The sequence below is a fragment of the Myotis yumanensis genome, unplaced genomic scaffold (genome assembly GCF_028538775.1).
Source record: "Myotis yumanensis isolate MYYU_CA2020_CCGP unplaced genomic scaffold, mMyoYum1.0.hap1 SCAF_5, whole genome shotgun sequence".
Taxonomy (NCBI): domain Eukaryota; kingdom Metazoa; phylum Chordata; class Mammalia; order Chiroptera; family Vespertilionidae; genus Myotis; species Myotis yumanensis.
This window is the reverse complement of record NW_027223756.1, coordinates 98,227,442-98,299,530: the sequence shown is the minus strand read 5'-3', so window position 1 is coordinate 98,299,530 and position 72,089 is coordinate 98,227,442. Positions and strand designations below refer to the sequence as shown.

General features: G+C 44.9%; 4 pseudogenes; 2 read left to right on the top strand and 2 right to left on the bottom strand.

The window, feature by feature from the left end:
- Window positions 1–910: 910 nt before the first annotated feature.
- LOC139009977 (casein kinase I pseudogene) lies at window positions 911–2,111 on the top strand (annotated as a pseudogene).
- Window positions 2,112–14,751: 12,640 nt separating this feature from the next.
- LOC139011521 (mitotic spindle assembly checkpoint protein MAD2A pseudogene) lies at window positions 14,752–15,397 on the bottom strand (annotated as a pseudogene).
- Window positions 15,398–37,943: 22,546 nt separating this feature from the next.
- On the bottom strand, window positions 37,944–63,608 carry LOC139011519 (ATP-dependent RNA helicase DDX54-like; annotated as a pseudogene).
- A 2,058-nt stretch (window positions 63,609–65,666) lies between these two features.
- On the top strand, window positions 65,667–67,405 carry LOC139009976 (cyclin-K pseudogene; annotated as a pseudogene).
- The last annotated feature ends 4,684 nt before the right edge of the window (window positions 67,406–72,089 follow it).

Here is a 72,089-nt window from a genome sequence, read left to right as displayed (position 1 = left end):
TAATAGTTGTTATTATTCTGTACTTTTCTGTGACCACTGGGAGATTTTTTTTGTGTGGATAATAACAGGATAAAAATCATTTTATATACATTCGATCAATAACAATTAGGTGATATAAGAACAAGGTTTGAGCAGCATCAATTTGTGAGAATACAGGCCTTGCTGACGTCTTGGGATGGCTGTCAACCTCCTCTGTAGTCGGCGGCTTCTCATCCTTGAAATGAAGGCGAGTGTCAGAGACAAGGGTAGATGTCCATTCATGGTACCTGAGAAGGTGAGGTCCCTTTAACACTGCTGGAGAGTCTTTCATTAATGTCTTTCCCAATGGACAAAAATATCTCTGGGGTGTTGTTGTCTTTGAATCTTTGTCTCCTGGGAGTACCATGAAATGAAGGTTACTGATTTGTTAGTTACTATGATGCAGAATGTCTGCCTTTTAGTTTTCCTTATATTTCAGAAACAAAAGATTTAAAAATCAACGATATTTTAGGTCCATGCACTCCCAGCAGTGGCAGCAGCTGCCGGCGACACTGGTGTGTAAGTGAGGTCCATGGCAACACTGTGAGCCACAAGCCATGCAGCAGGGACAGTCTGTGCCCAACATGTGGCAGCAGTGAGGGAGCGGTGGCTCTGGGCCCGCATCGCGCTGCTGAGGAAGCACTGGCCACCCAGCTCGGCCGATCGGCCACTGGGCCACGGCAGAGGCCGGGATCTGGGAGCCATGAGATCTGAGGTGGTGGGACCTGTCAGCAGAATGTGTCCTCCCCTGCGTGCGACTTTGAGGCCACTGAGATGAGTCCTGTGGCCTGGCCCTTGCAAGTACCCACATCTCACCAGCCAGGAGCCGGCCAGGTGCCATGGTGTCTGTCCAGCAGCAGTCACGGTGGAGAGGCCAGGGTACAACAAACTGATGGACTCTGACAAGACAAGAGGGGAAGGGACGTCAGAGGAGGGCGGGAGAATGTCCAAAGCTGGTGGCCGGACCAGCCACAGCGGCGGCACACGGGGACCAGTTGGGGGTCGTGATGGTGGGCCCCAACTTCCGGGTCGGGAAGAAGATAGGCTGTGGCAACTTCGGGGAGCTCGGCTCAGAAAGAATCTCTATACAAATGAATACTTAGCTCTCCGATTGGAGCCCATCGGTGTGGGCGCCGCAGCCGTGCCTGGAACACCGCTTCCACCCGCAGCTCGGCTCACAGAGGGTGCCCCTCGGGTCCCTCTGGCCCGCGCGGGAAGTACAGCGCCATGGTGCTGGAGCTGCTCGGCGGGCCTGGAGGACCTATTCGATCTGCGTGACCACACATCACGCTCAAGACTGTGCTCATGATCGCCATCCAGCTGATCACATGCATGGAGTGTGTGCACACCAAGAGCCTCATCTGCCGCGATGTGAAGCCGGAGGACTTCCTGGTGGGGCAGCGGGCAGCAAGCGCAGCATGCCATCCGCATCATCGACTCTGGCCTGGCCCAGGAGTACGTGGACCCCAGGGCCAAGAAGCGCAATCCCTGCCGCGAGCACAAAAGCCTGAAGGGCACAGCGCGCTCCATGAGCATCAGTACACACCCGGGCAAGGAGCAGAGCGCCTGACGACCTGGAGGCGCTAGGCCACGGTCCATGGGCTGCCTGCGTGGCAGCCTGCCCTGGCAGGGCTCAGGGACGTGCTCAAAGAGCACTCCCCGAAGATCGGGGACACCAAGCGGGCCGTGCCCATTGAGGTGCTCTGCGAGAGCCACCCCGAGGAGGTGGCCGCGTACCTGCGCTATGTACCTGCGGCGCCCGGCTTCTTGGAGAAGCCTGACCAGGCTACCTGCAAGCTCGTCACTGACCTCGTCACCCGCAGCGGCTTCGTGTTCCACTGAGAGTACACCTGGGCGGGGAAGCCCCTGCCTAGCCCATTGGCACAGCTCATACCCACCTGCCTGGGCAAACTCAGCCTAGGGACAAAGCCCAGCAAAAACAGGGCACTGGACTCCAGCAACCGGAGCTGAGTGTGGGCGACCCCACTGCCGGTCACTCCAACGCCCCATCACAGCGCCTGCAGAGGCAGAGTGGCGGATGGCACCAGTGCTGCTGTTTCTTCAAGAGGAAGTCACTGCAGAGGCACAAGTGACCCTGGCAGTGGCTCCCACACCCTCCGCTGCGGTTCCTGGAGGAGCTCGTCCGGTGGCCCACAGCCAAGACATAGACTGTGGCCCGGAGCTGCTCACCCCACGTGGGTGACTTCCTTCACATAAGAAATTTCTCCTGTGTCCAGCCCTCCCATCCAAGAACATTAACTATTTAAAACGAGGTAAAGAAAACACCGCCTGCCCTGGCCCCTCCGCCAAGTCTGCTGAAGAGACGAGTGTGAGCTGGCTGCCCGGCGCTGTCCAGCTTGCCCGCTCCATTAGTGACATAAAGTCTACCTCGTCTCCACCTATCCAAAGGCCGTTTTCTCCAGGGGGCGCTGTGGGGCATTGCTGCCAGGGGTGAGCCCACCCCGGGCCTCCCTAAATCAAAGGGGAAGGCGCGGTGGGAGTGGCACCCCAAGCAAAATGCTGCACCAAAGCTTGGGCGGCATGGCCCAGGTGTTCCTGCTGCACCTGCTCCTGGAGCCGGGGGCAGCCACCTGTGGGCCACTGGGCCAGGGCTGTGCCCGGTGTGAGGGCGTCTTGGGTCTGAGCCACTGGAAATAGCGCCTTAAAGTCCCGTCTCAGCCCGCAGGAGTGGCAGAGGCCAGGCAGCCACAGTCAGGTGGGTGGAGCCGCTGGGGCGTTGGCGGTGGTGTGTGCATCTAGGTGTTGCTTTACAAAGTGTACAGAAATGGCACCTCTGTTTCTCTGATGCTTCGTAGAAGACATACAACTTAGGGGCTTTTTAAAAAAAAAATAAAGGAAAATGAAACAAACCAAAAAGATCAACAATATTTTAAACAGAGTCAGTCCCATAACTATTTTTGTTTATCCTGATTATTTGCCAGTATTTTTTGAATTCAGTTATTCCTTGAAGTTTCATAAATCTTCATTCAGTTCAAAGATATGACCTGTTTAGAGGCTGCAGTTTAGAGTAGGTCAGAGTCCTTTTCATGGATTTTTCTAAAGCTATAATATACCTTGGCTCATGCATGAGGTCACCTGATTGCTGAGAGTCTTGCTTGGGCCCTTCCTGCATTGCTGGCTGACTCTCGATCCCGAGCTCATAGTCAGCCCAGGGGTAATGAATGTCCCTCCTCACCAAGGCCGCCGTAACTTGGCAGCAAGGTGCACCTCCTCAGGAGAGGGGGTCCATTTTCTCTGTGGTGACAGATGGTATCCTGGACAAGCCCACAAATTGTTAGAAATAAGGTGGGCCCCCCAAGTGAGGGGTTCTGGTAGAATACAAAACATACTCGGGAGCCAGACAGCAGGCAGACATCTTTACTTCTACATGGAAGGGTGCACACACATCCCACTGGGAGATTTTATGTGTTTATTAAAACAGTGAAGCATTGCAAACCATGAATTACAATAATTTTCTTTTTTTTTCCCTTTCAATTACTACATTTTTATTTTTAACCAGTATTATTACTGCTACCATTTTACCATTTTTTAATTAAATCTTTATTGTTCAGATTATTACATTTGTTCCTCTTTTTTTCCCCCCATAACTCCCCTCCTTCCAGCTCCCACCCCACCCTCCGCCCTCACTCCCCACCCACTGTCCTCATCCATAGGTGCACGATTTTTGTCCAGTCTCTTCCCGCATCTCCCACACCCCTTTTCCCCCCAAGAATAGTCAGTCCATTCCCTTTCTATGTCCCTGATTCTATTATAATCACCAGTTCATTCTGTACATCAGGTTATTTATTCACTTGGTTCTTAGATTCACTTGTTGATAGATGCATATTTGTTGTTCATAATTTGTATCTTTACCTTTTTCTTCTTCTTCTTCCTCTTCTTAAAGGATACCTTTCAGCATTTCATATAATACTGGTTTGGTGGTGATGAACTCCTTTAGCTTTTCCTTATCTGTGAAGCTCTTTATCTGACCTTCAATTCTGAATGATAGCTTTGCTGGATAAAGTAGTCTTGGTTGTAGGTTCTTGGCATTCATCACTTTGAATATTTCTTGCCACTCCCTTCTGACCTGCAAAGTTTCTGTTGAGAAATCAGCTGACAGTCGTATGGGTATTCCCTTGTAGGTAACTGAGTTTCTTTCTCTTGCTGCTTTTAAGATTCTCTCTTTGTCTTTTGCTCTTGGCATTTTAATGATGATGTGTCTTGGTGTGGTCCTCTTTGGATTCCTTTTGTTTGGGGTTCTCTGCGCTTCCTGGACCTGTAAGACTATTTCTTTCACCAGGTGGGGGAAGTTTTCTGTCATTATTTCTTCAAATAGGTTTTCAATATCTTGCTCTCTCTCATCTTCTGGTACCCCTATAATTCTGATGTTGGTACGTTTGAAGCTGTCCCAGAGGCTCCTTACACTATCTTCGTATTTTTGGGTTCTTTTTTCATTTTGCTTTTCTGGTTGGGTGTTTCTCGCTTCTTCGCATTTCAAATCTTTGACTTGATTCTTGCACTCCTCTGGTCTGCTGTTGGGAGTCTGTATAATATTCTTTATTTCAGTCAGTGTATGCTTACTTTCTAGATGGTCCTTTATCACACCATCGAGGGTCTCATTAGATTTCCTGTACATCTCATCAAGTTTATCGACAAACTCTAGAAGCCTCTTGAGACACCTCAAAAGTGTGGTTCTGAACTCAATATCCTCCCTTGATAGTTTTGTCCTGTTTCTTTGTCTCCGCATTTTTTACGCTTTCTTGGTACACCCCCTAGTGGTCTTTGTGCGCAGTCTTGTTGTAGTTAAGCCTTGATTGTTGTAGTTAATACTAGAGGGATTTGACCTCCAGGCCGACTGGCTGTGTCGAATTACAATAATTTTCATTGGCAAGTTCCTCCATGAACTCTAGTACTGAATTTGAATAATATCATTAAAGTGGAGACTTATCTTTTTATTTATTTTAGTTTTTTCAGCTTTATTGAGAACCATAATTGACAAATAAAATTGTAAGATATTTAAAGTGCATGAAATTTATTCTTTTAAAATTGTTTCTTATTTTAACACTAAAAAGTGAGTCAAGAAATAAGATGTTCCATCAGTGGTACGATTTAGTGGCTTCCCAAATTGTACTGTTTGCAAGTATTTCAGTTTCATTAAAATTCATATAGTTACTGGACAACTATTTACATAAAATGTTATATCAGACATTAATAAAATTTTTACCATCTGTATTTTAATGCCATTATTATTATTTGTTTTATCTCATGATTACTGCTGGAGATAAATTTGTTTTATAGGAAGGAGAAATTTAAATACTTTAATGCACCGGGAGTACGGCTGAGAAACAATGAGGGAGGGTGAAATTACACGCATCTTCCACCAGAGGCCGCTGTTCCCAAGCCGAGGGCCGCAGATAAATCTACTTCAAATCTCCCGGGGCTGGGAGCCCCCTCACAGGATGCGTGTGGGGACTCAGGCTCCTCCCCTCCTCCAAGCTCCCATTCAGTCCCCGCAGTCTGTTCACTCCCTGGGCCATGTGAGGGATCTTTCCTACCAGCAGTTCTAACCACTTCCCTTCACCTCCTCCCAGGGTCCCCCAACATGTCCACTCTGATTCTTAATTCTGGGCCTTTCCACGTGAAAGGCATTGGAACAGTGGTTCTCAACCTTCCTAATGCCGCGACCCTTTAATACAGTTCCTCATGTTGTGGTGACCCCCATATTTCATTGTTACAAATTGAACATAATTAAAGCATAGTGATTAATCACAAAAACAATATGTAATTATATATGTGTTTTCCGATGGTCTTAGGCGACCCCTGTGAAAGGGTCGTTAGACCCCCAAAAGGGTGGAGACCCACAGGTTGAGAACCGCTGCATTAGAAAAATTGAAAGGCAATGGGGAGCCACAGAAGGTGTTTGAGCAGTAGGGTGTCCTCATTTGTAAGAAGACAAAGGGTCCTTTTCCTTTTGTCCCCCCACTTTCTAGAAGGGCCTTAGGGTATTCCTATAAGAGGCTGAAGCTTTGGCCAACCCAGACCCCCTGCTTGGGCCCCAAGTGACTAGACCATCAGGTCCCTCTGTGAGGGCCCTGTGTACCCTCCTGGTGGGGCTGTTGGCGCCCCAGTGACTCTTCTGAGCCTGGGCAGACAGCAGCTGGGGAGACAGCCCTGCAGGGGAAGCCACAGGCTGGGGACTGGGTGTCACTTTTATGGAAGTGCTGGTATCCCCTACCCTGCAGAGGAATGGGAGGCCCGAGGAGCTAATGTTGTCCACACAGGATTTGCTGGGCCACAGTGGCCTGGAGGTGAGCACCCGGTACAGGTGGGGCCTGCTGGGCTGGCTGTGGGGTCCTTGGGAACCCCATACCCAGACCACCTCCGCTGCTCCTCTCAGCCCCTCTCTGTCTGGACAATGTCCCTTCCCTCTCCCAGGCTCTCTCTGTTGGAGCCTTTTCATCCTTTCACCTCTTTCTTACCTTGTCCCTATCTCTCTCTGCATCTCTGTCTTATTTCTCTCTCTCTCTCTCTCTCTCTCTCTCTCTCTCTCTTCCTCTCTCTGGATCTCTAGCTCTCTTTCAGTTTTTCTCTGTGTCTTCCTACCTATGTGTCTTTCTGTCTCTGTTGCCTCCAGGCGCTGGTGGGGGAATACAGGATGCCCTCCCCATCCCTTCCCAGGTCCTCTATCTGTTTAAGTTCTGCCTCCTCTGACACCATTGCCCTGAGGGGTAGAGAAAGGTGAGGGGCTTGCCCTGGGGAAGGATCGGGGAGGGCTGGTTGACAAGGAAGGGAGCCCAGGGCCCAGCCCCTGGAGCTGTGTAGAAACATCAGGCTTCAGACCCAGTGCTGACCTTGATTTTGGGGGGCCTTCCTGCAGCCACCTCTTTCCTTTCCCCACATTCTTACCCACAACCCACATCCTCTCCAAAGCTCAACTTCCCTCTGCATCCCTACTTCTTCCTCCAGCCCACCTTCTCCCACAGCCCAACTTCTCCCACAGCCCACCTTCTCCCACAGCCTACCTTCTCTCACAGCCCACCTTCTCCCACAGCCCACCTTCTCGCACAGCCCACCTTCTCCCCACAGCCCACCTTCTCCCACAGCCCACCTTCTCCCACAGCCCACCTTCTCACAGCCCACCTTCTCCCACAGCCTACCTTCTCCCACAGCCCACCTTCTCCCCACAGCCAACCTTCTCCCACAGCCCACCTTCTCCCCACAGCCAACCTTCTCCCACAGCCCACCTTCTCCCACAGCCTACCTTCTCCCACAGCCCACCTTCTCCCACAGCCCACCTTCTCACAGCCCACCTTCCCCCACAGCCCACCTTCTCCCATAGCCCACCTTCTCCCCACAGCCAACCTTCTCCCACAGCCCACCTTCTCCCACAGCCTACCTTCTCCCACAGCCCACCTTCTCCCACAGCCCACCTTCTCACAGCCAACCTTCTCCCACAGCCCACCTTCTCCCATAGCCCACCTTCTCCCCACAGCCAACCTTCTCCCACAGCCCACCTTCTCAGAGCCCACCTTCTCCCACAGCCCACCTTCTCCCACAGCCCACCTTCTCACAGCCCACCTTCTCCCCACAGCCCACCTTCTCCCCAAAGCCCACCTTCTCCCACAGCCCACCTTCTCCCATAACCCACCTTCTCCCACAGCCTACCTTCTCCCACAGCCCACCTTCTCCCACAGCCCACCTTCTCCCCACAGCCCACCTTCTCCCACAGCCCACCTTCTCCCCACAGCCCACCTTCTCCCACAGCCCACCTTCTCCCACAGCCCACCTTCTCCCATAGCCCACCTTCTCCCATAGCCTACCTTCTCCCACAGCCCACCTTCTCCCACAGCCCACCTTCTCCCCACAGCCCACCTTCTCCCACAGCCCACCTTCTCCCACAGCCCACCTTCTCACAGCCCACCTTCTCACAGCCCACCTTCTCCCACAGCCCACCTTCTCCCCATAGCCCACCTTCTCCCCGCAGCCCAACTTCTCCCCGCAGCCCACCTTCTCCCACAGCCCACCTTCTCCCAATAGCCCACCTTCTCCCCGCAGCCCACCTTCTCACAGCCCACCTTCTCACAGCCCACCTTCTCCCCATAGCCCACCTTCTCCCCGCAGCCCACCTTCTCACAGCCCACCTTCTCCCACAGCCCACCTTCTCACAGCCCACCTTCTCCCACAGCCCACCTTCTCACAGCCCACCTTCTCACAGCCCACCTTCCCCTGATAGCCCACCTTTTCACAGCCCACCTTCTCCCACAACCTACCTTCTCCCACAGCCCACCTTCTCCCCACAGCCCACCTTCTCCCATAGCCCACCTTCTCCCCACAGCCCACCTTCTCCCACAGCCCACCTTCTCACAGCCCACCTTCTCACAGCCCACCTTCTCCCACAACCCACCTTCTCCCACAGCCCACCTTTTCACAGCCTACCTTCTCCCACAGCCCACCTTTTCACAGCCCACCTTCTCCCACAACCCACCTTCTCCCACAGCCCACCTTCTCCCACAGCCCACCTTTTCACAGCCCACCTTCTCCCACAGCCCACCTTTTCACAGCCCACCTTCTCCCACAACCTACCTTCTCCCATAGCCCACCTTCTCCCCACAGCCCACCTTCTCCCACAGCCCACCTTCTCACAGCCCACCTTCTCACAGCCCACCTTCTCCCACAACCCACCTTCTCCCACAGCCCACCTTTTCACAGCCTACCTTCTCCCACAGCCCACCTTCTCCCACAGCCCACCTTCTCCCACAGCCCACCTTCTCCCACAGCCCACCTTCTCCCACAGCCCACCTTCTCCCACAGCCCACCTTTTCACAGCCCACCTTCTCCCACAACCCACCTTCTCCCACAGCCCACCTTCTCCCCGCAGCCCACCTTCTCCCATAGCCCATCTTCTCCCATAGCCCACCTTCTCCCCACAGCCCACCTTCTCCCACAGCCCACCTTCTCCCATAGCCCATCTTCTCCCATAGCCCACCTTCTCCCCACAGCCCACCTTCTCCCACAGCCCACCTTCTCACAGCCCACCTTCTCACAGCCCACCTTCTCCCACAGCCCACCTTCTCCCACAGCCCACCTTCTCACAGCCCACCATCTCACAGCCCACCTTCTCCCACAGCCCACCTTCTCCCCACAGCCCACCTTCTCCCATAGCCCATCTTCTCCCATAGCCCACCTTCTCCCCACAGCCCACCTTCTCCCACAGCCCACCTTCTCACAGCCCACCTTCTCACAGCCCACCTTCTCCCACAGCCCACCTTCTCCCACAGCCCACCTTCTCCCCGCAGCCCACCTTCTCCCCATAGCCCACCTTCTCCCCGCAGCCCACCTTCTCACAGCCCACCTTCTCCCCATAGCCCACCTTCTCCCCGCAGCCCACCTTCTCACAGCCCACCTTCTCCCCACAGCCCACCTTCTCCCACAGCCCACCTTCTCACAGCCCACCTTCTCACAGCCCACCTTCTCCCACAGCCCACCTTCTCCCACAGCCCACCTTCTCCCCGCAGCCCACCTTCTCCCCATAGCCCACCTTCTCCCCGCAGCCCACCTTCTCACAGCCCACCTTCTCCCCGCAGCCCACCTTCTCACAGCCCACCTTCTCCCACAGCCCACCTTCTCACAGCCCACCTTCTTACAGCCCACCTTCCCCTGATAGCCCACCTTTTCACAGCCCACCTTCTCCCACAACCCACCTTCTCCCACAGACCACCTTTTCACAGCCCACCTTCTCCCACAGCCCACCTTCTCACAGCCCACCTTCTCCCACAGCCCACCTTCTCCCACAGCCCACCTTCTCCCACAGCCCACCTTCTCCCCGCAGCCCACCTTCTCCCACAGCCCACCTTCTCACAGCCCACCTTCTCCCACAGCCCACCTTCTCCCACAGCCCACCTTCTCACAGCCCACCTTCTCCCCACAGCCCACCTTCTCCCACAGCCCACCTTCTCCCACAGCCCACCTTCTCCCCGCAGCCCACCTTCTCCCACAGCCCACCTTCTCACAGCCCACCTTCTCCCACAGCCCACCTTCTCCCCACAGCCCACCTTTTCCCATAGCCCACCTTCTCCCCACAGCCCACCTTCTCCCACAGCCCACCTTCTCACAGCCCACCTTCTCACAGCCCACCTTCTCCCACAGCCCACCTTCTCCCACAGCCCACCTTCTCCCCATAGCCCACCTTCTCCCCGCAGCCCACCTTCTCACAGCCCACCTTCTCCCACAGCCTACCTTCTCCCACAGACCACCTTCTCCCACAGCCCACCTTCTCCGACAGCCCACCTTCTCCCACAGCCCACCTTCTCACAGCCCACCTTCTCCCCACAGCCCACCTTCTCCCACAGCCCACCTTCTCCCACAGCATTCATTCATTTACTCAACAAATGGATATTAAGCCCCTACTGTGTGCCAGGTGCTGTTCTAAACACTGGGGATACAGAGGGTACTATCCCGTCCTCCAGGACTGGCATCCTAGTGGCACAGATAGACATTAAGCACGTCAGTCAGTCATTAGAAAGTCAGGGAATGATAAGTGCCCCGAGGAAACACAGCAGGCAGAGAGAAAATGAATGGGGTTGTGGTGTGAGTGGCAGTTCAGCCAAGTGTCAGGACAGTCCTTGTGAGGAGGTGAGACCTGGATGAGGTGAGGGAGGGGCCGTGTGAAGACGTGGTGGGACAGCATTCCTAGCAGAAGGAACAGCTCATGCCAAGATCCTGAGGCAGCACTGTGCCTGGTCTGTGGGGGGAAGGAGGCTTGTGTGGCTGGAGCAGGATGAAAGGAGGCATAGCCATGAGGCTGAGTGTAGGATTGAGATTTGCGTGTAGGGCCCAGCAGGCCTGGAGGGGGTCCAGCCATCTGCAGGGGGTTTGGGGACTCAGATGCCTGGAAGAGAGATCCTCCTGGCAAGGGCCTGAGCAGGAGAAGGATCTAGGGCAGTGGTTCTCAACCTTCCTAATGCCGCGACCCTTTAATACAGTTCCTCATGTTGTGGTGACCCCTAATTTCATTGTTACAAATTGAACATAATTAAAGCATAGTGATTAATCACAAAAATAATATGTAATTTTATATGTGTTTTCTGATGGTCTTAGGCGACCCCTGTGAAAGGGTCGTTCGACCCCAAAAAGGGTCGCGACCCACAGGTTGAGAACCGCTGCTCTAGGGGGTCCTGGCCTTGGCTGGACACAAAACACCTCTGAGCTCCCTTCCATTGAGTCTGAACAGTGGGGTGTGGTGCCCTTACCCCTTCCTGGTGACGCCACCTTCAGGCTGGATTGGGGGCTGCATGGCCACAGAAGATTTGAGGCTTCTCTCATTTGGGGCTTTTCCCCTGTTTGGGTTGGAAAGAGGGGGAGGTAGAGCCAGAAGGATCTGTCTGACCAGGAGCCAAGGGCTTAAGTTCCCTGCGATGAATTTTGTTCCATGTGTGTTTTCAAGAAGTTGATTTCCATGGAGCTGACCTCCTTGTGACATGGTCCTTCCATCAAGTCAGACCCAGTGAGCCCTGTGGGCCTCCCTGAAGCTCATGGAGTTCCAGAATGGAACACCTAATATGCACACCTAGGACTGAGAATGTACCCAGGCTGTTTACCAACCCAGGCACCAACCTTGTACCCATTTGACAGTTGAAAAGACTGAGGCTCAGAGAACAGCAGGCCCTTGTCTAAGGTCAAACAGCATGTCATTGGAAGGGATGGGATTGCTGGCTGCAATCCCCAAGCCCCTCCATCATCAGCCTGCTCCTGGCTCTGGGGACTCTGGCTGGGCTTGTGGGCTGGGCACAGAGGTACCATGGCTTCAGCCTCTCCACGGGCTCCGGGAGGGGGCAAGGGGAAGGTGAGGTCTGCTGTGGCCCTGGAGTGCCTTGCATTTTCCTCTTGAAATCTGAGCTTCACCGAGGGCTCTCAGTTTTAGAAGTCAGTTTCACTGGGGCTTTTAAGAGGCAGAGGTTCACTCGGAGTGAGAGTGCCAGACCCCAGGCTCCAGTGGGCTCCCTGACTCTTGTGAGGATGTAGCCTCTTGGGACTCAGCAGTGCTTCCAAGGAGGGGCCTGGGCTTCCAGGGCCGTGGGAACAGCCCCTGCCGTCCCTGTTCCCCCTGGGCAGCCTTCTTAGAGGAGAGCCTCCTGGGTCAGCTTGGGGAGGAGGGTGCCTTCTTCATTCCGCCCTCCTCCCCCCTGAGTCTGGGCAGGGAGGTGTGGAGAAGACAGACTGAAAGAAGCGTTTCCTTACCCCTCACTTGCACACCTCCTGTGGTGGGCAGCTCATTACCTTTCAAGGCAGCCTCTGCTGGATTAGTAAGCTGGAATTCTTAAGAAAATTCTTTCAGATGCTGGCCCCACATTGGACCTCCAGCCCCTTCTCTGTGGTCCTGGCTTAGCCTTCTGGGACCACACAGAGCACACCCCTTCTCCAAATGTTTCACTCCTATGTCTATTGAGTACCTGTTCTGGAGACCTGTGCATGTGGAGATGCAGATCATGAGTGATCACTGCCTCTCCCCAGCTGGTTGGCTCAGATGGTTGGAGTGTCGTCTTTTACACCAAAAAGGTTTTGGTTTTGATTCTTGGTCTTGGCACATGCCCAGGTTTCGGGTTCAGTCCCTGGCCGGAAAGTGTCCGATTAATGTATCTCTCTCACATGGATGTTTCTCTCTCTTTCCCTCTTCCCCTCTCTCTCTCAAATCAATAAAAAAATCAAATAAAATCAATAAACATATTCTCGGGTGAGTGTTAATAAAAAAAGAATCATCACTCTAGCTGGTTTGACTCAGTGGACAGAAGGGTCCCGGGTTCAATTCAGGTCAAGGGCACATGCCCGGGTTATGGGCTTGATCCCCAGCAGGGGGCGTGCAGGAGGCAGCCAATCAATGATTCTCTCTCATCATTGATGTTTCTATCTCTCTCTCTCTCTCCCTTTCTCTCTGAAATCAATTAAAAACAAAAAAAAAGTCATCACTGCCCTCATAAAAAAAGCGGCAAATAAGTATATGGAAAGATTCTCCACATCAAATATTATCAGAGAAATGCAAACTAGCTCAGCATGAGACACCACTGCACACCGATTTGAATGGTCAAGTCTGGAACACGAACACCACCAAATACTGATGAGGATGTGGAGCAACAAGAGCTCTCATTCATTGCTGGTGGAAAGCAAACCACCTTGAAAGATAAGCTGGCTATTGGTTACAAAAGTCAACACACCCTTATCATAAGATTCAGCAGTCATACTCCTTGGTATTTTCCCAAAGGAGTTCAAAAGTTATATTCACACAGAAACCTCTGTATGGGTATTTATAGCTGCTTTATTCATAGCTGCCAAAACTTGGAAGCAACCCAGATGCCCTCCAGGAGGTGAATGGTAAATAAACTGGCACACCCAGACAATGAGTTATTATTACTATTCAGCACTACACTGAGCCATCAAGCCTTAACAAGACATGGAGGAACTTTAAATGCATGTTACCAAGTGAAAGGGGCCAACTGAAAAGCCTAACACCATAGGATTCCAACTATATGACCTTCTGGAAAAGGCAAAAGTATGAAGACAGTAAAAATATCAATGGTTTCCAGGAACTGTGGGTGGGTGGAGGGAAGAACAGGTAGAGTACAGAGGGTTGTTAGGGCAGTGAAGATACTTTGTATGGTCCTATGATGATGGATACATGTAATGACACATTTTTCTAAACCCACAGAATGTACAGCACTAAGGTGAATCCCAAGATAAACTGTAGACTGAGTGATTATGTTGCAGCAATGTAGGCTCAGGAATTACAACAAATGTCCACTCTGGTGGGGATGTTGACAGCGGGAGGCCTGGGGCAAGCAGTATGTGGGAAATCTCTGTACCTTCCCTTTAAGTTTGCTGTGAATCTAATCTTTTTAAAACATACACATTTAGCCGAAACCGGTTTGGCTCAGTGGATGGAGCGTCGGCCTGCGGACTGAGGGGTCCCGGGTTCGATTCCGGTCAGGGGCATGTACCTTGGTTGCGGGCACATCCCCGGTGGGGGGTGTGCAGGAGGCGGCTGATCGATGTTTCTCTCTCATCGATGTTTCTGACTCTCTATCTCTCTCCCTTCCTCTCTGTAAAAAATCAATAAAATATATTAAAAGAATACAACAAAAAACAACAAAAACATACACATTTAACTTTACTTATCATTGTCATTTAAAGCTTGATTTATAAAACACAAAAAGAACATTAAGAGTTCAATATCAGCAGAATTTAAACAGGAGAAATAGGGACAACTTTGTAAGTATAAATTATATACGTTAAAGTCAAATAATTGGAGGTTTTTTCCAATATGGAAACTATACAAATGAAATAAATAGCAAAAGCACCTTCTAGGAATATTGTCACTGTGGGTTATCCGTTACTTTAGGACTAAGCAAAAATTCTGAGTATTCAGACTTCTTTTGCTGTTTCATATTTACCTATACTCTGAGTCAAGCTACTTGACAAAAAGATCTGATTTAGGAAGGCATTTAGGCATAGCAAAAGTTTTCCATCTCCAGTTACCACCTTCAAAGGAATTGGCATTGCAGTGCTGATATAATCTGCTGGTTCCCTTCGAACGGTATGCAAAAAATTATGTCAACTCTTTGAAAAGTCAAACAGGCACCAAAAAATGGAACAATATGCATAGTTCGGTAAAATACAAAGTTAAGTTTTCCCCACCTAAAAATTAATCAATGAAACAAAATAAGAACTGCAGTTGACTTGGTGTCAGAAAACACGCGCGTGGGATCCCATCATTGTTCCCGGCGCTCCTTCAGTCATTGGCAGGGACTTGTAGGCCCCCACGCCGCTCACTTGGTGGAATGTCATTGTGAGGGACACGTGAGGGCGGACCTGCTCAGAATTGGCAAGGAGCTGTGGTCTGGACTCTTTCTGCCTCAGGTACAACCACATCTTTGTCTGTACAGATCAGCAGACCAAACGAACAGGAAACTCCCCGCAGCGGCAGGATGTCGCTGGCCGTGATCGGTCTGATCGCCGAGTGGATCTCACCTTGATGGCTTTCTGAGACTCCTCTCTGGGTGCACTGTCATCTCTGGCCTCCTTGTCACACGCAGGTCTGACTGCCACCTTTCAAGGACCTCCCCACTTTCCATATTTGAGATGACCACCCCCAGCTTCTGCGCTGAGCACTGTACAACCAAACTTTCCGTTGTTCCACCACCTTGTTTAGGGGTTTCATAAGCTCGGGGTCAGTGGTTACAAGCAGGGGGAGTCCATATTTCTGCACTCGAGTAAAGGTTTCAGGATAATTGCCAAGCTGATGCAAAATGCTGTTGATGCCGAAGGAGAAGTCGGCCACGGTGTCGGAGCTCCCGTGCAGGGGACGCCCTGCTCCCCAGACAGGTGCCATGGCCCAGTCCACAGGCAGCAGGCACCCACCGCAGCAGAGACCGCACCTGGCATTCTTGGGGCTCCTCTAAAAAAGAAAAGACTTTAAATATGAGAAAATATAGGACAAGTGTGAAGGGGTAAAAGACTGCCAGTATTATTGTGGTGGGTAGTTAGACAGACATGAGCAGAGCAAGGACGGTGGGCCAGGAACAGAAGGTCACCAGGGCGGAAGCCCTGGGTGCCCAGCAGCAGGCAAAACTGGGCAAACAAGGACCTCGCTCGCCGCAGGGGAACCTTTCTTCCTGTAGCATATCGATGGCCATGCAGTTTAGATCCCTGACCTTTCAGATGGCTAGTCATGAAGCTGGGACCCGCTGGCCTTTCCTCCCCTGGCATGTTGCTAGTCATGGGGTAAACCCCATTAGAGGAGGAACAAGGTCACAAACAGTGGCCTCTTTTGACTCCCATGTGGGCCATGGCACAACCACTCCCTTAAGCATTACCCCCTAGGGATAACATCTGGGCCTCAGTTGTGTTTTAGCTCCAGGCCCAGAAGAGCAGCAAAACCAGACAAGGGCTGCCAGGGCTGCCTCAGGACCAGCTGCATTGACTACCCCCTTCCCTGGCGTTGACCAATCAGTGGAGACCATGGCCCTGAAAGGACACACCTGGAGGCTGATGAATATTCTATTGATCCTCCCCTGGGACTTCCCCTGAAGTCCCCATCCCTAAAAGCCCTTAGGATGGAGGACCCAGGGGCTCTTCCTTTTGGAAGCACACCTGCACCTTTCCTACCCTGTCCTTTCCCCCAGGCCCGTTACCTTTACCCTTCTCTCTCTTAAGCTCCAAGGGCTTGTCCTTTGCCTCTGTAACATGTTTCCTGAGCCCATTTCTTCTACAGATCTCTTCTATAACTGCGACTTCCTAAATAAACTTTTTCTTATAATTTGGGGAGGGGGCGGGGGGAAGAGCGATCACTACGATGATAGTGAAAACCCACATGGTGCTGGGAGCCCAGAAAAGGCTCCTGGCCTAGCTGAGAGGGGTCAGTGTGGTAGGCGTCCTGTAAGAAGTAACATCTATGCTAAGTCCTAAAGGGCGAGTAAATTTGGTCAGGGAAGCGGTGAAGGGAAGAGGAAGAATGCTTCAGGCAGAAGGAACAGCATTTGAGGAGAGAAAACATCTTTCCAACAAACAAGAGGTTCTAACTGGCTGGAATGGTGTGCTTGATGAGGGATATTGGGGCTACTGAGGCCGAGTAGAGAGATGCCTGAAGCAGTGATTGAGATGGGGGAGTGACACCTTCATTCCTCAAACAGGGTAGGAGTCCAACTCTGTTTTGCCTAATTGCTTTGCCAGGAAGCAATTTATACCTCCACCTTCCAGGCACACGCATTTTTGTTAGCATTGGGTTTTATCATTTAAAAAATCTTTGCCAATTTCAACTGGAAAAAAAACTGGTATCTCATTGTGTAAATGAAAAGAAATGAGTATTTCTCTTGAGCATTGAACACTTTTCTTTCTTTTTTAAAAAAATATATTTTATTGATTTTTTTACAGAGAGGAAGGGAGAGGGATAGAGAGTTAGAAACATCGATGAGAGAGAAACATCGATCAGCTGCCTCCTGCACATCTCCCATGGGGATGTACCCGCAACCCAGGTACATGCCCTTGACCGGAATCGAACCTGGGACCCTTCAGTCCGCAGGCCGACCCTCCATCCACTGAGCCAAACCGGTTTCGGCCATTGAACACTTTTCATATGTGCATTGGCCGCACACATGGCACCTCTTGCCACTGGAGAGTTTGTGGCCATTTCTAGCTCACCTCTTAGCGTGGAGCAAAGGGAAAGCTTGTGGGCTGCCCTCTGGTCACGTGGGTGGGAATTTGTGAAGCAGCCTACTTTCTCTCCTTGGGTGCAACAATTTTTCTCACCTTCTCCCCTATTTTTTCAAGGCTTTAAATTTCTCTCTCCTCTGTGGGTGGCGGAGTCTCCAAGTGACTGTAGCTCTGTCCTCATCTGGGGTGTCTTTGGGCTCAAAGAAGAGGGTTGCTGAGCCTCAGGAAGATGTTCCAGGCGAGACCACCCAGGTATGTCCTCGTCTTATACACACAACTTACTATTTAATTCTCAAAACATTTGCTTGTGACATGAACTTGAACCTGTTTTATAGACGGTGAATCTGAGGCTCAGAGATCTTAAGTAACCAACTCAGCATCCATGGTCACTATTGGCTATTTCTCTTAGTTTCATAGAGCTAAATCCTCCCCTGACATTAAGCTTTTGTTTAATTAAATTCTAGTGTGGGAAGAGAGGGCTGGTCCTTTCTCCATACCTGCCATCCCACCCGGTCCAGTCAGAGATGGAAGCCCTGCTCCTCATTAGGGAGGATCTGTGGAGTCCAGCTCAGCAGCAACCTTATACACAGAGGAGGAAAAGGAAAACAGGAAAGAGAGAAGGGGAAACCAGGGTACACACTTGGAGAGCCACAAATGGCCTCCAAGCTCATCTCCCAAGTTATATCTCATTTCAGAACTTCTAAAACCTGGGCTCCAGGTTCTGGGTCCATCTCTGCTACTTAAATCCCATGTGACCTTGGTAAGTCCCTCCTCAAATCTGTATCTTGGTTTCTTCTTCTATTAGTCAACTTATCTTTTGAGTTTTATAGCAACTATATTTTTTATATCTTAGTTCTAACTAGTTCATTTTTTAATCTTCCTGTCTCCCTCCCCTCTCCCAATATCCTGTTCTTGTTTTAGGCAATTATTCCATCTTTTATCTTTTGGAGTTACTTAATCTAATTACTGTAATAGATGTTACAATCAAATGACATTCTCTATTTCCTCTGATGTAAATTCTTCCAGTTGAGGAGTTTGTGGGAGCTTTATGAAGTGGTTGTGAATTTTTCATCTCTTCAGGGTATTTCTCCTTGGTCAGAGTCTTCTGAGATTGTCTGCTCTTACCTCATATGTTAGGAGGCACTGCACTTCCACGAGTGGAGTACCCTTGTCATTGGGCACTTTTGCTTTGGTTTCTGGTTCAAGTTAGCATTTTCTTGCCATTTTTAAGTGTTTGGGGGAGAAATGGGGAGGTTTCAGTGTGTACTTGGTTCACCATCTTGAAAGGAAGTCCAATTCCATCATCTGTAAACTGATACAGGAGTATTGGGTGGTCTCTGAGGATTCTCACAGATATTCTCAACACAGATAACCATAGGGGTCTGACAACAGATGTCCAGGGGGAGAGGGTTCTAACACCACCATCACCACCAAATAAAAAATAGCAATGTGGATCATTTGCTAATATTATGTACTGGCTCTTAGCACATAGGATCTCATTTATTCTTTTTTAAACATATTTTTATTGATTTCAGAGAGGAAGGGAGAGGGAGAGAGAGATAGAAACACCAATGATGAGAGAGAATCATCAATCGTCTGCCTCCTGCATGCCCCATATTGGGGAGTGAGCCCATAACCCAGGCATGTGCTCTTGACCGGAATCGAACCCGGGACCCTTTGGTCCGCAGGTCGACACTCTATCCACTGAGCGAAACCAGCTAGGGCTCATTTATTCTTTACATAACCAAGAAGTAGGTGGTACTATTATCCTTATTTTAGATTAGGCCTTGGAAGCTCATAGAGGTGAAGAGACTTGCCTAAGAACACTCAGCTAGGAAGCAGGGTTAAGCTCATCTGTCCCTCCATTGCATCATCCCAGCGGCTTGGGTATTCACAGCCCTGTCCCATTGTTAACTGTGCCATTTCTGGATTCTTTTTTTCTCTGTAGACACCTACCTCTACCCATTAGAGGTGCGAAATGAACTCAAAACTGTGTCCTCAGTGGAAGAAGCCGGACAAGTGGGAAGGTTTAACCTGGTGTGTCGGGCTCTGGAGCCTGTTGCACCTGGAATCTTGCTGTGGTGACTCAGGCAGACCCTTGACCTCTCAGAGTCCCAGTTTGCGGTGAGTGCAAAGTGGGACATTTCCTGTGCCTGGCACATAGTAGGTGCTTCATAAACACCGCTGATGTTCATGGAGAAAGCAGACTAGAGTAGTGATGGATAAATGTCAAATCCCCAAAGTGTTTTAGGGGTCAAATTCCCAGAGTGTCCGTAGGGGCCAGAGGGAGAAGTTTTTCATGGACACAAAGAGGGAACTAATTCCAGTATGTAAATGTTCTGTGCAGTTGACAACTCCCCCAGCCTCACAGGGGCTGATTTTAGAGTGAAGAAGCTCCCTGTCATTCAAGGGAACCAAGCCGAGTTTTGATTGCCACTGGTCAGGGAGGTTGCACAGACTGGGGGGCTGAGTTGGCCTCAGCTGTCTTTGAGGGAGACCCTTTTTCTGTTTTTCATCCTCAATGCCTGTTTTACAAGGAGTGCCCTCTGTCTCTCTGCCCTCCATTAGCGCTTCCTCTGTGACCACAGGAAAGCCCAGCCCAGCCCTCGCTGTGTCTTCTCTAAATAAACTTGGGCACCTGAGCTATCTACTGCCCATCTCCCTCTGGGTTCCTGTGGATGTGTGGGGAGTGGCGATTAGGGGGAGCTCAGGCCAAGCTACAGAGAGGAGGGACCCTCCAGGGAGACCAAACCTGTCCCTTTTCTGTCTGACCATCAGTCCACACTTGGTCTTATTCCTCATGCGTCTGCTGGTTTGACTTGGACTTACAGAACCCCTGGTTCTGTGTGCCTTCCCTTTCTAGCCCAGCTGCCCCTGGTTCAGTCATCTTTGGGCTTGCCTGCCACCCCCATTGTCTCTCCTAGCGCCAGAGTTGTGCCTTCCAGGCACTGGCCCCAGGGCCCTGGCATGTGTCTTTGACCTCCACACTGGTGCACATTGTCTCCTGGGCTTTGGTCAGCATCCTTGAAGTTGGAGTGGTGGTCAGGACCCTGCCTAGGGCCCCCAGGACAGGATCAGGAAGGCAGCGGGAGGGTGCTGTAGCTGCTGGGACAGAGTGAGAGCTAGTCTGGGGGCTTGTTTTGGCTGGTGCTCAGGTGATCTGTCTGAGTGTTGGAAGACCCAGGCACAGCCCTTTAGGGGGCTGAGAGGACACATTGTGGCTCACTGTAGTCCACTCTCACAGCTCCTGCTCATTTGTTCATTCACTCAATCTTTGTTTTTAATTTTTAAAATTTTTTATGAGTTTATTTGAGCCAAATGACAACATATGCTGGGGAGCAAAATCTGAAATGCTCCCTACTTCACTCATTCTTTAATTTATTGAAATTCTCATGCATTCATTGGTTCATTCCAAAATATATTCATGCACTCATTGGTTTATTTTTAAAACATTCATAGCCTGGCTGGTGTGGCTCAGTGGAGGTCACAGTTCCATCCCTGGTCAGGGCACATACCTGGGTTGTGGGCTCAATCCCCAGTAGGGCAGCCAATCAATTATCTCTCATCATTGATGTTTCTATATCTCCCTCTCCCTTCCTCTCTGAAAAAAAAATTGTATTGTGGTAAAATACACATAACATAACATTTACTATTTGCATCATTTAAAAAATATATTTTTATTGATTTCAGAGAAGAAGGGAGAGGGAGAGAGAGATAGAAACATCAATGATGAGAAAGAATCATTGATTGGCTGCCTCCCCCCTCCCCCCCCCCCCCCCCCCCCCCCCGCCGCATCTGCCCTTGATCAGAATTGAACCAACCCTCCCTCCTTCCCTCCCTCCCTCCCTCCCTCCCTTCCTTAAATTGATTTTAGAGAGAGAGGAAGGGGGAGAGAGACAGAGAAAGAGAGAAATATCAATTGGTTGCTTCCTGTACGAGATCCAACTGGGCATGGAACCGGCAACCTAGGTCTGTGCTCTGACCGGGAATACAACCTGCAACCTTTTGGTGTACGGGATGACGTTCCAACCAACGGAGCCACCCGGCCAGGGCCACAAGGTTCTTTTTCTACGCAGTCTGGCCAACACATTGTTTTCATTTTTTAAAATAGTAGCCATCTGAAAGCTGTAAGATGTTATGTCATTGTAGTTTTGAGTTGCATTTCTCTAATGGTTAGTGAGTTGAGCATCTTTCATGTCTTACTGGCCATTTGTATATCTTCTTTGGAGAAACATATATTCAAGACCCATGTCCATTTTTGAATCAGGTTGTGTATTTTTTTGTTGAGTTTTAGGAATTTTCTACATATTCTGGATATTAATTTATTACCAATCATAAGCTGCCTTTCTACTGTCCTACTGGATAGTCTCCTTCAATGTATAAAATTCAAACATTTTCATTATGTCTAGTTAGACTATTTAAAAAAATCGTTATTGTTGAAAGTATTACATAGGTCCTCCTTTCCCCCCCATTAACCTCTTCCAGCTTGCTCCCGTTTGCCCCTCCCCAGACCCAACCATCCCATTGTCCATAGGTCATGCATATATGCATACAAGTTCATTGGCTGATCTCTTCCCACCCACCCTCCCCTGTCTCCCCAATCAGTTCTGCTTCTATGACTCTGGGTCTATTTTTGATTATCAGTTTATTTGGTTCATTAGATTCCACAAATGAGTTAGATAATCTTATACTAATCTTTCTCTGGCTGGCTTATTTTGCTTAGCATAATACTCTACAGGTCCATCCATGCTGTTGCAAATGGTTAGAGTTCGTTTTTTTCTATTGCTGCATAATATTCCATTGTGTAAATGTACCATAGTTTTTTTATCCACTCATCTGCTGATGGGCACTTAGGCTATTTCCAAGTCTTGACTATTGTAAATTGCGCTGCTAAGGACATAGGGGTGCATATATCCTTTCTGATCGGTGTTTCTGATATCTTAGGATATATTATTAGAAGTGGGATTACTGTGTCAAATGGCAGTTCCATTTTTAATTTTTTGAGGAAATTCCATACTGTGTTTCACAGTGGTTGCACCAGTCGGCATCCCCACCAGCAGTGTACTAGGGTTCCCTTTTCTCCATAACCTTGCCAACACTTGTTGTTGGTTGATTTGTTGATGATAGAGCCATTCTGACAGGTGTGAGGTGATATCTCATTTTCATTTTGATATGCATCTCTTGGATGATTAGTGACTTTTTTTTTTATTGCTAAAAGTATTACAAAGGGTATTACATATGTGCCCCCCCCGCCGCCCTTGACAATCCCCTGCCCTCCCTTACCCCCCAGTGTCTTATGTCCATTAGTTATGCTTATATGCATGCATACAAGTCCTTCGGTTGTTCTCTTACCCCCCTCCCTCCTGCCCCCAACCCTCCCTGGCCTTCCCACTGCAGTTTGACAATCAGTTGGAGGCAGCTCTGCCTCTGTATCTATTATTGTTCAAAAGTTTGTAATGGTCTTTATTATCCATGAATGAGTGAGATCATGTGGTATTTTTCCTTCACTGACTGGCTTATTTCACTTAGCATAATGCTCTCCAGTTCCATCCATGCTGTTGCAAATGGTAAGAGTTCCTTCTTTTTCACAGCAGCATAGTATTCCATCGTGTAGATGTACCACTGTTTTCTAATCCATTCATCTACCGATGGGCACTTAGGCTGTTTCCAGAACTTAGCTATGGTGAATTGTGCTGCTATGAACATATGGGTGCACATATCCTTTCTGATTGGTGTTTCTGGTTTCTTGGGATATATTCCTAGAAGTGGGATCACAGGGTCAAATGGGAGTTCCATTTTTAGTTTTTTGAGGAAACTCCATACTGTCTTCCATAGTGGCTGCACCAGTCTGCATTCCCACCAGCAGTGCACAAGTGTTCCTTTTTCTCCACATCCTCTCCAGCACTTGTCGTTTGTTGATTTGTTGATGATAGCCAGTCTGACAGGTGTGAGATGGTACCTCATTATTGTTTTGATTTGCATCTCTCGGATGATTAGTGACTTTGAGCATGTTTTCATATGTCTCTTGGCTTTCTGAATGTCCTCTTTTGAAAGGTGTCTATTTAGATCCTTTGCCCATTTTTTGATTGGATTGTTTATCTTCTTTTTGTTAAGTTGTATGAGTTCCCTATAAATTTTGGAGATTAGGCCCTTATCAGATATGACGTTGGCAAATATGTTTTCCCATGCAGTGGGTTTTCTTGTTGTTTTGTTGATGGTTTCTTTTGCTGTGCAGAAGCTTTTTATTTTGATGTAGTCCCATTTGTTCATTTCCTCTTTAGTTTCAAGTGCCCTAGGAGCTGTATCAGTGAAGAAATTGCTTCGGCATATGTCTGAGATTTTGTTGCCTTTGGATTCTTCTAGAATTTTTATGGTTTCCTGTCGTACATTTAAGTCCTTTATCCATTTTGAGTTTATTCTTGTATATGGTGTAAGTTGGTGGTCTAGTTTCATTTTCTTGCATATATCTGTCCAATTTTCCCAACACCATTTATTGAAGAGACTATCTTGGCTCCATTGTATGTTCTTGCCTCCTTTGTCAAATATTAATTGAGCATATTGGTTCGGGCCGATTTCTGGGGTCTCTATTCTATTCCATTGATCTATATGTCTGTTCTTGTGCCAGTACCAGGCAGTTTTGAGAACAGTGGCTTTGTAATACAGCTTGATATCTGGCATTGAGATCCCACCTACTTTGTTCTTTCTCAGAATCGCTGCAGCTATTCGGGGTCTTTTTTTATTCCAGATGAATTTTTGGAGAGTTCGTTCTAGATCTTTGAAGTAGGCCATTGGTATTTAATGGGAAGTGCGTTGAATTTATAGATTGCTTTGGGTAGAATGGACATTTTAATGATGTTGATTCTACCAATCCATGAACATGGTATGTTCTTCCATTTCTTTATGTCTTCCTCTATCTCTTTTTTCAACGTCCTGTAGTTTTCTGAGTAGAGGTCTTTTACCTCTTTAGTTAAGTTTATTCCTAGGTAGCTTAATTTTTTTGGTGCGATGGTAAATGGGATTGTTTTTATAATCTCTCTTTCTGAAAGTTCACTATTGGTGTATAGAAATGCCTCAGATTTCTTGGGGTTAATTTTGTATCCTGCTACATTGCCAAATTCATGTATTAAGTCTAGTAGTTTTTTGATGGAGTCTCTAGGGTTTTGTATGTCCTGGTCAGGGCACAGACAAGAAGCAACCAAAGAGAGCATAATAAGTGGAACAACACACTGGTGTTTCTCTCGCTCCCTTCCTCTCTCTAAAATAATCAATCAATAAAAATTAAAATAAACAATAAACCCTCTGGCCTGCAGAGTTGCTAAAAAAGTTAGAAAGTGAAGTCCCATCCCTTCCCGCTCATTCAACAAATTCTTCATATGCTCCTTCAATAATCACACTGGGGATGGGTGTTTGTTGGTTTGTTTTGGTTAATCCTCACCTGAGGACATTTTTGCATTGATTTTTTTTTTTTTTCGGAGAGTGGAAGGGAGGGAGAAAGAAAGAAACTAATGTGAGAGACATCAGTTGGTTGCCTCTTGCTGAATCCCTGACCAGGGCCCGGATTGAGCCTGCAACCCAGGTATGTGCCCTTAATTGGAATTCAACCCGGTACCCTTCAGTCCGCCTGCAGAAGCACTATCCACTCAACCAAATCAGCATTTTTTTTTCTTTTTAAGTCCTCCCCTAAGGATATGTTTTTTTTTCATTGATTCTAGAGAGAGAGGAAGGGAGAGAGAAAGTTCCCCAAACATTCTGACAGGGATGGAACCCACAACCTGTGTATGTGCCCTCACCTGGAATTGAACCCATTACCGGTTGGTGCGTGGGAGGACACTCTATCTACTGATCCACACTGACCAGGACCTGGAGGTACACTTAAAAATTTTTTTCAGATCTGCCCTGGCCAGGTGGCTCAATTGGTCAGAGTCTCAACCTGTACACCAAAGGATTTCCTGTTGGATTCTAGGTTAGGGCACATACTTAGGTTTAGGTTAGATCCCAGTGGGTTGGCAGGTGCAGAGGCAGCCTACTGGTATTTCTCTGTCACATGGGTGTTTCTCTCTCTAAAAATCAATTTTAAAAACATCCTCAGGTGAGAATTAAATATATATTAAAAAATTTTCAGTTCTAAAATTTTATTTGGTTCTCTTATAAATTTTATTTTTCATTTACAGTTCACATTCAGTATCCTATCCTATATAATAAAACCCTCATATGCAAATTCACCAAATGGTGGAATGACTGGTGGCTATGAACTGACCACCAAGGGGCAGACGCTCAACGCAGGAGCTACCCCTTGGTGGTCAGTGTGTTCTCACAGCAGGAGTGCCACTCAGCCAGAAGCGGGGCTCACAGCTGGCAAGTGCAGCGGTGGTGGCGGGAGCCTTCGCAGCAGCACTAAGGAGCAGCAAGCTGAGCGGTAGGAAGCAGCAAGCAGGTAGGCTGTAAGGAGGGAGGGGTCCCGGACTGCGAGAGGGCACAGGCCAGGCTAAGGGACCCCCCACCCATCCCCAGTGCACGAATTTTGTGCACCAGGCCTCTAGTTTAAAATAATTTCTCAGCCATGGGCTCAGAGGCGTGGCTTTCCCTTTGCTCTTTCTCAAAGCTTCAAGTGATGAGCAAGCTGCAAGGAGTTAGAACCACACGGAGTAAATTTCCTCACAGACACACCTCAATTTCAAGGTCACCTAAGGAGTTCTGAGACAGATAGAGTTTGGATTTTGCTGACCCTAAAATGTTGAACTATCTGGAAGTGTTTGGCTAACACAATGTACTGCCAGCTTCTTCCATCCGAGGAAGCTCAGTGGGGAAAAGATAGCTCGAGTTAGCAACCACGTGTGTGTGCACTTAGATTCAGGAAGTGGACTTGTCCATAATGACAGGACTCGGGGATGCCTGGGGTCTTGGAAAATTGTTAGATTCTTCCTTTGCTTTTAGAAAAGAATAAGTCCCTTGTTCCTTAAACAAGCTTTTAAATTTAATTAGAATTAACTTTTAAAACTTGCTATCTTTTTTTACTGATGTGGACAATTCTATCTACTAGTATCAGAGGTGACTTGGAAAATAAAATGCGAAGCTAGCCTCATATGCCCCGTCGCCCACAGTAGCCAGCTGGCCTTATGGTAGCACAATGATATGATTATTTCATTCCGAAATGCAAAGATCTCTGAGATCTCTCTGTTTTTGCTCATGTACCATAAAGATATTTATCTCACAGCTCTGGTTGCAGGGATAAAACTACCAACCTGGCATCAGACAAGCACGCTTGGAGGTATTTTTCATTCAAGTCTCTTTGAGGTTCTGTCTTTCACTGCCAGTGGCAGAACCCTTGGGAAATGTTTGCCAAGATGGATGCTTTGGGAAGGGCATGCCAGTGGTGAGTTGAGGCATGGATTCCGAGTTAGAAGACCGGGCTTGAATTTCAACTCTGTCCCTTTTTAGTTATTGGCCTTTGGTAAGTCAGCAGCATTGCCTCACTTTCAACCTACGCAGAATGAGGTAGTACCCCAAAATGAGGGCAATACCTGCCTATAGGATTGTTTTGAGAATTAAATGGCATAATGGAAGGGCAGAGGAAGCTTGGAGAATGGTAGGATCTGGGATCTGGGCTGGAGAGAGAGACACACACAACCTCCTGGACGAGAGGGTCAGAAGGAACCTGCACTGCACCAAGTCCGCGTCCCTTGGGGACAGGTGTAACATCTGACTATGGAAGGGAGGTCCAGAGGGCTCTAGATTCTCCAGCTGTGAGAGGCTGTGAGAGACTGTGCCAAGAAAGGCGGCCTGAAGAGTTGCCAGAGCTGTGCTGTGCTGGGGGGAGAGAAACTCACAGATGCATAGTTGTTTTGCCTCTGTTTGTCTTTGCTTTTATTCGCTAAACCCAGTTGATAAGACCTTTCAAATACAAACACTCACCTGTGGTTGTGGTGCAGGTGGAGTCTGGGGAGAGGCTGTGGAGGAGAGCGGGTCGGGGAGAGGTGACCGGGCGTCTGGCACTGAGTTATTCCTGACCAACCAAACCTAAGTGGCCATTTTTCTCCTTAGGAACCAGGCCCTTCCAATAGTCTCAAGGCAGCTGGTGCAACTGCACCCAGACTAAACCCTGAGGGGTACAAAGGAAACAGACTCTGAATAGCCTTAAAGAGTCCTTAAGGACTGGGTTGAAAAGGGGCATTTAGTCCCGGAAAGTGATACAGCACCTAAAGCCCTGTCAGAAACAATTGCTTTAGAGATTAAGATTGACAGCAGTCAGACAGGCAAAGCAGGCAAGGCTGTGGAGACAGACACAAACAGAGAAGTGGTGGATCGCTTGGAACTTTAACATGGTGATGACTATCTAATAGGAAACTGAAAAGTGGCAGACAGAAGAGTGGGGTCTTAACCCAGCCCCCATGGAGCATTAAAACTTGGCTGAACTGAACGGCACTTCACTTTTTTATCTTTTATTTAGAAAAAAATTTTTCTTTTTTAATTTTTATTATTTTTGTATTATTTTTCTTCATTCTATTTTTATCATTGTTATTTTATTTTTTCCATCCCTCTTTCATCCTGTTTTCCCTTCTCCTGTCCCTGCTTTAGTTTTTCTCTCTCCTTTCTTTTTACTCCTTGTTAAAAATTGATCTTCTTTTCCTGCTTTATTGATGTGTTATTATTATTGTAGTCTGTATTGGCTTACTCATATATCTAATTTCCTCTCCCCTGCTCCAAGTCCACACACCCTTTTCCTTTCTTTCTTTGCTAAGAGTTTTTAAAGTCAAGTTTTTATGCTTGATTTTGCCTCTCCTTTCTTGCTCTCTTCTTCTCCTAATTGTTTAATTAATTTCACTCAATAAATTCAAGCCTACCTGCTCTCTCCTCTATTCTCCTGTTCAAAAAATGGATGAATAAATAAATAGATAAATTAAAAAATATTTTTTGTTTTATCTTTATATATACTTTTTAATTTTTTAAATTAATTTTTTATTTTTATTTTATTTTTTCTTCTCTTCTTACTCACTCATTCTCTTTCTACTTCCTCTATACTGAGCTGTGGTATTTCCCCTATTCATTCAATTCCTTAATCTTGCTTTCTATACATAAGCTCTGCCTCTACAGATTCTGTCCCCCCCCCCCCCCCCCTTTATCTGGGTGTTTGTTGTTTGCATTTTTTGGTTTATCTGTTTGTTTTGTGGTGTTTTCTCCCCATATTTTCCCTTCTTTTTTATTCTCTCTTACCTTTTTTTCCTTTCCTTGATATCTTTGCTTCTTCTTCTCTCTCCTAATTCTCTTTTCTCTGGTGGTCACTTTTATTGGAGTTATTGGTGTCGTGAGTACATTCAGGTTTTGTTCCCTTTGTGTCATGACTCGTTGAGTTGTATTTTGTGCTGTTTGGTCAACACGGTAGAGAGAAAGCCACATAACCAGACACCTTGAGAGGAGATTCCAACCATGAACGAGGCAACAATACTCAAGACCCAACTACACCAAGAGAACCCAAATATCCCAAGTAGGAAGCTTCCATAGAATACCCAACCCAGAAGACCAGAGAGATTGCACCACTGGGTCCCACAAAATATCTACTGTATAACTGACAAACTCAAAAAATCTGATTGGCATAGCAATTTGTTCTAATATAAAGAAACGATCACAAAGGAATAGCAAAAATGGGGAGACAAAGAAACAACCCCCAAATGAAAGAAAAGGAAGGATCACCAGAAAAGGAAATAAACAAAATGGAGGCAAGCAATTTGTCAGAGAAAGAATTCAGAGCAATGGTTATAAGGACACTGAAAAAAATGGAAGACAAATTCAACATGTATAAGAATCAAGAGGAAATGAAGAAACAAAAGGAAATGAAGAATGCCATAGCTACAATAAAGAATACAATGGAAAGTTTTAACAGTAGACTAGAAGAAGCTGAGGACTGAATCAGCAAGTTACAAGACAAGGTAGAAAAAGTCCCCAAGCAGAGAAGCAACTAGAAAAACACACACGTAAAAAGCAGGAAGAGAGCCTAAGGGAGCTTTGGGACAACAGGAAATGAAACAACATCTGCAAAATGGGGGTGCCAGAAGGAGAGGAAGCTGAGAAAGAAATAGAAAACCTATTTGAAGAAATAATGACAGAAAACTTCCCTGACTTTGGGAAGAAAAAAGGCACACAAGTCCAAGAAGCTCACAGAGTTCCAAACAAGATGAACCCCAAAAGACCGACACCAAAACACATCACAATTAAATTGGCAAACATCAATGACAAAGTAAAAATCTTAAAGACTGCCAAAGAGAGACAGAAAGTTACCTATGAGGGATCTCCCATTAGACTATCAACTGGTTTCTCAACAGAAACACATCAGGCCAGAATGGAGTAGAACGAAGTATACAAAGTGATGCAAAACAAGGGACTGAATCCAAGAATACTATACCCAGCAAGGCTAGCATTCAAAATTGAAGGTGAAATCAGGAGCTTCATAGACAAAAAAAAGGCTAAAGGAGTTTATTACCACCAAGCCAGCAATGCAGGAAATACTAAAGGGACTGCTGTAAAAAGAAGAAACAGAAAGGGAAGAAGGAACACAGGCATAAAGAATAAAAATGGCGACAAACAAGTATCTATGAATAATAACCTTAAATGTAAATGGATTAAATGCTCCAATCAAAGGACATAGGGTAGCTGAATGGATAAGAAAACATGATCCATATATTTGCTGTCTACAAGAGACCCACCTCAGAACAAAGGACTCACACAGGCTGAAAGTGAAGGGATGGAAAATTTTTTTTTCAGGCAAATAGAAATGAAAAAAAAAAAAAGCTGTGTTAGCAATAGTAATATTTGACAAAATAGACCTCATAGCAAAGGCCATAACAAGAGGTAAGGAGGGCCACTTCTTAATACTAAAAGGAGCAATTCAACAAGAGGATGTAATCTGGTAAACATATATGCACCCAGTATAGGAGCATCCAAATACATAAAAAAATTTCTGGAAAATATCAAGGGTGAGATCGACAGCAATACGATCACAGTAGGGGACTTTAATACCTCAGTGACATCACTGGATAAATCCTGTAAACAAAAAATCAGTAAGGAAAGAGAAATTCTAAATTACTCACTAGATCAGATGGAACTAATTGACATCTTCAGAACGTTTCACCCCAAATCTACAGAATATACATTCTTCTCAAGTGCACACAGGACATTTTCAAAGATAGAACACATATTGGGACACAGGCAAAGCGTCTTCATATTCAAGAAGATAGAAATGATATCAAAATATTTTCAGATCATGATGGCATAAAATTAGAAACCGACTACAATAAAAACAATAAAAAAATCAAACACGTGGAGGCTAAATAGCATGCTAGTAAACAATGACTGGGTTACCAAAGAGATCAAAGAAGAAATAAAAAACATCCTGGTAACAAACAACAATGAAAACACAACAATCCAAAGTCTATGGGACACAGTGAAAACAGTCCTGAGAGGGAAGTTCATAGCTCTACAGGCCTACCTCAAAAAAACAAGAAAAAATGGTAATAAATTATGTAACCCTACAACTTAAAGAACTAGAAAGAAAGCAGCAAGAAAAGTCCAGAGTAAGCAGGAGCAAGGAAATAATAAAGATCAAAGTGCAAATAAATGACATAAAAACAAAAAACAAACAAACAAACAAAACACAACACAACACACACACACACACACACACACCCCAAAAACAATACAAAAGTTCAATAAGACCAAGAGCTGTTTCTTTGGATGGATAAACAAAATTGATAAACCTCTAGACAGGCTCACCAAGAAACAAGGAGAGGACCCAAATAAATAAAATCAGAAATGAAAGAGTTGAAATAACAACCGATCCCACAGTCATACAAAGGATTATAAAAAATACTACAAACAACTCTACTCAAATAAACTGAACAACCTAGACAAAATGGACATAGTCCTAGAAAAATACGACCTTCCAAAACTCATTTAGGAAGAATAAAAAAACATGAATAGGCTGGTAACTACTGATGAAATTGAAGCAGTATTCAGAAAACTTTCAGCAAACAAAAGCCCTGGTCCGGACAGCTTCACAGGGAAGTTTTACCAAACATTCAAAGAATTAAAACCTATTATTCTCAGACTATTCAAAAAAAATTAAAGAGGAAAGCACACTGCCAATCTCTTTCTATGAAGCCAGCATTTACCTAATCCCCAAACCAGATAATGACACTACAAAGAAAGAGAATTACAAGCCAATATCCCCAATGAACATAGATGCTAAAATCCTCAACAAAATTCTAGCAAATTGGATCCAGCATTGCATTAGAGAGATCATCCACCATGACCAAGTGGGATTTGTTCTGGGGATGCAAGGTTGGTACAATATCCACAGATCAATAAACATGATACATCACATAAACAAACTGAGAGACAAAAATTACATAATCATATCAATCAATGCAGAAAAAGCATTTGACAAAACCCAACACCCTTTCTTGATCAAAACTCTCAGCAATGTGGGCATAGAGGGGTCATACCTCAACATAATAAAAGCCCTGTATGACAAACCTACACCCAACATCATACTCAATGGGCAAAAACTAAAACAATTTCTCCGAAGAACAGGAACAAGACAGGGATGTCCACTTTCACCACTCCTGTTCAACATAGTACTGGAAGTGCTAGCCATAGTGATCAGGCAAGAAGAAGAAAGAAAAGGCATCCAAATTGGAAAAGAAGAAGTAAAACTGTCTTTATTTGCAGATGACATGATATTGTACATAGAAAACCCTGAAGACTCCATAAAAACTACTATACTTAGTAAATGAATTCAGCAATGTAGCAGGATACAAAATTAACACCCAGAAATCTATGGCTTTTTTATACACCAATAATGAAGTCACAAAAAGAGAAACTAAAAAAAAAAACAACAACCTGATTTACCATTGCAACAAAAAAATTAAGATAGCTAGGAATATGTTTAACTAAGGAGGTAAAAGACCTGTACTTGAAAAACTACAGGACATTGAAAAAAAGAGATAGAGGAAGATGTAAACAAATGGGAGGATATACCATGTTTATGGATTGGTAGAATCAACCTCATTAAAATGTCCATACTACCCCAAGCAATCTATAGATTCAATGCAATCCCCATTAAAATACCAACAGCATATTTCACAGACCTAAAACAAATTCTCCAAAAATTCATATGGGATAAAAAAGACTCTGAATCACCACAGCAACCTCGAGAAAGAAAAACAAAGTTGGAGGGATCACAATACCAGATATCAAGCTATATTACAAAGCCACCGTTCTCAAAACTGCCTGGTACTGGCACAAGAACAGACATATAGACGAATGGAACAGAACAGAGAACCCAGACATTGACCCAAGCCATTACGCTCAATTAATATTTGACAAAGGAGGCAAGAGCATACAATGAAGTCAAGACAGTCTCTTCAATAAATGGTGTTGGGTATTGGACAGATACATGCAAAAAAAAAAAAAAAAAAATGAAACCAGATCACCAACTTACACCATACACAAAAATAAACTCAGAATGGATTAGGACTTAAATGTAAGATGGGAAACCATAAAAAAATTAGAAGAATCCTATGGACAACTCTACTCCAATAAACTAGACAACCTGGAGGAAATGGACAAATTCCTAGAAAAATACAACATTCCAAAACTCAATCAGGAAGAATCTAAAAATCTCAATAGGCCAATAACTATGGAAGAAATTGAAGCAGTCATCAAAAAGCTTCCAGCAAACAAAAGCCCAGGACCAGATAGCTTCTCAGGGGAGTTTTACCAAACATTCAAGGAAGAACTAAAACCTATCCTCCTCAGACTACTAAAAAAAATTCAAGAGGAAGGAACACTTCCAAGCTCATTCTATGAAGCCAGCATCACCCTAATACCAAAACCAGGTAAAGACAACACAATGAAAGAGAATTACAGGCCAATATCCCTCATGAACATAGATGCCAAAATCCTCAACAAAATCTTAGCAAATCGGATCCAGCATTACATCAGAAGGATCATACACCATGACCAAGTAGGATTTATCCTAGGGATGCAAGGATGGTACAACATCCGTAAATCAATAAACATGATACATCACATAAACAAATTGAAAGAAAAAAACCACATGGTCATATCAATTGATGCAGAAAAAGCATTCGACAAAATCCAACACCCATTTTTGATAAAAACTCTCAGAAAGGTGGGAATAGAAGGATCATACCTCAACATAATATAAGCCATATATGACAGGCCCACAGCCAACATCATATTCAATGGACAAAAACTAACACCATTTCCCCTAAGAACAGGAACAAGACAGGGATGCCCACTCTCACCACTCCTGTTCAACATAGTCCTGGAAGTATTAGCCATTGCAATTAGACAAGAAGAAGAAATAAAAGGCATCCAAATTGGAAAAGAGGAAGTAAAACTGTCCTTATTTGCAGATGACATGATATTATACATACCAAACCCTAGAGACTCCATCAAAAAACTACTAGACTTAATACATGAATTTGGCAATGTAGCAGGATACAAAATTAACCCCAAGAAATCTGAGGCATTTCTATACACCAATAGTGAACTTTCAGAAAGAGAGATTATAAAAACAATCCCATTTACCATCGCACCAAAAAAATTAAGCTACCTAGGAATAAACTTAACTAAAGAGGTAAAAGACCTCTACTCAGAAAACTACAGGACGTTGAAAAAAGAGATAGAGGAAGACATAAAGAAATGGAAGAACATACCATGTTCTTGGATTGGTAGAATCAACATCATTAAAATGTCCATACTACCCAAAGCAATCTATAAATTCAACACACTTCCCATTAAAATACCAATGGCCTACTTCAAAGATCTAGAACGAACTCTCCAAAAATTCATCTGGAATAAAAAAAGACCCCGAATAGCTGCAGCGAATCTGAGAAAGAACAAAGTAGGTGGGATCTCAATGCCAGATATCAAGCTGTATTACAAAGCCACTGTTCTCAAAACTGCCTGGTGCTGGCACAAGAACAGACATACAGATCAATGGAGTAGAATAGAGAGTCCAGAAATTAGCCCGAACCAATATGCTCAATTAATATTTGACAAAGGAGGCAAGAACATACAATGGAGCCAAGATAGTCTCTTCAATAAATGGTGTTGGGAAAATTGGACAGATATATGCAAGAAAATGAAACTAGACCACCAACTTACACCATACACAAGAATAAACTCAAAATGGATAAAGGACTTAAATGTACGACAGGAAACCATAAAAATTCTAGAAGAATCCAAAGGCAACAAAATCTCAGACATATGCCAAAGCAATTTCTTCACTGATACAGCTCCTAGGGCAGTTGAAACTAAAGAGAAAATGAACAAATGGGACTACATCAAAATAAAAAGCTTCTGCACAGCAAAAGAAACCATCAACAAAACAACAAGAAAACCCACTGCGTGGGAAAACATATTTGCCAACGTCATATCTGATAATGGCCTAATCTCCAAAATTTATAGGGAACTCATACAACTTAACAAAAAGAAGATAAACAATCCAATCAAAAAATGGGCAAAGGATCTAAATAGACACCTTTCAAAAGAGGACATTCAGAAAGCCAAGTGACATATGAAAACATGCTCAAAGTCACTAATCATCCGAGAGATGCAAATCAAAACAACAATGAGGTACCATCTCACACCTGTCAGACTGGCTATCATCAACAAATCAACAAACGACAAGTGCTGGAGAGGATGTGGAGAAAAAGGAACACTTGTGCACTGCTGGTGGGAATGCAGACTGGTGCAGCCACTATGGAAGACAGTATGGAGTTTCCTCAAAAAACTGGAAATGGAACTCCCATTTGACCCTGTGATCCCACTTCTAGGAATATATCCCAAGAAACCAGAAACACCAATCAGAAAGGATATATGTACCCAGATGTTCATAGCAGCACAATTCACCATAGCTAAGATCTGGAAACAGCCTAAGTGCCCATCGGTAGATGAATGGATTAGAAAACAGTGGTACATCTACACGATGGAATATTATGCTGCTGTGAAAAAGAAGGAACTCTTACCATTTGCAACAGCATGGATGGAACTGGAGAGCATTATGCTAAGTGAAATAAGCCAGTCAGTGAAGGAAAAATACCACATGATCTCACTCATTCATGGATAATAAAGACCATTACAAACTTTTGAACAATAATAGATACAGAGGCAGAGCTGCCTCCAACTGATTGTCAAACTGCAGCGGGAAGGTCAGGGAGGGTTGGGGAGCAGGAGGGAGGTGGGTAAGAGAACAACCGAAGGACTTGTATGCATGCATATAAGCATAACTAATGGACATAAGACACTGGGGGGTAAGGGAGGCCAGGGGATTGTCAAGGGCAGTGGGGGGGGGGGGGGGAAATAAAGGACACATATGTAATACCCTTTGTAATACTTTTAGCAATAAAAAAAATTAGAAGAATCCAAAGGAAGCAAAATATCAGACATATGTCATAGCAGTATCTTTACTGATACAACTCCTAGGACAATGGAAACTAAAGAGAAAATAAACAAATGGGTCTACATCAAAATAAAAAGCTTCTGCACATCAAAAGAAACCATCAACAAAACAACAAGAAGCCCACTGCATGGGAGAATATATTTGCCAGTTATTTCTGATAAGATTTTATTCTCCAAAATTACAGAGAACTCATACAACTTAACAAAAGGAAGATAAACAATCCAATAAAAAAATGGCAAAGTACCTAAATAGACACTTTTTGAAAGAGGACATACAGAAGGTGAAAGACATATGAAAACATGTTCAAAGTCACTAATCATCCGAGAGATGCAAATCAAAAAGACAATGAGGTACCATCTTACACCTGTCAGAATGGCTGTCATCAACAAATCAACAAACAAGTGCTGGCGAGGATGCGGAGAAAAAGGAACCCTCATGCACTGCTGGTGGGAATGCACACTGGTGCAGTCACTGTGGAAACAGTAAGGACTTTCCTCAAAAAATTAAAAATGGAACTCCCATTTGACCTAGTAATCCCACTTCTAGGACTATATCCCAAGAAATCAGAAACACCAATCAGAAAGGGTATATGCACTCCTATGTTCATAGCAGCACAATTTACAATAGCTAAGATTTGGAAACAACCTAAGTGCCCATCAGCAGATGAGTGGATTAAAAAACTGTGGTACATCTACACAATGGAATACTATGCTAAAAAAGAAGGAACTCTTACCATTTGCAACAACATGGATGGACCTGTAGAGGATTATGCTAAGCGAAATAAGCCAGTTGGAGAAAGATAAATATCACATGATCTCACTTATTTGTGGAATATAATAAGCAACATGAACTGATGAACAAAAATAGAGCCAGAAGCATTGAGCAGACCATCCAACCTAAGAGGGAAGGCAGGGGAGGGGGTGGAGTAAGAGATCAACCAAAGGACTTGTATGCATGCATATGAGCATAACCAATGGACACAGACAGTAGGGGGGTGAGGGCATGTGCTGGGGGGTGACAATGGCTGTGGAGAGGTCAATGGGGGAAAAAGGAGACATGTAGTACTTTAAACAATAAAAAATTTAAATTAAAAAAATGGCATAACGAAGATGATGTGCTTCCAGACCTGAAATTGCTAGTAATTCAGAGGGAGAGCTTGTGGCCTGTACTGGACAGCTTTCTGAGGCATGCCTGTGCCCTCCCTATAGCTACCCTCAAGGAGAGAGGGTCCTGGGAGGCTGTGAGGCTGCAGAGCAGCTGGGTGGCTGGGGTTTGCTCACTGAAGGAGTCCAGAGGTTTGGACCTCAGGATGATGACACAGCTTGGTGTGCCTGTAGAAGGGGGGTGAGGCCCCACGTGAACCCCAGTAAAGAGTGCTGCAGCCTCCTTCTCAGTGTCCAGGTGGTGGGCACAGTGTGAGGGGATGCCCTTGCTCTCTCCTCACCCTACGCTCCATTTGGGCAATTTTTCTGACACTCGAGACTTGAGCTCTCATTCCCAAGCCATGCCTCACTTCGCTGCCTCTGTCCAATCAGGAATGACCTGTTTGACGATAAATTATTTTGTGTTCTGTTAGTTTAGCTTTGTAAAAATATTTTAGTTAACATAGCTCTCTCTGAGGCATTATTTTTTAAAAGGCATCAGGAGATTATTTTTATTTTTTACCTTAGTACAAAATACATGCTCATTGTAGAATGTTTGGAAAACAAATAGTCAAAGAAGAAAACTAAAACCTCCTATAGCTCCAGGCTGCAGAGAGAAGCCTGGCTTTCTCAGCTGTCACTGTGCCTTTCAAAAGGCATTTCAGCTCCCCGAGGCGTGACGGGTTTCTCTCGGTGCCTTTGCATCACTCAGCACCATCCCTTCTCTCCAGCCCACTTCCCAACTTCGTCCTGTCGGTGCTTTGTGATGTGCTGCCTCTCCTGCTGCCTCTCTCACATCATCATGGTCGGTTGTTTTGGTAAAGAATGGAGGTTTATTATAAGGTGAAGGTTCAATGTATAGGGTTGAAGTCAAGTGTTTAAGAATCTGAACATAAATAAACTTGTTTAGTTGCAAAGAATAGAAACCCATTCCCAGAAGCCCAAGTGAAACAAGACTCTCTCCCAGAGCAGCATCAGAACTCAGTGGCTGGAAGGCAGGGGGCGTCATAGGGAGTCCTCCCCTCTCTGTTCTGGCACCGCGGGCTTTGCAGCAGGCTTGCTGCTCTCTGTGCACCACTGCCTTCCACCCTCTCACAGACTCACTCCTGGGCCTCTTCATGGCTGTCCCCACCGGAGAATGCCTGGCCCTCCTGCAGCCCTGCTCCTTCCTTCTCTGTCTCTTTGTCTTCCACTTGTTTGGTCCAGTACTGGGGGGCTGCTACTGCCTCCAGGAACATGGGTGAGATGGGTTCTCTAAAGAGAGTAGAAGCCAGCACAGAACCTAAATGTTGTCCATGCTTCATGTGGGAAAGAGACTAGAAGGAACAGCTCAGACAAGCATTTCCACGAGCACCATATTCCTCCAAGACCCTACCAAACCTCACCGCGTTAGAGCACCATCTCTGAAGAGCTAATCTCTGTTCCCACCTTGAACTCCTTTATTGCCCTGGCATTTATCATGTTGCATTTTAACTCTCCATTTACATGCTGTACTTTCCTTTAAAGATGGTGAACTCCCACAAGGCAGAAAATCTTCTATTTATCTTTGCATCGCCACTCATGTTCCAGGGTCTAGCATCACAAGATAACTCCACAAATGTCTGTGGAATTAATGCTAAAAGAGTAGGATGTGAAGAAGGAGTAAAGCTGAAAGAAATCTCTAATTAGACAGGGAACTTTCACAAAAAAATAAGAACTCTCATCTTTAGATGTATATTGATTGGTGTTGTTTAAAAAACTAAATGATTTGTCTTTGATTAAAAGAAAACAATCAGTTCCTTTGTTGCTTGGCTTTGCTCTGACCCTTCCTGAAGGCGTTGAGCTTGATGCACACTGAAAGAATGTGAGGGTTTTGAGCCCTACATCCTGTTTTTCAAAAGGCATGACCCTGAACTTGTAGGGCACTGTGATGGCTCCAAGGCTGTCTGGGAATGTTGGTTGGGTTGAGCATCTGATTGGAGTGGACTTTTTCATTTGCGGTTAGGTGCCGTGGGTACTTGGCAAACGGCACAGCAAAGAAAACTAAAAATGTCCCCAATGAGTGAGGGGGAAAACTTGAGAACTTAGTAGAATTTCCATTCCTGAAGGTTCTCTTGATACTGCCTTTAAAATTTTGACATTATTTTCCCAAATGATCACAGTGGCCTGGCCAAAAGTCATGCATCCAAGAATGACAATTAGAGAAATGGGTCATGTAAAATGCTAGTGGTGGTTAAAGAAGGGGCCGTATTAACTTTTGTGGACAGTTTAGTGTTAGGGAGAGAATCCCAGAAATCATGGTACCTGCATCCCATGTGGAGTCCACCAGTCATTAGCTGTGGCATTTGTGTCAGTCACGTTAGTAAACAATGCTATGCTGTAATATTCATGGAGAAACGAGGGGAAGGAATTGCCTAAAAGATATGTCTCATCCTCTCCCACCTGGTGTAGAATCTCATGCTCTAAATTTGTAGAACTAAACAGAAAAAGTTGTTAGTAGTTGCCATTTATTTTTGAAACCCACCCATCAGTCTCAGTGCCATATTCATTCTCCTAGTTTTCTTAGCTTGTTCTCCACCCATTGCTACTTTGTGTCTTGTCAGCTCATGTTCTATCTGGTGGACTAAGCTTCCCCTCTTTTTTCCTTCTTTGATAACTGAAGTTCAATAAATCCGTGCACCGGGCCTCTAGTATCGTAATAACTATGTATGGCGCGAGGTGGGGACTAGACTTATGGGGAGGAGATCACTTTGTAAGTTATATAAATGTCTAACCACTAAGCTATACACTAAAACTAACATAATATTGAATTCAAACTGTAATTTTAAAAAATTTAAAAAAATCAATCAATCGATCGATCAATCAGCTTCGTAGGTGTAGGTGAATCTCTCTGTGAAGAGACAACTGCCTTTTGATAATCTAGATGCATTCTTTTCATTTATTCAGATGGAGTTTGAGTAAAAAAGCTCTCTTAGAAAGGATTGAGCTCCACACCAAGGGGTCAGAAAGAGCTTTTTAATAGTGAAATCTTGCCAGGCCTCTGTACTGTGTTTACTGAGCTCCAAGGGGGTGGAGGCTGGACAGTTTTTTCACCAGCTCTTCAGAATCCTGGAGCCCTAGGGATTATTTTTATGACTCTACCCTACACACTGGACAATTATTCCGTTCTGCATTTCCTGTCAAGATGCATAGCAAATGCTTACAGCTGATGTTTTAACTGGGTTCATCCACAGTCCTGAAGTGGCATGCCATTCACAGATCATATTTGTTAGCTATTCATTTGCTAGAGATGGCACTGAATGCACTCGCTCAGACGTATTTTGAGGAGACATTTCAGCTGTAGAGATTATGGGCTGCTAGTCTCGTTGAAGTTGGTGCTCTCGGAGCTCCAGTGGGAGACACTGAAGAGACCTAAGGAACATTTTCTCATTATTGATTTGATGTGAACACCTGGCCCATGTCTACAAGATGTAGAAATAGGTTATAATTGGGTTCTGAAATCCAGCACAAGCATGGAATTTCCATCTTAACTCATACAGAATTTAACACTTTGAATAACAAAACAGTTTATTTGTTTTGTTCTCTATGATTGAATAGTCGCTAGGTGACAATACATGTGTCATTTTGGTGTTAATCCTCACCTGAACTTATTGGGATAAGTTCATTGATTATTATTTTTTTTTTGAGAGAGAGTTGAGGGTGAGGGCAGGGAGAGAGAGACAGAGAAAAAGAAACATCGATGTGAGAGAGACACATCACTGGCTTCGATGGAAACCAGGGATCAAACCTGCAACCCAGGTGAGAGCCCTTGACTGGGAATTGAATCCGAGACCCTTTGGTGCACAGGCTGATGTTCTAACCACTGAGAACACTGGCCAGGGATGAGGAGGATACTTCTTAAATCATATCATTTTGTGTTCAGAAGAAAATCAATCACTCAATCAATCAAACAAAAACTACACAAGAATAAACTCAAAATGTAGAAAAGATTTAAATGCAAGTCACGAAACAACTAAAATCCTAAAAGAAAACCTAGGCAGTAAAATATCAGACATCTCTTGTAGCAATATTTTTGCCAATATATCTCCTAGGGCAAGAGAAACAAAGAAAAAATAAAATAAACTAATGGAACTACATCAAACTAAAAAGGTTCTGCACAGCAAAAGAAACCATCAACAAAAGAAAAATGGAACCCACTGTATGGGAGAATATATTTGCTAATAATACATCTGATAAAGAGTTAATGTCCAAAATATATAAAGAACTTATACCACTCAACACCAGGAAGACAAACAATCCAATTTAAAAAATGGGTAAAGAAATGTAAGACGGGAAACCATAAAAATCCTACAAGACTCCATAGGTAGCAAAATAGCAGACATATGTTGTAGCAATATCTTTACAGACACAGATCCTAGTGCAATGGAGACGAAGGAGAAAATAAACAAATGGGACTACATCAAAATAAAAAGCTTCTGCACAGCAAAAGAAACCATCAACAAAACAACAAGAAAGCCCACTGCATGGGAGAACATATTTGCCAATATTTCCGGTAAGGGTTTAATCTCCAAGATTTACAGAGAACTCATACAACTTAACAAAAGGAAGATAAATGATCCAATCAAAAAATGGGCAAAGGATCTAAGTAGACACTTTTCGAAAGAGGACATACAGAAGACCCAGAGACATGTGAAAACATGTTCAAAGTCACTAATCATCCGAGAGATGCAAATCAAAATAACAATGAGATACCATCTCACACCTGTCAGAATGGCTCTCATCAACAAATCAACAAATGACAAGTGCTGGCAAGGATATGGAGAAAAATGAACCCTTGTGCACCGCTGATGGGAATGCAGACCAGTGCAGCCACTGTGGAGGACAGTATGGAGTTTCCTCAAAAAGTTAAAAATGGAACTCCCATTTGACCCAGTGATCTCACTTCTAGGAATATATCCCAAGAAACTAGAAACACCAATCAGAAAGGATATATGCACCCCTATGTTCATAGCAGTGCAATTTACAATAGTTAAGATTTGGAAACAGCCTAAGTGCCCAGCAGATGAGTGAATTAAAAAACTGTGGTACATGCCCTAGCCGGTTTGGCTCAGTGGATAGAGCGTCAACCTGCGAATTGAAGGGTCCCGGGTTCAATTCCGGTCAGGGGCACATGTCCTGGTTGTGGGCTTGATTCCCAGTGGGAGACTCGCAGGTGGCAGCTGATCAATGATTCTCTCTCATCATTGATGTTTCTATCTCTCTCTCCCTCTTCCTTCCTCTCTGAAATCAATATATACAAAAAACCCCCTGTGGTACATCTACACAATGGAATACTATGCCACTATAAAAAAGAAGGAAATTTTACCATTTGCAACAGCATGGATGCAACTGGAGAGCATTATGCTAAGTGAAATAAACCAGTTGGAGAAAAATAAATATCACATGATCTCACTCATATGTGGGATATAATGATCAACATAATTTGATGAACAAGAATAGATCCAGAGACAAATGGTAGGAAGTGGGGGGGGGGTTAGAGAGCAACCAAAGGACTTGTATGCATGCATATTAGCATAACCAATAGACACAGACACTGGGGCAGTGGGGGCTTGCCCGGGGTGGGAATGGGTGGATGGGGGGAGGTCAATTGGGGGAAAAGGAGACATATGTAAAACTTTAGACAATAAAAAAAAATAAATTTAAAAAAATGGGTAAAGGATCTGAATAGACATTTTTCCAAAGAGGACATACATATGGCCAATAGACATATGAAAAAATGCTCAACCTCACTAATCACCAAAGAGATGCAAATTAAAACTACAATGAGGTGTCACCTCACACTTGCCAGAATGGCTACCATCAATAAATCAACAAGTGCTGGAGAGGATGTGGAGAAAAAGGTACCCTAGTACACTGTTGGTGGGAATGCAGACTGGTACAGCCACTGTGGAAAACAGTATGGAGTTTCCTCAAAATATTAAAAATGGAACTGCCTTTTGATGCAGCAATTCCACTTCTTGGAATATACCTTAAGAATCTTGAAACATCAATTCAAAAGAATATATGCACCCCTCTGTTCACAGCAATGTTATTTGCAATAGCCAAGATCTGGAAATGGCCCAAGTGCCCATCAGTAGATGAGTGGATAAAAAAGCTGTTACCACAATGGAATACTACACAGCCATAAAAAAGAAGGAACTCTTGCCCTAACCAGTTTGGCTCAGTGGATAGAGCATCGGCCTGCAGACTTAAAGGTCCCAGGTTTGAATCTGGTCAAGGGCATGTACCTTGGTTGTGGGCACATACCAAGTCGGGAGTGTGGAGGAGGCAGCTAGTCAATGTTTCTCTCTCATCGATGTTTCTAACTCTCTATCTCTCTCCCTTTCTCTCTGTAAAAAAATCTATCTATCTATCTATCTATCTATCTATCTATCTATCTATCTGTCTGTCTGTCTGTCTATCTATCTATCTGAATTCTTACCTTTGGCAGCAGTGTGGATGGACCTGGAGATTATTATGCTAAGTGAAATAGGCCAGTCAGAGAAAGACGAATACCATATGATCTCATTTGTATGTGGAATCTAATGAACAAAAAAACACACCTGACAAATAAAATAGAAGTAGAGGCATGGATACATGGCACATACTGACAGCTGTCAGAGGAGAGGGGAGGTGGCTGGGTGAAGGATGGTGAAGGGGTTAGCCAAAGAACATATGCATAAACGATGGTCACAGACAGCAGTGTGGTGATGGATAGAGGGAAGGGGTGGTGGGGGCTGGGTGGAGGTGGAAAAGGGGAGAAAATGGGGACATCTGTAATAGTGTCAACAATAAAAATAAAGTTAAAAAAATACACAGGCTGTCAGTTACATATCTGACATGTGCTGAGTTAGGCCCTGAGCCAAGCACTTAACATGTCTTACTTCATTTAAATCCATAGCCTTATGAGGAAAGTGATACTGCTGTCCTCCACTTTAGAGACTGAGACATTAAAGGTTGAGAGCGGTAAAATGGCTTGCCAAAGAAACTGGCACGGAGTCCAGGTCTGAGCTAGGAGTTAACAACTACGCTCCCAATCGTTGCACTGCTGGTCCGTGTACAAGGTAGCAGGCCTAATGGGCAGGGCTGAAGAGTCATAGAAAAAGTTACCAACTAAGATGAAAGAATGTCTTTACAAAGGCAACAGAGAAAATAAACTGTGGGACATCCAGACAACAGAATATTGTTCAGCACTTACAAAAAAAAAAAAAAAAAAAAAAGAAAAAGCTATCAAGCCATGAAAAGACACAGAGGAAGCTTAAGTGCATATTATTAAGTGGAAAAAAAAGCCCACATTCTGAAAAAGGCAAAACTATGGAGACAGTAAAAAGAGCAGCAGTTGCAGGAGTTGGAGGGAAGGATGAGTCTGTGGCGCACAGGATTGTAGGGCAGTGAAGCTACTCCGTGTGCTACTGATTGGAGGACACATGTCATTACACATCTGTCCAAACCTATAGAATGTGCAACACCAAGAGTAAACGCTAATGTAAACTATGGACCTTGGTTAATAATGACGTGACAATGTGGGCTCATCGATTTTAACAAATGCACCACTCTGGTGTGAATGCTTACGGTAAGGGAGGCTGAGCGTGGGGTGGGGGTGGTAGGGTGTATATGGGAACTCTTGTACTTTCTGGTTAATTTTGCTGTGAACTTAAAGCTGTTCTAAAAATTAAAGGGGTTTAGTTCAGTGTCTAGTACTTAGCAAGGACTATATAAAATTTTCTTAAATAAATTTCTGTATGTAAAAGAAAAAATGGCAACGAGGTGAGAAAAAAGCAAAAAGCAAGGATGTGATGAATAAGAAGAGATGTAAACCCAGGATGGACTGAGGAACACTGAACCCACAAGCAGTAGCTTGAGCTAATCTGACCCCTGCAGTGGGCGGCTGACTCCGGTCCCTCAGCTTCCCTTATCTTCTGGGCCTTTGGCCACTTTGATTATAGAGTGTTCAGCTGCTAGGCTGCCCTGTAGCTTCAAACATAGACTTTTCCACTCATTTACCAGCTCTGCCAGCGGCCTCAGCCTTCCCGAGTGAGGTGAGCGTCCGTCATGGCCTCTATCATCCCATCACGTAGGAATGAGCCTACCCTGACCAGATTCACAGGGACACTGGATCTTTCCATCACTGCCAGGCACACACTCCACAGAGCAGGCCCCAACTCAATCCATGGGTGAACCTTGAGACAAGTTTCTTCTTATGCCTCTTCCTGGTTCTATAGTAACCTGAGGAACAACGAGGAGATAAGTATAAGCCATTTCAATTATTTTTCTTGGAATCTATCTCCAAATAGTTCTATCTCTTTGTTGGTGAGAAAATTTTAATCAACTTTTTTTTTAAAGCGGGAAATGTAATCATGATAGTGAATGTGAGCTGTTACTTGGCTTCAGAGGAAGCTTTCTTTGTTTAATCCTTGTTAATTTGTTTCATCATTATAGTTGGCAATTCTGATGTAAAGTTACCTGTATTAATGCCTATATTGTTGTACTTATATTTCACTGGTTTAGAAAGTCTTAGAGCTACAGTAAAAATTATTCTTGCAATAGAAGCTTTTTTTGCTTATTGTCATTATCCCCCCCCCCTCCAGTGCACGAATTTCGTGCACCGGCCTCTAGTATTAATATAACAGCTTCTAGGAAGCTCTTGTTTAATATCACTTTTCCCAATTAATTAAAAAATTACTAATTGAGCACCTTTTATGTTCTGTTAACTTAGTGAGGTTTTTGCATTCATTAGCATATTTTCTTCTCACAGAATCATGAGCTGTGTTTCATGAAGCCCAGCAAAGGCCAGTGGTTTATCAAAGGCCTCACAGCCCCTAAATAACAAGGCAGAATTTAAACCCAGGCCTCTTTGTACCCAAAGGCCATGCTCTTTCAAAGGGATGGCAAAGGTAAAGTAGGAGGAGTTAGGGACACAGGGCTCTCACTTCCCCCTTAAGACAACAGATCAAATTGAATCTTAGTTCTCCCTCCCTGGGTGGCTTCCCAGGAGTCTGATATTTTCCTTCAGTTCTTTCACAGCTTTGCAGATACGTGTGTGATTTTGGCGCCAGCATACAGTGCACATGTGCTTTGGAAATATTCCTGCAACTAAAAGCAGAAAAGATACCTGTTGTGAAAGGTAAGCCACAGGCGCAGTTTTGCTGGCTGCAGCAGCCCACAAATTATATACAAATAGAGAAAATGTCCTCCTGTCTTGGCCCTTTGGGGGAAGACTGCCCTTCCTGATTGGTGAGTGAGAGGAAGAGTCCTCCCAATGCGGCTGCGCCCAGCAGGGAGACTGCTGGTCAGAAGCCCTTGGAAGACCAGGTCCGCAGCCAGCTTTGACCTCCGCAGGTCTCCCTGTGAAGAGCTTGCCATAAACCCTCCCTTTCTTCAGCTCGTTCACATTCTGGATCAAATCTGTCCTCCTGAAAGGCCACTAAAGCGAACCTGTTCTCATGGATCTCTTTACCATTTTTTGGTTTTCCTTAGACTTGGGGGAGGGTTTTGGAAGCAAAGCAACATTTATTCTGATCTGAGTGTTTAACGCCAGACTTACGTATGGGAAGGAAAGGAGCTAATGTTCATTAGTCCCTGTGCTGAGCTGGACGCCTTCACACGCATCATCTCACCTAATCTCCCCCAGTCCCCAGGAGGTGGGACTGTTGGTCCCAATGTACAGGTGAAGAGACTGAGATGCAGACGGATTAAGTCATCCACGAGCAACTGAGGCAGAGCTGAGTTTTCACTCAGACCTCCTGGTTCAGAAGCCTCTCACCACGTATTTATGTTGGAAAGTACAGAGGACAGTCACTAATATTTAAGAAACACATTTCTGTATTTATTTACAAAGACAGAAAGCAGAAGAAACCGACAAGAAGAAAACCAAGGTTTTCAGGCTCTGAGCAGCTCAACAATCCATTTTTCGTGATTTATGGAGTGTTTTTTACTGGTGGCCACAGAGCGGCGCCCAACAGCAGCAAACCTGCTTTTTCTGAGCGTGCTAATCCCAGGTCTAAAAAAAAAAATTATCCAGTAGCTGTTTCAAGTTAGTACCTGGGACTTTACAGGAACCAGCAGGCCTGAGATTGCTGGATACTCAGTGTAAGGACAGGAGGTAAAGGCTCAGGGGTGGAGCATTTTAAGGAGATTCTTTACATGTAAAGAGCCCAAAATAGGATCTAGAATGTAGCAAGAGCCCCATACATGGGAGACTTCTTTTTCACTTCCTTCTCCTTTTCTTGCCTCCACCCCCACCACGTCTTCCTTGCTGCTCCACTTATTGTGTGTGTTTTCAATGAGTCAAGAAATTTATTAGGAACCAAGCAATTTCGGAACAAGCAAAATCCCACCAACAAACTCATGAGTCGAAGTGCACCGTGTCTCTGGGGAAGTGAGTCAGGCACGCATGTGAGCCCGAGCCAGGCTCTCGGGAAGCTGGGCAGCATGCTGAAGCCAAAACACTGGATGTGGGCATGAGATCTCAGTCCAGATTGCAGCTCAAACAGAAAGGAATCAGCTGAGTGACCAGGGGTATTTTGCAGACCCCCTCTTTTGTAAGGCCCGAGTAATACCTACATCATAGGACTGGCACTCTGGTTAAATGAGAAAATGTGGGAAAGTACCACCAAGAGTTCTTTGCATTCTGTAAGTGCTGATGAACTCTTTATTTAAAACACAATTCAAGGCCAAAGCTGTCTAGAGGTTTTTATTAGGGAGGCTGAGGGGGCCTGCTTAGTAACACTGAACTCTGGTGACCCTGTGTTTCCCTGAGAGAGGGCACTGGGTGCACAAGCCTCCTTTGTTCACCTTGGGGAGACAGACCAGTCACTGCCTTTCAGGGAAATCCACTTGTTAGAAAACTCCTGGTTGGTCTGAGTGGGATGTAAAGGACTTCGCTTAGTATAAATACATAGAACATTCATAAGAGCGTGTGTATAAGCGAAAGGCCAGGGCAAGGAGTTCTGGGACCTCTCTGCTTTCAATGATTATAAAGTCAGTATTTATTAACATACAACTCATTTTCAAAATTTAAAGGAACCTACAGAAATGAATAATTTTTTTTTATCAATGTCTGTTTTCAAACTGATGACTGCTCTGGTCCAGGCACTACTGATAACGCAAAGCAATGGAATTAAAACATCAAGAATCATTTCGTTCAGTATTTGTGTGCCCTCAATTCAACTGTTGCTGGTTTTGTACCATAAACTTTATCTTTTTTGTTGCTGTTATTCCTCACCTGAAGATATTTTTTTCATTGATTTTGAGAGTGGAAGGGAAGGAGGGAGGAGGAGGAGAGAGAAACATCAATATCAGAGACACATTGATCGTTTGCCTCCTGCATACATCCCAATTGGGATGGAGATTCTGCAACCTAGGTACACGCCCTTGACCAGGAATGGAACTCCCAGCCCCTTGCACCACGGGTGATGCTCTAACCACTGGGAAAAACAGTCAGGACAACTTTATCTTTTATGTATCCCCATAAAAAAGTCTAGTGGATAACTTTTTGTTCAAAGTTTAGTCTGGCTTCACCCGTTATTTCAAATCAGCTAAACTTGAAAAGGAGTGAAAATTAAGTGAGTTATCAGCCGTTAAAGTGAATAATTATACACCCTATGTCCCCCCAAAATGTATACATACTTTGAATAATTATAGAGGCAGTGTTAGTACTTCAACTGTGTTTTCAAACTTCCAGTAGCATTTTAGTATGAATTTCCTTTGTTCAAAGCTTAGCCTGGCTGAAAGAAAAGAAACACCAATTGAACCATCAGCTGTGAAAGTGTGTGTACATGTTTTGGGACACCCTGAATGCATTTGGAGGGGACATGCACATAGCCTGTGGCAGTTCACACTGGAAGCCTTCAGGCCAGCAGGTCCTCTGGAGAGTAAGAAGATGGTCTTCTCTTCCTTGGACAAATCACACTTGTTCCCACCTTGGGCTCTCCTGTCAGCCCCTCTGCCTGGAACTTTGTTCTCTCAGGTCCAGATATTGACTCTTGTGGCCCATTTAGGCTTCAGATTAAATGTCACCTCCTTAGACTGCCCTTCCCTGACTGCCCATTCTAGAGTAGTCCAATGTAGACTTTTCTATCACACCCTCATTTTTTTTTCTTTAGAACATTGACCATTTCCTGACATTTCTTGCTTATTACTTGTATCCCTTCAATGGAATTGAAACTCAATAGAGCAACACTTTTGCCCATCTTTCCATCGCTCTCATTAGCTCCTGGAATGGTGTCCTGCAATAATAGGAACTCAACAAACATTTGTAGAATGTTGAAGAAAGATATGCATTTTTGTACCATAAGCCCAAACAAAGCACTCTAGACTTAGTTTTTAAAGAAGAAATGGCAGCCCGACCGGCGTGGCTCAGTGGTTGAGCATTGACCTATGAACCAGGAGGTCATGGCTCAATCCCCAGTAGGGGGCTTGCAGGAGGCAGCCAATCAATTATTCTCTCTCATCGTTGATGTTTCTATCTCTCTCTTTCTCTCTGAAATCAATACAAATTTTTTAAAAAGAAGAAATGGCACTACTCAAAAGAAAGGAAGAAAGGAAGAAAGAAAGGAAGAAAGAAAGAAAGAAAAACACCCTGAAAACATAGTTTGCTTAAAAATCCTGGTTTGTGTTCTAAATGTTTGCAAAGAAGTCATAATTGTTTCACTCTCCTCCTGGACCTCTGACTGCAAAATTAGCGTGATGGAGTGGAGCACATAATAGAAAGGGAAGGTAAGCATTAAAATGCTGTCTGCCTTAGAACTGCACAATCCACTTCTAATTAATGGTAAAAACCCCCTTTTTCAGGACTCTCATGATTGATGTCAATTTAAATGCTTCAGAAAAGCCTTGACCCTGAGCACAGAACTTTGTACATGGAATAACTGTTTTTCAGATACTTCTGAAGTGCCATCTCCTACGCTAGGCCCTGGGTGACAGTGATAAACAAGACAACATCCTCCCTTGCCGAAACTGGTTTGGCTCAGTGGATAGAGCATCGGCCTGCGAACTGAAAGGTCCCAGGTTCGATTCCGGTCAAGGGCATGTACCTTGGTTGCGGGCATATCCCCTGTAGGAGATGTGCAGGAGGCAGCTGGTCGATGTTTCTCTCTCATCGATGTTTCTAACTCTCTACCTCTCTCCCTTCCTCTCTGTAAAAAATCAATAAAATATATTAAAAAAAAAAAAAGACAACATCCTCCGTCCTCATCTGACAGGTGGCAAAGACACGCAAAGGTGATCACAGCACAGTGTAGTCAGGGTTATAAGTGTGGCTGTTATGAGTACAGGGGTGGTACTGGTGGCTTCATGAAAATTGTGGCAATGAAATAATGAAATGGAGGAAAATTTAATGGTTCAAGGATATGCCTAAATAGTAATAAAAACTGATGGGCACATAAGAAATGTGCAGAAATCAAATTTAACGACAGCAGATGTGACACATCCATCAATCAACAAGCATCCACTGAGGGTATGCTCTGTTCCAGGCACTCTCCTACGTGCCGTGACTCAAGCTCACCACTGGCCGTCATGCTAAGACTGTGCAGCCTTCCAAAAGAGGCATGCGATGTGCTTTCTGCCTTCACGGGGCTCCAAACCTCAGTAATCCACAGGAAGAGCTTTGGCACCTGCAGAAATGATCAGAGTGCTTTATTTCAACCCACTAGCATGCTGTCATTCTGACCAAACCCTCAAAGGAGGTTAAAATGTGAAGAGAGAGCCTGTCAGCTAACTCAGAAGCCAACCCCGGCCTCTGGGAACTTACTCCACATCCTTTGGAAAAATCTGTGCCCTCACTCGTTCTGTCTACAGTAGACATCTTCCCTTTTCAAAAGCTATTCATCTCTCTCTGTTTTTCTTGCAACTGTTGGACAGGGCCCAAGTCCTACTGAGCTCGGTGAGATGATTTGATTTATGACAGTGGAGAAATAGGCTTTCAGTTAGTTTTTGAGTCAGAAACATTTTCTAACTCCAAAATAAATTGTGACAGGAAGTACAATCCATGCCAAATGTCCCGTGTCATGTTGAGTTAAAGCATCAAATTTAAAGAAAATGTTAATAGCATTTGCTCCCTAAGAAATTTGCTACTTCCTTGTGCAGGAAACCATGATATTGAATTCTCCAAAATGTTGGCCCTCTTTTTTTTCTGTTTCCTCCCCCTCAAATCTGTGTTACTCCTGGATTTCTCCTTCCCGTCAGTGTGGTTTTGGTTCAATGAGATTTTGGGGAATTGATGCAGTCAGGATTAGATTCCGCAGTTGCTCTCCTGGCATAGCCTTTGTGCCAGGAATGTGGACCATGAGGGGGTGCTACTGCTGCTCTTTCTAGCAGTGCCTTGTGGGAGAGAGGAATGAGAGCAAGGCCACCAGCATCACTAGTAGGGATGAGGGGTCCAACCTTCTGCTTGAATGACTCCTTATAGTGCCTAACCTTATTAAGAAGAGATTGGAGATCTCTGGACCATGCCATCAAAGCTTTTAAATCAACATAAGGAAAACAACTCCCATAAATCTTGACAGAGACAGATAGATGAGTTGGCAGTTTGATATAAAGGGGCATTTGAGAATGCACTTATGTCTAAAGGGTTCCAGATTGTTAATTATTTTTTTAGTTAAAGTGAATTGTTATACTTATTAAATAGATAGATGAAGACAATGCAGTAGAAATAAATAGTAAAGAACCGCCTCCTTCCCCTTTGTTGCACATCTCACTTCCACTGCCACCACTACCGCCACGATCAAGGGTAGCTGGCATCATCATGGATCTAACATAGGAAAGTTTACTTATAGGCAAGAACTCATTTAATCATTACAGAGAAACCTATGAAGGAGATACTATTATTTGCATTTTACAAATGAAGTAAGTTAGTATTTGAAAGGTTATATAAGTGACCCAAGGTCACACAGTGAGTAAATCATATAGCCAGCCCAACAGGCTCTATGACATAATATGGCTTTCCCTTCTTGAAAAGCAGCTATGAGAAGTGGGGCCTTCCACGTTCTCTCCATCCAGTGTTTCCCAGGCTTTGGCTTGACCTTTGGTGGGGATAATGCACTTCCAGTTTTCTCATTCCACTAATGGACTCTTATCCGTATCCTATGGCCATTCTTAGGACAGAAACCCATGCACAAGACAAATGCCACTGAAGAAATATCAGACCAAGATAGAATCTTTAATTTTGTCCTAAAAATTCCTCCAGAAGAATGATAAATTACACTGCTTAGTGTAATGCTAAATTTCCTCCCCTTCAGTTATTTGCTTATGTGATCCATTCTTCTCTATTCTGGTGATTTCTGTAGAGTCTACTGAGATTACTTGAAACCTAGCAATTTTGTGCCTTTCTTTTTACGTATTCCATGGGAACCTCTGGCACCTACTTATTTTCTATCCGTGAGCTGTATAGACCACACTTCTCAGTTGCAGCCTCAGAAGCCAGCAGTCAGTCTTGACTTGGCCCCAGACAGAGTTTTTTTCTAATTTGTTCATGAACTCAGGCAGTTTCCTGCTGGCCTCTTGCTTTTCTTCTGCCAGCATGATCTGCTTTGAGGTTTACCAGATACTTCTCTTGAGCTTTGTTTATTTAGGTCAAATTGTTAATGCTGTTGACCCCTGTGTTCTTCCCACTAGATTGTGATTCTGTGACAGGAACTAGTTCTTAGTTAGCTTTATGGTTCTGGCATGGGCCTGAAATGGTGGGAGTGGGTGCTCCATAAAATTTAGTAAAGAATGAAGGAAGGAAGGAAGATAGGGAGTTATTATTTCTATTATTATGAAGTTGTTTTTACATGGTATAATTTCTGGTGGTGGGACCTGGAGCAGAGAGAGGAGAGAGAGGAGGGTGAAGACTCCTCCACCTGACCTCTTAGACTTGCTTGAGAGAAATGATTCAATGGGAAGTTAAGAGCTCCGACTCTGAAAGCAGAAGATTGGGTGTTCCGAATCCTAGCTCTGCTGTTCACTACTTAGATGACTGTGAACAAGGTTCTCAACCTTTCTGTGTCTCAGTTCTCTCATTTGTAAAGTTGAGAAAATTAGAATACCTTTTCCATAAGGGTTTGATGGGAAGTAAATGAGTTAATCTATGTAAAGAACTAGGAGTAGTGCTGGTACATAGAAAGAACCATTTTACTATTGTTCTGAGAAAGGGTTTAGCAGCCAAAACTTAGGGACTTGTCACTAGAAAAAACTTTTAATCATTTATTATATTTATCAAACACCTTCTTTGTGGCAAGCATTGTGCTAGGTGTTAGAAAGGAAGCTTAATCAAGAGGGGAATGACTTAAAGTCTATGTCATTAATTATACAGCAGATCATTAGAGGTGTAAAAAAAGAACAAAGTGCTATGATAGTGAATGAGGTAGGGTGTGCAGGAGAGGTGGTTCCCTTGGGTATCATTATCAGACTTTCCCAAATGTTTGCTCCTAACAGTACCACACAAAGGTTATCAAGGACATCTCTGTAAGTAGAAGATACGGGCCAGGGCAGGTGTAGAACAGGGCAGAGGTTGAGCATAGGATGAAGCTGATGGAATAATCTGGAAAGTGCCAGAGGATGAGGTCCCGCCTTCATGGGTGAAGGTTCAGAGCCAGTGTCACTTGAACGTTAATGTTAATGTGTCCTCATTTGTATTCAGACTGGTGATGTCCAGGGCCATTTAGGTCACCAAAATAAATGAAAGTTTTGCAGGTTTTTCAGAAGAGTTTCAATGTCTTTCCTATATGTCCAAGAACTACAGAGTTAAACTATAAAATTTGGAATATGTAATATCTGATAATTACATTTTTTACTCTTAGGGCATTTTAAAGAATTGATCTCTGTGTTCTTTTATTTTTTAGTACTTGTTTTCTCTTTCTGACCTAGCATTGCTATGCTATTGTATATTTCTTGAGTGGGATTCATTTTTCAATTGTTTAGCCTCTGGTGATATTGAGAGTCCTTTGATATTTTTGAATTTTTATATGAACAAGATGTCAAATTCCTGATTCCATTAAATCAGTTAAGGATTGGGAACCAGTAATTATTCATATACATTTTACATGAGACTTCTGTTTTCTTTTGTACTTGAAATTTTACCAGGTATTATCTCCAAAACAAGCTCTATTTAAGAGACCTGGGCTGATGAACTTGGGAGAGAATACATTACTCATAGAGGTTACATCAATTGTTTACATCAATTTTACTGACAAGTGTATATATAACATTATAATATAATAATTTAATATAACATATAATAATGTATGGTCCATATTATTTCAGAAAGAAAAACACCCATATTATTCACTATACATATTATATTACTAGAGGCCCAGCGCATGAAATTGTGCGCGGTTAGGGTCCCTAGGTTTAGCCTGCGATCTGGGCCATTTTCCACCCACTCGCCAATCCCTGGCCACCGCTGCTGCCGCCAGCCAGCCGGTTCCCCTTGTAAGCCCTCGTCCCGCCCTGCTGCCACTGCCAGCCAGCCGATTCCCTTCGCAGACCCTTGTCCCGCCCCGCCACCACCATCAGTCACCCGGTTCCCCTTGCTGGCTCCCCACCTCATAGCAACTGGTCAAGCGGTCATTCTGGTCATTATGCTTATGGTCTGGCCTTTTATTATATAGGATGTAAAATATATATAGTAAATATCTTCCTATATATTTACAACATGTAAAATGTAAAATACATACTTAATATCTTACTAAATGTTTATAATATAGAATCTACACTAATAAAAGAGAAACATGCAAATTGGTGTCACACCACTACTCTTCCCATTGGCTAATCAGGGCGATATGCAAATTAACTGCCAGCCAAGATGGCGGCCGGCAGCCAGGCAGCTTGAAACGAACATGAGGCTTGCTTGCTTCAGTGATGGAGGACTCCAATGTTCCCCGCCTGCCGCTGTCGGTCTCTGAGCTTGCAGTTTGAAACATTGTTTCAAATATAGAAGCTAAACAAAACCCCAGAAACCTGCTTTCAGCCAGCTGGGATCTCAGAGTTGGAGTTGAAACAGTGTTTCGATTATAGAACCCAAACAAACCAGATACCTGCTTTCAGCAGCCGAGGCCTAAGAGTTGGAGCCAAGCCTCAGAGCTAAAGCTGGCCCAGAATAAAAAAAGAAAAGAAAAAAAGGAGCAGTTGGGAGCTTCAGTCACCTGCCAGCCTGAAGGCAGCCCTCAGCCCCTCACCTAGACTGGCCAGGCACCCTAGTGGGGACCCCCACCCTGAAGGGGGTGTGACCAGATGCAAACAGCCATCATCCCCTCATCCAGGCTGGCCAGGCACCCCAGTGGGGACCCCCACCCTGATCCAGGACACCCTTCAGGGCAAACCAGCTGGCCCCCACCCATGCACCAGGCCTCTATCCTATATAGTAAAAGGGTAATATGCCTCCCAGCACTGAGATCAACGTGACAGGGGGCAGCGCCCAAACCCCCTGATCGTCCTGCGGCTCTGTGTGTGACAGGGGCTGGGGCCACAAACTCCCTATCCTCCCTGCTCTGTTCGTGACAGGGGAAGGCACCCCAACCCCCTGATCAGCCCTGCTCTGTGCCTGATAGGGGGGAGCTCCCCCACCCCCTGATTGACCCTGCTCTGTGCGTGACAGGGTACGGAGCCCCAACCCCCCTGATGGGCCCTGCTCTGTGAGTGACAGGGGGCATCATCCCAACCCCCTGCTCGACCCTGCTTTGTGCGTGACAGGGGGTGGCGCCGCAACCTCCCCATTGACCCTGCCTTGAGTGTGACTGGGGGCGGTGCCCCAACCCCCCAATTGGCCCTACCCTGAGCATGACTGAGGGTGGCATCGCAACCTCCCGATCCGCCCTGCTCTGTGCATGACAGGGGGCAGAGCCCCAACTCCCCAATTGGCCCTGTTCTGAGCCCGACCAGGGGCTGCACCTAGGGATTGGGCCTGCCCTCTGCCACCTGGGAGCAGGCCTAAGCCAGCAGGTCGTTATCTCCCGAGGGGTCCCAGACTGCGAGAGGGCACAGGCCGGGCTGAGGGCCCCCCCCCCCCCCCCCCGAGTGCACAAATTTTTGTGCACTGGGCCTCTAGTATATTATAATAGTAAATATCTTACTAAATATTTACTATATATAATACTATGCAGCTGTAAAAAAGAGGGATCTCTTACCCTTTGGGACAGCATGGATGGTCCTGGAAAATATGCTGAGTGAAATAAGCCATACTGAGAAAGACAAATACCATGTGACCTACCTTATTTGTGGAATCTAATGAACAAAATGAATTGACCAACAAAATAAAACCCAAAGCAGAGAGGCATGGAACAGACTGACATATCTCGATGTTGGGTTGGGAGGACGAGAAGAGATAAACCAAAGAACTTATATACTTACTAGAGGCCCAGTGCACGAATTCGTGCATGGTTGCGATCCAGCCGGCCCGCCCCAATTGGGGCCCATTGAGCTGGGCCAGTAGGAGGGAGGGTTGGCAGGTAGTTGGCCAGCTGGCCCTGCCCCCTATCAGGGTGTTGGGGGCTAATTGGGCCTGGATCAGGCTAGTTGGCTGCGGCAGTGCACTTCATAGCCACCAGTCATTCTGGTTGTTCTGGTCGTTCCACTGTTCCCGTCACTGGGCTTTTATATATATAGATATGCACACCTATGCACATGGGCAATAGGATAGTGAAGATCTGGGGGAGGGGGGCTTGGTTAGAGACTGGGAGGAAGGGGGGAGAAGAGGGGAAAATGAAAGATATCTGTAATACTACCAACAATAAAATATATTTAAAATTTCCTATATAATAGTATATATTAATTTACTATATAGTGTGTAGTACAAATGTTAGTTATTTACTATATATAATATTGTGAAAGTGACCCCTTTCCCTCTCTCCATAGGATTGTCAGATAAAATACAGGACACTCAATGACATTTTAATTTCAGGTAACAAATACATCTTTTTTTTTCAATGTATTTTACTGATTTTTTACAGAGAGGAAGGGAGAGGGATAGAGAGCCAGAAACATCAATGAGAGAGAAACATCAATCAGCTTCCTCCTGCACACTCCCCACTGGGGATGCATCTACAACCAAGGTACATGCCCTTGACTGGAATCGAACCTGGGACCCTTGAGTCCGCAGGCTGACGCTCTATCCACTGAGCCAAACCAGTCAGGGCAACAGATACATTTTTAATCTAAGTATATGCCAAATATTGCATGGGCCACACTTATACTAAAATTAGAGACCCCGTGCATGAAATCTGTGCACTTGTGGGGCCCCATCCCCTAGCCCCCAATATTTATGTATTTATGTATATGTGTGTATGTATGCATATTGTGTTTTTTTGTGTGTGTGTGCGTGTTAATCCTCACCTGAGCACATTTTTCATTGATTTTTAGAGTAGAAGGGAAGGTGAGAGACAGAGAAACATGGATGTGAGAAAGACACATCAATGGGTTGCCTCCTGCACATGCCCCCACGGGATGGGGCAGAAACAGCGCCAACGACAGGGCCGACTGCTGGCGGCCCCATGGGGCTGAGGCGTTAAATGTATGGCGATTTTCTATTTCTGCTTCCACTTCTGGTAGAGGTCCCGCTTGTAGGAGCTGCTGATGTAGGGACCACTTTCTGCCTTGATCTTCTTGTCCTCCTGTCCTGACTGTCCCACAAACCACTTCTTCTTCTAGTCCCACTTGAGCTGCTGCCGGTCCCTGGTCAGGATCTGGGCCTCGTCCCCCATCAGGTCCAGGACAGCGCCAGCCACCTGCTGCTCAAAGGTGCTCCTGTCCTCACCAACGCTCAGGCCCGGTTCACTGTCAAAGTCCTTGGGCTGATAGGGGACATAGAAATCCTGTTCCAGCGGCCCGGCCTCCTCCTTCCGCCTCTTGGCTCCCCGCTCAGGTCCTGGCTGCTAACTTTTCCAGCCCACGACCTCTGTGAAGACATCCTCCATGCTCTCTCCCTCCTCCTCCTCCCCCCCCCCCCCCCCCCCACCAGGCTGCTCCACCTGCCGCGCTGGGCAGCTCTGGGCTGGGCCAGCCAGGCCCTCCTGGCGCTCCTGCCGGCCCTGCTGGAAGCTGGCGATGGCCTTGCAGTCCTGCCGCTTGGCCCGCATCACCTGGCTGCTCAGGTCCCGGCTGGAGGCGTTGATCTCAAAGATGGTTGCCCGCCAGCGGTATTGCTTGGTGCTGTCCACCAGCCTCAGCCGCTGTAGCTCCTCCTCCTTGAAGCTGGAGCTGAAGAGGGGGTGCAGGCCCAGCCCCGCGAGGTCCAGCTCCTTGGCCACTTGATGGACTCTGGCGAGGGCGCCGGCCACAAGCGCACGGACTGCTGCTGGGCGTTGTTGGCCACGCGGCCCAGGCCCCGCAGCTCCAGGGACGCCTCCAGGGTGCTCCGCAGGCCGCAGTCCTAGCCGTCCACCACGCTCTGTGGCACCCGGCCCAGCAGCCGTCCACACCGACCGCACCTTAAGGCTCCTCGTGGGGGGTGGGGGGGCGGGAGAGGGTGAGGGCACGGCCCTGGAACAGGTGCAGGTCCAGCAGGTAGGGGACCTCATCTGGGGCCACCAAGGAGTAGGCTGTGCCGCTTCCACCAGCCTGGGCCACACCACCCACTGGTGTAGAAAGAGGTTGCCCTTGGCTGGGAAGCTGAAGTTGACGTTGTCCAGCAGCGGGATGTCCAGGCTCTGGCTGCCAGGTGAGTCACAATGAGGGTGGAGCACTTGCTGTGGGTGAACTTGGCCAGGTTGATCTTGCAGGCCGTCTGCTCCAGGACGCTGTAGATATGGGCACAGCTCACTGGCTGGAGCAGCCTCCCCATGCGAAGACCAAGATGGGGGCGGGAGAGTGTGGGGGGGAAGGCAGACATTCAACGCCTGGGCCTGGGCCTGGGGATGGGGGGTGGGGCTGGTGGGGAGGGGGAGGGGCCACCAGCGGTTAGGGGCGGGGTCTATGGGGGCCAGATTGGGCTGGTTGGCCACCTCAGCAGTGCCTCATAGTGACCAGTCCTTCCACCGTTGGTTGATTTGCATTTTAGCCTTTTATTATATAGGATTATCCATCATTATCTGAAATTAAGTTTAACTAGGCATCCTCTTTTAATTTGAGAAATCTGGCAAACTTACTTCTTTCAATTTTTTTCAGTATTTGTAAGAATAGAAAAAAAGTGAAATTCTTGGAAACCTTCCAGCCCTTAGCCCTATTAACAAAGCCCAGACCGACCTTAGTTTGAAAAGTTTCTGAGAAAAGAAAGCACATATTTTAAATAAAATTGGTCGGTAGGATCAGAGGTCATCCTTTCCTGACATTGGAGCATGGCACGTACTTTGCAGACTATGCCTCTGTGTTAAACACGTGGGGACGTGGTGCATTTGGAAGAGAAGAGAAGCAGGACAGCATTAACCGCTCTAAGGGGGGCTGTGTAGCTCTTAGTTTAGAGAAATGGTCACTGGGAGAAATTCAACAGGGACATGTTTCCATGCAGATTCCCCTCCTTACCCCCCCCCCCCCCCCCCCCCCCCCCCCCGCCCAGGTACACTGTGGATGGGCACCCATGAGAATCTGGAAGGTTAGAGTTACTGTACAAAGGCCACCTTGAGGATGGTATTTAAATTTTCTTTCCCATTGCAACAACAGTCTTATTTGAATATGAGAAAAACAGAACTATCAACAGTACCAGGTTTCCATATTTGTTATTTGAAGTTTGAAAACATGCATTTCTAGAATGCTGTTTAGAGTAGAAAGGACTCTTTGCTGGAGCCAAGAATCTAAGGCCCCCTGCGTGGCACTGCTTGCTGCTCACTGGCTGTATGATCTAGAACATACCAGTAGGCATCTCTGATCCCTCAAGTGGAGGGGGCATGAGGTCGCTAAGGCCCTTTCCTGGCTGCAGACTTCTGAGTCCATAATGACCCATAAACACTAGCACTGGGTTTCCATGAAATTCCCCTTTCAAAATGCTCCATGGACGGGCTTTTTCCTTTCTTCTTCTGCCTCTCTCCCCTTTGCTCTGTATAGTTAACAGCAGGGAAAGTTCTGTGCAAAGCCCTGAAATAGCAACAGCCAAAAACCCACATGGAGTCTACTGGGCTCCATGGGGACCAGACCCTGCCAAATACCTGTCATCAAGTCACCAGTAGGACATGGGAAGGAACCAGTGCTTAGGTGGTGGCAGCTTAGACTTGTGACTTGTGTCATTAACCTCCCTAGAACACCCAGGCCAATGAGGAAGTCTCTCAGAGAGCCCCCCGAAAGCCAAAATACCAACTAGAGCAAAATGCCAGCCGGGCCAGCAGCCTGTTTACCGCCCGTGTCCTGACCGGGCTGAGAGCCGAAATAATGCCTGGCAGTGTCCTCTGATTCTGCTCCCAGAGCCCCTGAGTTCCTATGGCAACCCAGAGGGCTCATTGAAAGAACACTGTAACTGGGAAATTTTATTAATTGTGTGCCCTGGAATAGGCCTTGGGTACTATCCCAAATCCACAGGGAGTAACATTCTAGACCTTGAAACATGGCTCCTGGCACCCACAGGTCCCAAACTTTCAAAAACAACCTTTGTATGTTCCACATTCTGACCCTTGGGAACATTTACTAAACGTGGGTTAAGTAAATGCTCAGGAGAGAACCAGTTCAGGAAGAAAGTGGTTTGTGGTTCTTGGTACTTGGGAATAGGACTTCCATGCTCATCATTCCTAGTTTTTCAAAAGTTGGACTTATACCCCTGGAAATAAAGGTGGCTTTACCCCTGTGTGAAGAGGTTTGTACCCTCTTCTGAATCCTGTGTGGTAAAAGTTCTCAGGGAATAATTATTCTTTGAAATGCAGATTTATATAGTATTACCCTAAATTCATTGTATTGCGTATCTTAAAACTGACTGTCCATGTACAGCCTGCTCCCGCACTGAAGAGCAGAATGTGAAATGCTCTGAAATGTGGGTTGTAATTTCCATCAAGAGATTAAAAAATCCATGTCTTTGAAGATAAGCCATCTGCAATACAAATCACAAAGTTGCTGCATTTAGAACGCAATGCTACTGTAATTTCAGTGAAAAGAGGAAAATAATACAGCTTTTTTTCTCATAGAGCTTGTAGTTTAGCACAACCTTTCACGCACATTATCAGTTTGTTTTAAGTCTACCCACACACACTAAGTACCTGTGATTGGCAGGACTTCTGTTTCTGCTTCCACTTCTGGTAGAGGTTCTGCTTGTAGGAGCTGCTGATGTAGGGACCACTTTCTGTCTTGATCTTCTTGTCCTCCTGTCCTGACTGTCCCACAAACCGCTTCTTCTTCCAGTCCCACTTGAGCTGCTGCTGGTCCATGGTCAGGATATACACAGGGCACTGGAGACACACACATGAGCAGATACGTAAAATACAGTGCATTAAATGAAAGACCTGTATAATGTGCTGTGAGAACAACAACAAAAGCACTCAATCCAGGAGGTGAGTCTATTGAGAATTTAATCCTTTGCAGTAAAGTTAATATCTCTATTTAACAGAAGAAACCTAAAGCTGAGAAGCTCATGGGAGTATTCTTACAACGAGCAGAGCCTATGCTGGAATCCATGTTGAGTCCAGGCTCTTTGCAATATCTTGGTACCAAATCTTTTCCACTTTCACTTTTCACCAAAAAATTGCCAATGCAATGAACGCAATCATTTTTTTAACAGTGAGAGTAAATCCTAAACTTCTCTTTAAGCTTTCTCATTTTGACAGCATATTCCACATTGAAAAATCCCACTCATCAAGAAAATGTTAGCTGCCCTCTATCTCTATATTTCATCAGCTTATGAAATCCCTGACATTTTTTCCTCTGGAAATAGCAGGCTTGAGTCTGAATGTTAGAAGTGGCTTCATGTTGAACTCTCATTTGTGAGGAATCAGACCACTGACAATATAAACGACAAGATCTCAGCTAAATACTGAGGTCAGACATCGTGCCAGGTATTTGTCTTTTAGAAGATCCTTCATGTTGGGAAACAGGCCAAATAAGAGGACGTTAGTGAGTTGGCATAATCTAAAATTTCTTGGCCAAAAATATAAGGGAGGGAGGTAGGGAAAAGGAGAAATTCCTCCCATAAATTGATGAACCAGGAGATGGAAAAAAGATCCCAAATAAAAGTGCAGAAAGTTAATGAGTCTCTTGGAGCTAGAATGTATTCTAACCTACAGCACTGAGAATAGAATAAGGCTTATAAGAATCAGAAATGTGTACTATAGTCAGGCTAGTGGTTTACAAACACCGCTGCCTTGGGATTCATGAGGGAAATGGGCATTCATTACAAACAGTAGGCAGGATTTATGTGTGCATAGTGATTTGAGCACTAGTGTTGGAAACGTGACAAACTTTGGAGAATTTTTACTTGGACATAGAGAAACTGGGTCTAAACTAAACAAAGACATTCTCAGTATCTCTGGGAACTACCAATGTTTCAATTTTTGCCAATGTTAAAAAAGTGAGAATTGGTGTCTAGTAGTTTTAACTGGCAAAAGGAGATTACAAAATGAGATTATTGACCTCTGACAATGACTGATCTTTTCTCGGTATAGTTTTGGCTTTCTAGAATGTCATGCAGGTGAAATTATGCCATATGTAGCCCTTTCAGACCGACTTCTTTAACTAAGAAATATAAATTTAAGGTTCCTCCATGCCTTTTCATGGCTTGATAGTTCTTTTTTTTTTAACACTGAAAAATATTCCATTGTATGAAACAGTTTGTTTATCCATTCAGCTAGTAAAGAACAACTTGGTTGCTTCCAAGTTTTGGCAACTATAAATAAAGTTGCTATAAACATATTTGTGCATAAGTTTTTATGTGAACATAAGTTTTCAACTCACTCAAGTATATACTAAGGAGTGCAATTGCTGGCTCGTAGGTAAGAGAATATTTAGTTTTATAGAAAACTGTCAAACTGTCTTCCAAAGGGACTGCACCATCTTTCATTCCCATCAGCAATGAATAAGAGTTCCGGTTGCTCTGTGTCCCCTGAGCCATTTAGTGGGGCCATCATTGTTTAGTGGTATCATCATTGTTTTAATTTTCATTTCCCTAATGACATATGATGTTGAGCATCTTTTCACAAGTGCCTATTTGCCATCTGCTCATATTCTTTTTTTTAAAAAATATATTTTATTGATTTTTTACAGAGAGGAAGGGAGAGGAATAGAGAATTAGAAACATCGATGAGAGAGAAACATCGATCAGCTGCCTCCTGCACACCCCCTACTGGGGATGTGCCCGCAACCAAGGTACATGCCCTTGACTGGAATCGAACCTGGGACCTTTCAGTCTGCAGGCCGATGCTCTATCCACTGAGCCAAACCAGTCAGGGCTGCTCATATTCTTTGGCTTATATTTCTCTTCCGATCTTTTGCTCATTTTAAAGTGATTGCTTGTTTTCTTATTGTTGGGTCAGAAGAGGGCTTTTTTAAAAACAATAAAATAAATTGTAGGTACAAACCCTTTATCAGATAAATATTTTGCAAACATTTTCTTCAGTCTGTGGCTTTTAATTCTCTTGAAGGCGTCTTTTGCAGAACAGGAGCTTTGAATTTTAGTGAAGCCAAAATGATCAATTTTTACTTTCACAGATTGTACTGATGGTGTTATATAAATGGGCCAGAGATGGTCCCTTGGTTTTGGCTTAAAATGGTCCTCATGTTACTTCTTCACATCAGGTTGGGGCCACTAACCCAAAGCCCACTGACATCCAAGTCAAATTCTCACATATCCAATTGCTTTAAATATAATCCAAGTAAACATTCTTAGCCATTTAGAGGCCACCTACTTTGCACACCTTGTGAGACTGCATCCAACACTTGCCAATCATAAATAGGACAAACCCTGTAGCTGTAAAGGACCAGACACTGCTGCTGCCCTTTGGAGATCTCTGACCCAGAGACTCCCCACCTTGCTGCAGAACAATATCACCCAGTCCTGTAAACCCCTCTCTGATATGCTCTCTTCCCCAGGAGATCCACTGTCCTGCTCTCTTTCTGGGTAATGGCCTTGTGCCACTATCTCTGGAAAGTCCCTAGTTGGGAATTGTGGGGAAGCACGGGACTTAGTTGGAAAGTCTGTAAGGAGGGAACCTACAGGGGGAGTTGGCTGAAGGTGGTCACCCCTGCCTTGACTTTTCCAAACAAATCTGAGCCCCTGGGTGTTTACTGGATCTTTATGTTTAGTCTTTAGACATCCTTGCTTAAAGGACACTGCAGATGCAGCGTCTTCTCAAGGATGCTTATCCTGTTAGTATCTAATAGTTAATTTTAGTTCAAGCTGTTGTTACAATAAAAGCCTGAGGAGGCAGGTGAATGGGGCTGTTTGGTTCCTATAGCCAAGCAGTCTCTTAGCCCTCTCTTTCACAGAAATGTGTGGTAGAGTAATCATTCATCTGTCGCTCAGGGTCTGTTGGTCAGCCCTGGCAAGGAAGGACTTGCCTTCTCATATAACCTTGTTTAATAAACATTGTGTTATTGCTTCTTGTGACCCTGTTTCTTCCTTGATCTACCCAAAATTCTCAAATTTACCATGGTGTTTATCTAAAACCTTATTGCCAAACAGAAAGTCACCTGTATGTCTCCATTATCTTCTGAAAGTTTGTTTTTCTATTCTATGTATCACTGTACATGTATTAGAATGGCTAAGATCCAAGCAATGACCACCCTAAATACTGCATGGGATGCAGAGTAACAGGAACGCCCATTCATTGCTGATGGGAGTGCAAAATGGTACAGTGCCATTTTAAGTCTGCATTTTACACTAGGTCTATGATCCATATTGAGTTAATTTTTGGGAAAGGTGTAGGTAGGGTCTGTATCTAGACTATTTTTCTTTTTTGCATTTGGATGTCCAGTTGTTTTAGCACTCTGTTGAAAAGACTAGCCTTTCCTCATTGAATTGTCCCTACTTTTTTGTCAAAAATCATAAACCTTTCTATGTAGGTTTATTTCTTGGCTCTTTCTTCTACCCTATCGATCTGTTTGTTTGTTTTTTCACCAATACCACACTGTCTTGATTACTGTAGCTTTATAGTAAGTCTTGAAGCCATATAGTGTCAATCCTATGACTTTGTTCTTCTTTAGTATTACGTTGGATTCTCTGAGTCTTTTGTCTTTCCATATAAAGTTTACAATCAGTTAGTCAGTATCCACAAAATAACTTGGTGGGATCACAATGCACTTTCATCGGAAACATTTCTCAAAACATTCTTAACCAAGCAACCATTACTGTAGTTAGATCTAATAGTTTTCCAGTTAATTCTCTAAGGTTTTCATGTTGTCTCCTCCTTTCTAATACAGTGGGGCCTTGACTTACGAGTGTCCCAACTAACGAGTTTTTTGAGATACGAGCCGTCTCTCGGCCGATTTTTTGCTTTGAGTTGCAAGCTAAAATGCAGGTTACGAGCCAGCTTTAGATACCCCACCGCTAGTTGGCGCAGCGAATGTCACAGTGAACGCCACAACATCAGCCCAGCATCACGTGTCTCACTTGTTCACTTTTTGATTTGACATATGAGTAATTTGAGTTACGAGCTCCGTCACGGAACGAATTAAACTCGTAAGTCAAGGCCCCACTGTATTAACAACTCTTTCCCTCCAAATTTCATTCTCTTGGCAAGCACTTCCAGAACAATATTAAATAAAAATTGCATTTGTAGGCATCCTTACCTTGTCTCTCTATTTGATAATAATGTTTATTTTACCTGTAAGTTTGACAGACTATTTAAAAATATATATTTATTAAATTGATTGAACGTCCAAGATGGCCATGGTCAGCAAGGAGAGACGTCGCTGAGGGGCTTACCTGAGGCGAGGGGATTCTAACATTTTCAGAGAATCTTTTGAAAAAAACAAGTCTACTTTAATAAATGATGGAGAATAAAGAAAATTCAAGCCCTTCAGTAACTTCAGCAAACCTGGACCACACAAAACCATGTTGGTACCGGGATAAGAAAGACTTGGCTCATATACTCTCTCAGCTAGAAGGACTTGACCCAGCCACTGAGGCCCGGTACCGCCGAGAGGGGGCTCGGTTCATCTTTGATGTGGGCACACGTTTGGGACTACACTATGATACCCTGGCAACTGATTCATTTTCATCGCTTCTATATGTTTCATTCCTTTAAGCAATTTCCAAGATATGTAATAGGAGCTTGTTGTCTCTGGCTGGGAAAGTAGAAGAAACACCCCCAAAATGTAAAGATATCAAAATAGCTCGTAGTTTATTAAATGATGTACAATTTGGACAGTTTGGAGATGACCCAAAGGAAGAAGTAATGGTTCTAGAGAGAATCTTACTACAGACTATAAAGTTTGATTTACAGGTAGAACATCCATACCAGTTCCTACTCAAATATGCAAAACAACTCAAAGGTGATAAAAACAAAATTCAAAAGTTGGTTCAAATGGCATGGGCCTTTGTAAATGACAGTCTCTGCACGACCTTGTCACTTCAGTGGGAACCAGAAATCATAGCAGTGGCAGTGATGTATCTTGGGGGACGTTTGTGCAAATTTGAAATACAAGAATGGATCTCCAAACCCATGTATCGGAGATGGTGGGAGCAGTTTGTGCAAGATGTCCCTGGGGATGTTCTGGAAGATATCTGCCACCAAATCCTGGCTCTTCACTCACAAGGAAAACAACAGATGCCTCATCACACGCCTCATCAGCTGCATCAACCCCCATCGCTTAACCCCACACCACAAGTGCCACCAGTGCCACCGTCACAGTCGGTTCCAGGCCCTGAACCACCGCAGCCCCAGCAGAAGGACCCGCAGCCATCAACCCAGCTGCCACTACCACGACAGCAAGTCCAGCAGCCCTAGAAACCATCCCCACACCCTAGTCCCCCCCCGCCAGGTGAAACGAGCCACGGTTGTTTCTCCCAAAGAAGAGAACAAACCAGCAGAACCACCACCACCTAAAATTCCCAAAATATAGACCACTCACCCTCCATTGCCTCCAGCCCACCCACCGCCAGACTGGAAGCCTCCCCTCACGGCTGCCTTAGGCGAGGCTGAGCCACCAGGCCCTGTAGATGCCAGTGAGCTTCCCAAAGTCTAGATTCCTCCTCCGGCCCACCGGCCCCTGTGCACCAGCCACCACCTCTGCCACACCGGCCACCGCCGCCGCCACCCTCCAGCTACATAACTGGGATGTCCACCACCAGCTCCTACATGTCTGGAGAGGGCTACCAGAGACTGCAGTCCATGATGAAGACCGAGGGCCCCTCCTACAGCGCCCTGCCCCCTGCCTATGGGCCTCCAGCCCACCTGCCCTACCACCCCCACGTCTACCCTCCCAGCCCACCCCCATGACCGGTGCCCCCTCCCCCAGCCTCCTTCCCCCCACTGCTATCCCACCCCCGACTCCCAGGTACCCTCCACCTCCACCCACCTACAACCCCAACTTCCCGCCCCCACCCCGACGCTTGCCCCCCACCCATGCAGTCCCACCTCAGCCTCCTCCAGGCCTGGGCCTGCCTCTAGCTAGCTACCCACCTCCATCTGTCCCCCCTGGAGGACAGCCACCCGTGCCCCCACCCATCCCTCCACTTGGCATTCCTCCAGTCAGGGGCCTGGGGAGCACAGCCTGGATGAGATAACCTGATGCCTTCCCGCCTCCCCCCTTTGTTTTTTTAACAAGTTTTTCTAGTTAACTTGAAGGGTATTGAAGTGAGGAAGCAGCAGGGTACCTTCTATAATGCTAGCCAGCGATTCTCAACCTGTGGGTCGCGACCCCTGAAAATACATCCTGCATATCAGATACTTACATTACGATTCATAACAGTAGCAAAATTATAGTTATGAAGTAGCAACGAAAATAATTTTATGGTTGGGGGTCACCACAACATGAGGAACTGCATTAAAGGGTCGTGGCATTAGGAAGGTTGAGAAGTTTTTGCAGTATGGGAAGACATGGACCAGGCCCAGGAGCTGAATCAGATGGTCCTCCACGCCGGAGAGTGGGGACAGCCTCGGCAGTGCGCGGGCCGCCCGGCTGTGCTGGTGTCAGCTGAAGGCCAGTCCTGCACTGGGTGACTATACTAGTGATAATGTTAACCAGCCATATTGGCTCAATAAATAGCTTCCGTAAGGAGTGAATTTCCTTCTAGAAATCAGTGCCTATTTTTCCTGGATACGCAGTTTTAAACAGTCTGGTTCCATCTGAAGTCAAGCTGTTCGGGCGCCAGATGCTGGGGTCTAACCCCAGCAGGTCCAGGGATCCCCAAAGGTGTGGATGGAGTTGGCGATGAAGGAATGACACGGAGACAGCATTCAGTTGATCAGCAGCCTAGCCAGGATCTCCAGCGAAGTTCTGTCTCTAGGTTCTCTTGCCATGTTCTCTTGCTAGGTTCTTCAGCCAGGTTCTAGCCCCAATCTCCAGTCAGGTTCTGTCGCCAGGTTCTAGTCAGGTTCTCTTGCCATGTTTTCTTGCTAGGTTCTGTCTGTAGGTTCTGTGTCTAGGTTCTGTGTCTAGGTTCTGTGTAGGATCTCCAGCCAAGTCCTATCTCTAAGTTCTGTCTCTAGGTTCTTCAGCCAGGTTCTCTCGCTAGGTTCTGTCCCTAGGTTCTATGTATGGCTCCAGCCAAGTCCTGTCTCTAGGTTCTGTGTCTAGGTTCTGTGTCTAGGTTCTGTGTCTAGGTTCTGTCTCTAGGTTCTTCAGCCAGGTTCTCTCGCTAGGTTCTGTTTCTAGGTTCTGTGTTCTGTTGTCTTGTTACATCTGTATTTATACCAGTTGATTTTAATCCTGTCAATTTCTATTGCAAAGGTTAGGGCGTTTCTTATCTCCATTCCAGGGAGTAAAGATTATGTAGCTTAAGGGTGATTGTTTGTAGTTAAAGTGATTAACTACCCGCCTGGCATTTAGTTAAGAGGTTTTATTCCCTCCCTAACTTCAGGGAAAAATCCCTATTTGGGGAAACAACCTTTCTCGGAGAGGTGACCTTGGTTAAAACACATAGTGCTAAGGGGAGCAAACATATTAAGAACAGTATGCTATATATGCCAGGTCCCTTGAAACATATGCTGTCCAGATGTTTCTTTCCTGCAGGGACTGTGTCAAGCAGCAAGGATGGACCGGCTCCCGGCATACATCGATCTGCAAATTCCTGTACATAGAGATATATTTTTTAAGTGTAAATGTAGCAACATACAGTGAATTCCATCTTGGTCACACAGGAGACTCCTTCAGTCAGTTATCCAAATAAAAGCAGTTCTGAAAAAAAAATTGATTGAGGTGACATTGGTCAATATGAACATATAGGTTTCAGGAGAGGGTTTCTATCTTACAAGATCTGTATATTGCAGTGTGCCCACCACCCAAAGTCAAATATTCTCCTGTCACTTTCTTCCCCACCCCCTTCCCTCTGGCAATCACCACACTGTTGTTTGTGTTCACGAGTTTCAATTTTCTATCCCACATATGAGTGAAGTCATATAGTTCTTAGCTTTTTCTGACTGACATTTCATTTAGCATAATGTTCTCAAGATCCATCCATGTTGTTGCAAATGGCGCTATTTCATCCTTTCTTATGGCTGAGTAGTATTCCAATGTGTATATGTACCACATCTTCTTTATCTAGTCCTTTATAGCGTGATACTTTGGTTGTTTCCATGTCTTGGCCATTGTGAATAATGCTGCAGTGAACACAAGGGTGCATATATCTTTGTGAATACATGATTTTGAGTTTTTTGGGTATGTACCCAAGAGAGGGATTGCTGGGTCATATGGTAGCTCTATTCTTAATTTTTTAAGGAATCTCCAGATTGCTTTCCATAGTGGTTGTACCAGTCTACATTCCCACCAGTGGTGAATGAGTGTTCCCTTTTCCCCACGATTCCTCTGACACTTGTTATTGCTTATATTGTTGATAATGGCCACTCTGACAGATGTGAGGTGGTATCTCATTGTAGTTTTGATTTGCATTTCCCTAATTGTCAGTGAAATTGAATACCTTTTCATGTATCTATTGGTTGTTCATATTAGTCAGACTATTTACCCTCTTTTGTCAGTAGGTTTCTTTCCATTTTTTTAATTTCATCTAATAGATGTTACCTTTTATCAAGTTTGGTTTTTGCATCCCTCAAAATAAATTTATGTGTCTGTTAATGTAATCATATATGTCAACTAATTACTCAATCTTGAATCCTTGACTTCTTACTTTAAGCTTTTTTTGAATTTATTTAGAGAAGACTATTTTAGTATACCCAGAACTTAAGTTAATGTTTTATTCAATATTTTGTGCTTATATTCATAAATGAGATTGCATGTAGTTTTGTATTTTTAAATAATTTCTGTCTTTCCTTATACTCTCAAGAAGTTTAAATGAATAAGAATGGTCTATTCCATGATGGTTTGAAAAATGTTGTTTATGAAACTAGACTTGATGCTTTTGTAGGGAGTTATTCTTTGTTTAATTTTATTTTTCAATTACAGTTTATATTCCATATTATTTTGTATTAGTTTCAGATATATAGTGGTTAGATAATTATATACTTTATAAAGTTGTCCTGTCAATATTTCAAGTACCCACCTGACACCATACATAGTTCTTCCAATATTATTGAATATATTGTCTACACTTTTTTTTTTAATTTTTATTTTTCGCTAAAAGTATTACAAAGGGTATTACATAAGTGTCCTTCCCCCCCCCCCCCCGCCCTTAACAAGCCCCTGCCCTCCCTTACCCCCCAGTGTCTTATGTCCATTAGTTATGGTTATATGGATGCATACAAGTCCTTCGGTTGATCTCTTACTCCCCTCCCTCCAGTCCCCCAACCCTCCCTGGTCTTCCCACTGCAGTCCGACAATCAGTTTGAGGCAGCTCTGCCTCTGTATCTATTATTGTTCAAAAGTTTGTAATGGTCTTAATTATCCATGAAAGAGTGAGATCATGTGGTATTTTTCCTTCATTGACTGGCTTGTTTCACTTAGCATAATGCTCTCCAGTTCCATCCATGCTGTTGCAAATGGTAAGAGCTCCTTCTTTTTAACAGCAGCATAGTATTCCATCGTGTAGATGTACCACTGTTTTCTAATCCATTCATCTACTGATGGGCACTTAGGCTGTTTCCAGATCTTAGCTATGGTGAATTGTGCTGCTATGAACATCGGGGTGCATATATCCTTTCTGATTGGTGTTTCTGGTTTCTTGGGATATATTCCTAGAAGTGGGATCACAGGGTCAAATGGGAGTTCCATTTCCAATTTTTTGAGGAACCTCCATACTGCCTTCCATAGTGGCTGCACCAGTCTGCATTCCCACCAGCAGTGCACAAGTGTTCCTTTTTCTCCACATCCTCTCCAGCACTTGTCGTTTGTTGATTTGTCGATGATGGCCATTCTGACAGGTGTGAGATGGTACCTCATTGTTGTTTTGATTTGCATCTCTTGGATGATTAGTGACTTTGAGCATGTTTTCATATGTCTCTTGGCTTTCTGAATGTCCTCTTTTGAAAGGTGTCTATTTAGATCCTTTGCCCATTTTTTGATTGGATTGTTTATCTTCTTTTTGTTAAGTTGTGTGAGTTCCCTATAAATTTTGGAGATTAAGCCCTTATCAGATATGACGTTGGCAAATATGTTTTCCCACGAGGTGGGTTTTCTTGTTGTTTTGTTGATGGTTTCTTTTGCTGTGCAGAAGCTTTTTATTTTGATGTAGTCCCATTTGTTCAGTTTCTCTTTAGTTTCAACTGCCCTAGGAGCTGTATCAGTGAAGAAATTGTTTTGGCATATGTCTGAGATTTTGTTGCCTTTGTATTCTTCTAGAATTTTTATGGTTTCCTGTCGTACATTTAAGTCCTTTATCCATTTTGAGTTTATTCTTGTGTATGGTGTAAGTTGGTGGTCTAGTTTCATTTTCTTGCATATATCTGTCCAGTTTTCCCAACACCATTTATTGAAGAGACTATCTTGGCTCCATTGTATGTTCTTGCCTCCTTTGTCAAAAATTAATTGAGCATATTGGTTCGGGCCAATTTCTGGACTCTCTATTCTATTCCACTGATCTATATGTCTGTACTTGTGCCAGTACCAGGCAGTTTTGAGAACAGTGGCTTTGTAATACAGCTTGATATCTGGCATTGAGATCCCACCTACTTTGTTCTTTCTCAGGATTGTTGCAGCTATTCGGGGTCTTTTTTTATTCCAGATGAATTTTTGGAGAGTTTGTTCTAGATCTTTGAAGAAGGCCATTGGTATTTTAATGGGAAGTGCGTTGAATTTAGATTGCTTTGGGTAGTATGGACATTTTAATGATGTTGATTCTACCAATCCAAGAACATGGT